Genomic DNA, 72,089 nt, shown 5'->3' on the forward strand with positions numbered 1-72,089 from the left:
GGACGGCGCCGGCATCTGGGCAGGAGGGCGAGGAGGAGCAGGAGACCCACATGGGCATGTCCTTGGCTCGTCTGACCGCGCTCCTCGCCACTGCTTCCCATCTCAGGGAGCTGCCGTAGCTGATGGATGCCGGAAGGTGCCGCATTGCCTTGTGTGGCTTTGCAGCCTGCTTTGCTGGTGCGGATTACTTGGCTGTTCCCTTTTCGCCCCGGATGCCTTTCTCCTGGCGGATGGCTGTTCTGTTGCGAGGCGACTGAATCCTCTCTGGTCCTGCGACTCTGTCTGTCCTCGCGGGGAGCGGGGCGGGTGGTGGGGAGGAAAGGACCTGGAGGATATTTTTACCCCCTTCCTGAGAAGACCTGGGAGCGAGCGAGAGGGCCATGCGACAGTCTTGCTGGTAGTGGATGAGATCACTGTGTACGTAGGAGGGGAACTGGGGTGGGTGGGGGGAGGGCGAATCCATCCCAAGCTCCATGGGCTAAAAGGGGTGGGGTGGGGGTGCAAAAAAGAACCTCGGGTTTTTATTTTTATTTTTTTAAAGAAGCACCCTTCAGCGGACCAGTTGCATGCCCTTAGCACCCTGTCACGCACTGACTTCTAAATCCACGAGGATCTGAGTTTCTTATTTTGCGGGAGAGAGGAAGTCCCTGGTGGAAACATTGCATTGCCACCTGATTTATTGATACAGCTCTTCTTGCTGTCTCCATTGCACCAGTACCAAGGGTGAGATCACTGGTTTGCACAGAGGAGTGAGGTGGGAATATCTGAAGACAGGGGTGGTGGGGGGAGGGGGAGGAGAGAGATATCCAGTACTGATTGCCCCCAGCTTGGGGAAAGTCACTGTACAGCAGCTGTTTGGCCTTCCTCTCTGCCATCATGTTGCTTTAACAGTACCTGCTGATCAGGGAACCTGGTGATCCAGCCAACATGACTAGTTAACCCAAAGGACAATATTGTGTGGGAGGGAGGCAGGGAGCACCATTGCCGGAGCCAGGCTATAAAGAATACCAGCTCCATCTACTTGGGCCGTGCCAAAGCCATTATTTCTGTCAATCAACAAGCAATTGCAGTGGAAGGATAGCAATTGGGGGTTCGGTTATATGCAAGGTATAGTTATACTGCAGCTTTGAGCTGTTAGTGGGTGTGGGAAGGGTGGAAATTTGAGGGCGAGGAAGAAAAGCAGCAGCTGAGTGGAGTCACTGTGAACGGGCCACCGTGAGATGGAAAGGGGAAACAGGAGCTGAGCGGGTTGTGCACACTGGACGACATCAGGGTTTTTGCTTCGGAGAGGTTCATGCTGTGAGGCAAAGGAGCACCAAACTTGTCGGTTCTGGAAAGGGAAATAAGGAACTCCCCTCTCTTTTTTTTTGGAAAGAAGAACAGACTTTGTGGCATTAGGGGCTGTCTCCCTTTTTACTTAAGAGGAGTACTGGACGGAGTGGCACAATGACTCATTTGCAGGCAGGCCTGTCCCCAAAGACGCTGGAGAAAGCCCGGCTGGAACTGAACGAAAACCCGGACACCCTGCACCAGGACATCCAGGAGGTGCGGGACATGGTCATCACCCGGCCAGACATTGGCTTTCTCCGCACGGACGACGCCTTCATTCTCCGCTTCCTTCGGGCCAGGAAGTTCCAGCATTTTGAGGCGTTTCGCTTGTTGGCCCAGTACTTTGAGTACCGCCAGCAGAACCTCGATATGTTCAAGAGCTTCAAAGCCACGGACCCAGGCATCAAGCAGGCACTCAAGGATGGCTTCCCAGGAGGACTGGCTAACCTTGATCACTACGGCAGGAAGATCCTGGTTCTGTTTGCTGCCAACTGGGACCAAAGCAGGTAAACATAAGAGTTTTGGTTGTGGGCAGCTGGGGTCAGATGAGACACTCGCCTGAATTTACCATCGTGCTGCAATCTAGAAATGTCACCTTATCATAGCAAACTGAAATCCCGTTTGGCCTCAGTGATGTAATGATGTTAATATTCCTTTCCGAGCCAGCAGAATGCTGGGCGTAAGGCATCTTGTTTTGTCCTGGGTTCTCCGTGTGGCAAATTGCAATTTTGATGATCCAGATGTCCTGTCACAGTGGGGTGGTTTGATAGGTGTCGTGTCCTTCAAATTCTTTCCAAACGCAGAGCTCAGAGACAGGGAGAACCAACATTCTTAGGTTCACATTTGCATTGGGCCATAAAATGTTGGAGAGGGGAACGATGAATGGAAACTTATTCTTTTGTCTTGGATCCTTCACTTGGAGGGCTGTTGACTAAGGCATTGTAGAGATCCTGCTCAGTAGGGGAAGAGGGATGGTCTTGATATACCACCTTTAATATCTTTCTGCGACAAGAGCTGTGATGCCTGTAAAGGAGCAAAAGTGTTGGCCGTTTGTCCTGTCACTAACATATTTATCCAATGCAGTTTTGCCTGCTTCTGTGAAATAAGCAGTCAGCTGGGACACAAACAGAGGATGACGTTCAGGAGTGCTTATTTGCATGTCAACCATAGTCTCTCAGGTCCTGGTCCTACACTATTCAACCCATAATTACTCAGAATTTGCCCCAGTTTGGAGGTAATTTTAATAGTGTTTCCCTCTGGTCATCTTCCATGTTGTAGCAGCAAAGCCTGAACTTCTGTATCAACATGGGTTGCCCAGAAGATAGAGGTATTTCCTAAGACAACATTCCACTTCTCTTGGTGTCTGCATGATGGAAATTACCCATTGTGATATATAATTTCAGATGATACCAATGAAATGTGGGAGCCAATCATAGTGGGACAGAAAATTTGAACTCTGACTTGTTATTCTACCAGCTTGGTTCAGTGGAAGTTGATGGAACTCAGCTGAGATAAGTGCTGCACACATGCTGATTAAGCACTCTGTCACAATGTTATTGAGCCCACAAGGAGCACCCTATGCACTTGATCCAACCCTCTTGCAGGTACCTTGGAAAAGCAAGGACTTTATCTAGGAGGCAAACTCCATGACTCCTGCCAGTAAATCTATTTATCCTCAAATTTATCAGATGCCTTTCCAGGCAATGAACATCAGTTGCTTAAAATGTAGTGAAATGATAATGCAAATGCAAAAGCAGAGTAGTCCTAAAAATATCTTGTAGCAGGAAATTGAATATTCATCCCCAAAGAAATGCCTTTATTCTCATAAAATCCTGCAAGGCTCCATCAAGTCTCCAGAGCATGCAAACTTCCTGGCCCAGACTGGTCCCAGTTTCCATTGTCTGGTGTGTGTGAGCACAGGCAAGGGACCAGCCTGGTTTAACCCACTGGAATCTCTGATGTGCTGGGGATGGATATGCTTTAGGGCAGTGATGGGGAATCTGTGACCCTCTAAATGTTGCTGTACTAAACTCCCATCATCCCTGACAAGTGGCCACGCTGTTTTGGGTTGATGGACACTGGAGTCAAACAACATATGTAGGGTCACAGGTTTCCCACTCCTCCTCTACAATTAAAAGGGTATTGGCTATCAGGTCTGGCAAAGGCCTTTGCCCAAGGTTTTGGAGGGCAGGAATTACTAGGCATTAACAACCTTCAGTTACATGTTCTGTGCTGCGATTGTTCACGTTTGCTCATTCTCTCATGTATATACTGAATGGATGGAGAAGGGAACAGAATTAGTGTTTGGCTCCATCTTCAACAGGAACAGTAAAACAACAAAATAGGCCTTATTATGGCATAGGTTTTCATTGACAACAGCTGTATTAATCAGATGCAGGAACTGAACTGAGACGGTAGGAGGCATGAGGTGAAGTGTAGTAGAAAATAAATCATACTAACCTAGTTCTGAATTTTCATTCAAACCCTTCCATTTATCAAACTAATACATGTAATACAAATGATTGTACATAGAGCATAGGGAACAATACATATCTTGTCAAAATGACAGCAGAAACAGAAACACAAGGAAGCCATATTTGCTTATAAGCACTTACACTTTGGGGGGGGGGGAAGGCAGTTACACCCAGGGGTTGATGTTAAACACTGCCACCATCACAAGGTGATGGGGGGGGGGTTAATTAAAAAGGTAAAGATGAGATCATCAGGATGCTGGATTCTGTAGTGTCAGTTTTGAGCTTTTCCTGCAATTGCACATAACCATGAAATAGGCACAGCCCTGGTTAAAACCTGCTGAAGCATAATTTGTAAATTAAGCCTTTCCAAAAGGAAATTCTACTCTGTCAATAGTTTATCATTTACACTGGTACAACCCCATGCTGTATCAGTGTGAAAATAACAATAGCACAATCTTATATATCTTTGCTCAGAAGGAAGCCCATTTTGTTCATGTTGGGGATTACTTTCAGGTAAGTGTGCATAAGATTGCAGCCTCAGTATGTGCATTTACTTTTAAATATGTTTTGAGAGTTGGCAACGGTAAGAGTTAATTTTGCTTATATCACACAAGTGCTACAACCACTTTACAGATGCGTAATTGTGTCTCTTTTCTTAAGGCATACAACATTTTAGAAATGGGATAAACAGTGGTTTTCTAACAGCATGCATAAATAGGGGGCATTAAGCACAGTTACATTAATCATGGATCTCAGATTATCTTTAGAAATTAGTTATACACTACTGAGTACATAAATGTGACCCATGAGACACTATAAGAAAACTAGGTTTCAGTGAAGGCAGCTGGATATAAAACAGAATTTAATTTACTGGCATGCTAATGCAAATTTTCTCTATGTTACTGAAAGGCAACTTGCTTTTTCAGCTCTTGACATCATTTGCTATTTATTTGAGAAAACTTGAAGATGGAGAAGGAAGAGGTTACTCTTACTTAAATTGGGTCTAATTTTGACTTACAGACACCCTACAGTGGCCTTTGGGAAATTACACATAACTTCATATGTGGCAACATACATACTGTTGTTGTTGTTGTTTAGTCGTTTAGTTGTGTCCGACTCTTCGTGACCCCATGGACCAGAGCACGCCAGGCACTCCTGTCTTCCACTGCCTCCCGCAGTTTGGTCAGACTCATGTTTGTAGCTTCGAGAACACTGTCCAACCATCTCGTCCTCTGTCGTCCCCTTCTCCTTGTGCCCTCCATCTTTCCCAACATCAGGGTCTTTTCCAGGGAGTCTACTGCTTACTTTTAATCACTTGATAAGTCATTGAAATGGATTGGGTAAATATTTTATAGGCACTCCCAAAGTCAGCAAGTTTGATTTAGCTCTGAAACAAACTCTGGGGCTGGAGGATCCTGAAGCATATTCTCCAAACTCAGTTTGTACACAGAAATCTGAATGCATGTTGACCCAGTCCTCCCTGCTCCACAAACAGTCCTCTCATGGATAGTTTTTGATGTGGTGGTAGTTGTAAAAGCACTACATTTCCTTCAAAGAGATTTACAGGATTGCAAATTTAAGTGTCCCTCAGAACAGAGCACTTGGGAATTTTTCAGAATTCAAACTCTAAAATGTTGGCAAATTTCAAATTTGAGAAAAACTTCGTTTCAGCTCTACTTCAAACATAACATTTAAGTCCTTAAGGTCTATTTCAGAATGGAGCATGTGTTGTGTTTCATCACTCAGGAGAATACGTTAATGTAATCTGTCACGAGCCTGTGATGGAACTTCAAGTTTACATTCATCCGCCTTACTGTGCTGTCAACATAAATAACGATAAGGATGAGGTGAAATGTTGGATATTGCAAGTCTAGGGTGAATTTATGCAAATAGTTCCTTCTGTGGGAAGACTTCAATGCAGATGTCTTTCATCATAATTTGCTTGATGCTGCCGCTTTGAAAACAAAAGCTTACAATTTGTGATTCCTACAATGAATCATGGGGCTAATGGTTCGGATGTCTTAGCCAAGTCTGGAATCAAGACCTGGTATTCTAACACCAGTTGCTGGGTTTGTCGGCTGCCATTTACACTTCCCAGGACATTCTGGACTAACATTATGTTGGGCACTTCGGAGCATTGCTAGAAATTTAAATGCCAGCTCTCAATCATCCTTGCGACTGCCCATCCATTTTCAGATATGCCTGAGGGATCCAGCAACATGAGAAGGGAGACACAGAGGGCATTTTGCTCATGCCTCTTCAAACCTAGCTTTGGCCCTGGTTTATCACTGAGCTATTTTTTTTTATAAAAAAATTGCTGCCTTAAATTGTGTCCTGTAGTGGATATTATTATTCATCAGTGGTGGTGCAAAATGAAGCGTCCTTATCTCAATGCCATGTAAGGCAAGGAGAAGGCCACTTAAGAAAACCAAGGTATCCCACAGAGATTGCATATTGACTGCTATTTTTAAGTACTTTTAATAGGTCTTTCTGGATGAACAGGTTCTTTTAATGCTCTGTTCTTTTTAAAGTTAATGGCTGCAAACCTGAAAACAGTTACGCTTCAAGAATCCAATTGACTTCCATGAGCTTTAAGCAACTCAACAGGGAGCAGGACTGCAGCCAGTATTGTTAGCTAGCTAATGAAGATTCCACAGTAGGTAAATCATGGAGAGGCATAGAAAAACATGCTGAAGGAACATAGCTCAGTGGTAGCGCATACACTTTGCATGCAAAGAATTCCAGATTCAATCCCTGGCATCTCCAAGTAGGTTGGGAAAGATTACTTCCCCAAATCCTTGAGAGCCACTGCCAGTCAGTACAGATGAGAAAGGGATGGGAAACCTCTGGATATTGTTTGCACCATCCCTGATAGTTGGCCAGCTGGCTGTGGCTGATGGGAGCAAAGTCCAATTGCATCCTGGGGGCCCTGGTTGCCAGACCCTTGAACCTAGTACAGTGGTACCTCAGGTTACATATGCTTCAGGTTACATACGCTTCAGGTTACAGACTCTGCTAACCCAGAAATATTACCTCGGGTTAAGAACTTTGCTTCAGGATGAGAACAGAAATCGTGCAGCAGCGGCGCAGTGGCAGCAGGAGGCCCCATTAGCTACAGTGGTGCTTCAGGTTAAGAACAGTTTCAGGTTAAGAATGGAACAAATTAAGTACTTAACCTGAGGTACCACTGTACTAAGCTAGGCCAATGGTCTGACTAGGTGTAAACACCTTCCTATGTGGATGAGGCTCAGTGAGCCTGAACAAAGTGCTGGGCTTTCAAACTCTCCCCTCTCTTCCCCCTCTGCCTCCTCTGAAACTGGAGTAAGGAATTATGCTAAGTTTAGTTTCATATTTAAAAATTCTTGCCTTAGTGTTATGTACCAGCCAGGAATCCTAATTTAAAATACAGTATATTCTAGCCAGTTTACAAGAAGCCAACTTCAAAGCTTGGGCTATTATTAAGCTAGGCAAAGTTGGTTGCAAGCCAAGCAAAACTAAGATCAGACTCTTTAAAAGTGAAACTATAAACTAAGAAGGGGGGTGGGAGTGTACAAACCTGACACTTGACTTGGACTCATTGAGACTCAGCCACATAGTTTCATGTTTCATACAAATACTGCAGTGTCACCCCAATCTTAAAGGTTTGTATATTTATCTGATCACATATAGTGAAACTGTGATTACCATACTTTATCATGTGCAAACGGGATACTTTGACAGCAGATTGCAAATGATATCTTTTCTTCTAGCATCGGAATATTGTTAGCTAGCTTAATGCGATCTTGTCTTTGTTGGCAGGTACACACTGGTGGATATTTTGCGCGCCATCCTTCTTTCCTTAGAAGCCATGATTGAGGATCCTGAACTTCAAGTAAATGGATTTGTTTTGATTATAGACTGGAGCAACTTCACTTTCAAACAGGCTTCTAAACTGACACCAAGTATGCTTCGATTAGCCATAGAAGGCCTTCAGGTAAAAAACTTTTTTAAAGCATTAATCGTATATCTCCTAATCTTCCCTCCTCCTCACTCCCCCCCCCCCCCAGTTGGTGTGGTTCCATGCTAAAAACAAAACAAGAAGAATATAAATTCAAACTACCCAGTAATTGAAATGTTAGGATATATATTCATTTCTCTCAATTTGTGACCTAACTGAAGAATAATGAAGTGGTTGTTTATTTTATGGCTGAGAAACTGAGTCTCATGTTTGATGGTTGCCTCAAATCAATCAGCTCTAAATTATTATTGAGGGAAGAGAAATAACAAAAACTCCCAAAGGAGGCAGAGTTGGATTCCTGATGGATGTTGTGTGTTGTCCAGCCAAAGCAAGTTCCTCTTCAATAGTGGTATTAACTTTGGGATTCCCAAATGTGGAGTATAAGTTCATTCCCTATGAACTTGTTTGGAGTCTTCCCTCTGTGTTGTGTCTGTCTCACCTTTACCTGGGGCACATACTAGTCTGGATTGCAGCAGTTGACCTCTTGCGGGTGGGGAAGAGCATCTAAATGCAGGGAGGTGGAGTCAGTGGCGGAGCTTCAAGCTCTGGCAGGGTGTGTGGAGAACAGGCGGGGGCGGGGCTGGCATGCATACTGGGGGTGTGGCATGCCACCCGCAGGGGCGTAACACATGTTCTGGGGGCGTGACACGCATTCTGGGGATGTGGCGTGCCGCCTGCAGGGGTGTGGTGCCCAGCGCGGGGGGGGGGGGGCAGCCGTGATGGCACCCCACTAGGATTGTGCTGCTGGAAGCAGTGCGCTCCCCCGCAGCCCTATTCCTCCGCCAGTGGGTGGAGTCGATGGTACTTTGGCCTCTTCCTTCTGTAACTCATGTTTTTTCACTGATATCTTTTCTAATAACACAGAATAAGTTGGTTGTGCTAGTTGCTATGTACCACATGTAAGAAAACTGAAATTAACCCCCCCTCCAACAAACCTATAATGTAACAGATGTGCTACATTAGGTTTCTGGTGTGTTGTGAGGAGAGAGACAGAACACATAACTGGATATCCATGATTGTATGAATGATTGCAGAATTAATTTTACACTAGCCACGCTTCGGCCACCTCAGGACTATGGAGATGCATTTCTGAGATTGTGAAAATCTTTCTTTCAGTATGCAAAATGTCATTCCTATGCAAGCTTCCCACCTTGTCTGTTTCTAAGCATCGCTCAGCACATGAGTTGAGTGTGTGTGTGTGTGTGTGTGTGTGTGTGTGTTGCACAGCCCTGCCAGCTGCCACCATTGCCTTGAGTAATGCACAGTGGCCCTGTTTCATGTGGTGAATAAATGCTTCACAGCATTTATTTGGGAGGTAGGAAATTTGCTACTGGGACATTGACCGCTGTGGTGAAAGTAATGTCTAGATTGGCTAAAACATATCTTCATGTCCTCAGGATAGAGTTCTGAGGTGGCCTCAGTAGTTCACAAACCACATGGAGAGTTTATTGTTTGTAGTTTCAGGCTATACAGTAAACTGGCTGTCACCACACACCCAGTTCTCTCAATTTTCTACCATGTTTAGGAGTGGGGTGATTCTTGGCCTGAGGGCAACAGAAAATGAGTTCATTAGTGTGGTTAGAGGCACCACAGCACAATGTTTTCAGAGGCCACTATGCGGTAAATGGTTGTGTGATTCAACCCTGTATCTTGAGAGTTTGCTGATACCTTAATGCTTAATGGAGGTTGCTGTGAGCTTTTTCTTAGCCATTAACTGCATACTTGATTAAAGTTATCTATAGGTTAAAGTGCTTCTCTTGCAATGTTAAATCATTGAATCATGGTACATAAGTGCTTTATGTTGTATTTAATAAATGCAAAACTATCTTCATTAAAGCAAATGTTTATCTAAGAGGGAACTGAATTTTTATATCCAAATATTGAGGTTTTTTGCCTCATTTCTTACTGCAGTCGGTTCTGCTTTTACTCGAGGAAATGCTTTCATTCCCTTACATTTCAAGCTCTGAAATGTTTTTATGACTCCTATAAAGCAAATGAGCAACCATCTCTATGAGCTTTTATGCGCTCTGATATTGCAGTCAATTTTAGCAGGGCCTGCTGGAATTTTCATCGTTCTTCTGTAGAGTTATGATCTAAGGCCACTCTCCCATGTCGATTCTACACCCAATATATATCAGGCTAATGAAATGGATTCGCATGTCCCTGGACTTGACACAAGACTGTTAGATAAATGCCAGGTTGGTTGAGGAAATGCACATTTCTTTAGGGCTGGGGCAAAAATGACTCATTTTTCACCCTCACCCCTGAGTGCAGAAAGTCACTTTCCATTTCTGGAAACTTTAGACACACTTATTTGTTCTTCTGGGCACCATTTTCCTGCTTCTGTGCAGGAATGTGCCCATTCTAGCACATTCTTCAGGTCTTCTAGCTTCTGTATAGAAGAACATAGGAGCAGGGCTGCACTCAGTAGCCCTGCCTCTAATATGATGCAAATTGAGAAGCCAGTCTGCTGGCATCCACACATAGAGAGTAGATGTCTACTGGGAAGGTGCTCCCCCAACCATACAGCTGGATGTACAAACATCTACAGATGTTCTCACTGTTTGCATAGATGCTGGGAGAGGGCCTTCCCAGAACACATGATATTAGGAGGGGGGATACTACTTGGCCTGTTCCTGCTCCTGTGTCACTGCATGAGTGAGCTAGAATGCCTGAAGAGGGGCTACTGTATTTTGCCCTGTTTGCCCACCCGGTTGTTTAATCTGATTGGTGGTGGTAAGCCATGTGACGTCACCATAGTATTCTGACATGATGATGCCACAGAAACATTGAAACAAAATCACCCGAGCCCATAAGTTTAAATGACATTGTGGGAAAATCAGAAAGGAAATAGTGTTCCAGAAACAACCAGAAGAACAAAAGGAACAGCATGAAAACAATGGAAATATTCAGTTGGAACTTAAATCTGCCTCTTATGTATGTTGTTTTCCTCTTCCATTCCACATGAGCTGTGGTTACTCTTCCCTTGAAAATGCCCACCCTTGGAGTGGATAAAGACAACCCACAGGTTTTTCAAACAAAAATTAATCTAAGGAGGTAGACTTACTTACAAAGCAATCCATTACATGTCTAGTCGGAAGAAGTTAGTCCCATTGTGTTTACTGTGGCATGCTCCCAGATAAGTGGCTATAGGATTGCAGCCTTCAGTGCCCTTCTCCTGACATCTCACATGTGGATTTGTTTTGGGTATTATACTTCCTTGAGCTATATTGGAATTTGGCTTGGGGACTGTCAGTGGTTCTACAAATCATCTCTTTGTTTATGTTTCTATTTATCAATGTTAAAGCATTCCTGTACATTGCAATATTAATTCAGCAGCACCCACCAAAACATTTTAAGGAGCCATTCAGGACTTATGATGACTGCCCTGAATGGGCTAAAGTGTTGTTTTGGGAGGCCACTTGCTGAATCTGAATGAAAACCTTCAGGTGACAGTCAGAAAAAAAGAACATTTATAAACTGGTTCCTTTCCTTTTCTTGCCATGTGACGGGCACATCAGAAACTGGTCTATCTGAGTTACAGAGCAGGTTAGAAAAGTACAGATGGGAGATAATGAAAAGGGAGCATAACCACACGGCGTACTTGCTGTCTTGATAAACAGCTACGCTATTTAATCAGTGGAATTGTATTTGCTTTGGCTTACGAGACTTTGCCGAGATCACATGGCAGCTGAGGAAGAAAAAAAACTAGCACTCTAGTAAATTAATTGCTTTTACAGAAAAAGAAAAAAGACACAGAGATGGGTGGACGGGTGACTCCAGCAGACTAGCACAGGCTGTTTAACACTAAGTGGACCTGTATACCAAATCAGCCTGCTTAAAGGTAGCCAACACTTTGTACTCCAGACGTTGCACTACAACTCCCATTATCTCTGATTGTTGTCCATATTGGCTGGGGCTGATGGGAGTTGGAGTCCATCTGGAGGTCACCACATTGCCAGTCCCTGATCAGCAGTGACCTAATGGGGTTAGGTGGAGAGCAGTCTACAATAGCTCCTCAAGCTGCAGTTCTAACCCCACTAACCTGGAAGTGAGGTCCGTTGAGGACTTCTGATTGTGCACAATGAGGATTGCACTGTTATTCCAAAAAATGGTTGGAATGCATACTGAGTGACTCTTTGGTGACCTTCTTTCCTGCAAGGTACAGAAGCACCTTGGTTGTGTGTGAGAGATAAGGGATAAATACATGGGTCCTCCAGGGTGCCCTATTGTCTTGTCTCACTTTCTGGACCCACATGCATGATTTCCCTCTGGATGTCATTAGGCAATATTTGGTCCACCTCTACCTAATTACGTTGTATGGATGACATTTGAATTCCAGAAACATTTCATGAGTTGAAAAATAATTTCATACAAGTGAAATGGTAGAGTTTGGTGCTCTTCTTTGAAGGACAGCTTGTTGTTTTATGGTTCTTCATTTTCATTGCTTAGCTCAGAAAAATCTTGCTTATGGTGTAGAATGGTAAGCAGTGTCATTAATCTGATCAATTTTGGTAGTCGAGTTGCATAGAAAGCCAGATTCTGAGTGTTGTGATAAACAAATGTGGGGATTTGAACCCTGTTCTCTCGAAAACAACAGGTATGTTGGTCAGAGGTGAAGACTGAGGGCCACATTTTCTTCTAGGCTGTCTTATACCAGTGCTGGGCAAAGCGAGATGTCAACGTGAATAGATGCAAGAGGTCGAGTGTTGGGCTCAGTGCTATGGAGCTTGTGGAGTTGAGACAGCATGGGAAAACTCATTCATTGTGTCTCCTTCTGCATCATAGGGATTATAACAAAGTGCATTTTCATGTAAAAACCTACCACAAGACTCTGAAGCAGTGCATTTGCAAAAAAAGAAAGAAAAGTGTATCAAATTGTATTGAAACTTTGTAGGTAACCTGGATTGAAAGTGTGGCAGCTCTACTGTTGAAACAAAAATCACACTGGAGCTTGTTTGTTTGTAGCAAATAGTTTTCAAATAGTGTAAAAGTCTTAAGCACATACTACTGCCTGAGCAGGCCACAATGAAGCCAGATAGATCTGTTGTTGAGCAGTTCCACATTGTCGCAGTGCTCGTTACACAGGGTTGGGCTCCCAAGTCCCCTCTTGCCCAGCTCCCCTGACTTTCAGGGGTTGGTGAAGGAGGTCTTCTTGTCTGTACAGTGGTACCTCAGGTTACAAACTCCACTAACCCGGAAGTAGTTACCTCGGGTTGCGAACTTTGCCCCAGGATGAGAATGGAAATTGCACGCTGGCAGTATGCCGGCAGCGGGAGGCCCCATTAGCGAAAGCGCACCTCAGGTTAAGAATGGTTTCGGGTTAAGAATGGACCTCTGGAACGAATTAAGTTTTTAACCCGAGGTACCACTGTATTATTAATGCACCCAATGGCTAACAAGCCTAGTGTTTAAAAATCTGTCCCTGTTTCCTTTCCCCTTTTTATGTTATTACATGTAATTGGCCTTCACACATCGCTGAGCATTTCCAAGGAAGTCTGCTAATTAATTAAAGCAAAAATTACTTAATAGGGATCCTTTTAAGAACATACAGCTCTTCCTTGCATGAAAATATTGTGATGTTAATTAACACTTCCATAATTTCACACGCATAGGAGAAGCTCTGTGTGTCATGGCACTTCCTGTTGTCAGTACAACCGAGTGAAGAACAGGGTCTTACATGATGATCCCTGTTCTCCCCCTGCCCCACACTTCCAACACCCTAGTTACTGGGAATACTAGAATTTTCTTCCAGTTCTGAGGAACCTTTTTCAGCCCAAGGGCCACATTCCCTTCCATGCAACCTTCTGGGGGCCACATGCCAGTGGTGGGCAGGGCCAGGGGCAAAAGTGGGCAGAGCAACAAATGGGAATGTGATATTTGTTTCTTCACACACTTGCACACCCCTCCCTATCCTGCAACCAGGAGAGCAAGAAGTGTTCCAGCTGCACAAAACTGGGCACTCAAAGAGGATACAAAAGCATAGCCAGTAAGGGGTGTGGCATGGGAACAAGGGTGTGGCCTGGAGAGAATCCCAAGGGCCAGACAGAGAGGCTTGGAGGGCCACATTTGGCCCCTGGGCCTGAAGTTCCCCATCATCCCTGATCTGCTTCCATATTCCCCTTTCCTGCATACAAGCATAATAACCTATCCCCACTTCTCCCATCTCTCAGTGCTGAGTGCTTGGCACCTCCCGCAGGGCCAGTATTTAGTAGTTATATTCCCAGGGACTGATGAGTTATTTGAGAATTGTCCAGCATCATACTGTACCTCTGTGCATCTTGATGAGATTCATTTATACTTCCCCTTCACCCCTGACCCCTGCTTTTCCGCCATTATGTTGTCCAGATAAGTTTGATATTTGAAAGCCTCCTTAGAGAATGGCATTCAGCATGACGCTTTGGTTCATGGATGGCTGGGACAAGGGGGCAGCCTGGCCTGTTCTGTGCTCCCTCTCTTTCTCCTGGTTTTGCTGAGCTTACTGGCTTATTGCTCACATTATGTCGCAGCATCAAAGGTTAGCGATGAGCTAGCAGATCAACACACTGGATGGATTTCTGTGAAGGTAGCAGTGTAGTAAAAGGTGTTTGTGTGAGATATATATATATATATATATATATATATATATATATATATATATGAGAAAGGATAGTCAGAATGCCACATTATTAAAATGTCTGTGTCAAGGTGATATTTAACTATTTGAGGCAAAGTACAAGGAGGGGGAGGGAAAAGGATATCCAGTTTAGGCTGCCATCCTTCTAAGGGAGCAACCCTAACTGAACACAATGGGATTTTCTTCTGAGCAAACATGCATAGAATTGCACGCTGTGGATGTGTAAATAAATCACGTGATAGGACTACTTTTTAAAAAATCACTTCAAATGAGGGAAGGGTAAATAGGGAATGTTCCAGGTGTTATAAATTGATCGTGGGTGGACTCTCTAGACAGAATCATTGTTTTTTACATCTTTGTTTGGAAACACATGTTGGGGGGGAAACTTGCTCTCTTTAAGGGCTTATTTAATGTTACACAAAGGCAGAAGGCAAATGCCAGAAGTTCTTTTTAAAATTATTATTATTCCATCTCTTTGGAAGTATCTTAAAGCGAAACCAGAGAAATGCTAAAGCTGCAATTTAAATTTGAGTCACAGAAAATGTATTAGAAAAATAGAGCAAGTTTGTTTTTAAGAAGCTTAGCTTCCCAGTGTTGTCATTTGGTGAAGTCATTTCTGGGATCTGCTGCAACAGATTAAAAACAAAAACCAAAGTAGGCACAGTGGTACAATACTGCAGCTCTTCATTTGTATGCTGACAGATGGGAGAATGTATTGTTCATGCCTGAGAGGGACAAGGAAGGGCTGTCTGAGTTTGCACTTACAATAGCTTTCTCTACATTTTGAGCCTTTTTTGTGTAAATATAGTTCTATCTATTCCCCAAAATGATTTTGTAAAAGGCTGGCATAGGCAATGGGAAAGAATCTGTATTTTATCTCAGCTATTCAATTTGTATTCATGTTTGTCTAAGGTAAACCTTCATTGCTTTTACTTGCTGGGTTTTGATATGATAAGGTATATAATTTTGAAAAGGGTTCCTGCATCTTTGTCCAGTGACAACCTATCATCAAACACATACATCCATGAACTCCCATTTCTTTTCAAGTCTATTGAATGGAAAGGGAAGTAATCATCACTCTTGTCAATGAGCAATTAATTACTATTGCTTGTTCTCCTGTAATGGCATAAAAAACCATGCTGATGACATTAATGGCTGTTATTCAAGCCAGGCTAATTAGCAGTTCTGGTCTAAGGTAATGTTGAGTTGCAATGAAAATCATGTCAGAGTAATGCTGGAAATATTGTCAGTTATCAGCATAGTTCTCTGTATACTTGGATGCCAAGCAGTTCCTCACTTAAGCTGACAGTTACCATGGTGAGCCTTGATCAGTTAGTATGCAAACATGCATTAAATTGTGGTACAGGAGAATAAACACAGATCTTAGATGCTTAAAGCATGAGGCGAATAGTTGTGAACTATGTGAAGAAAATTGCTCCATTTCTTTTCTTTCTTTCTAACTCATAATGTTTCCAAAGGGCAGCCAGTAGGTTCTTAAGATACATTAGAAAACTTGAAAATAGACAATTTAAAAAAGTAATCTGCCATTCAAACAACCCCCTGCTCTTTCCTGACTGCTAAATGACTGATCAAATTCGGCTTCATGTTGATTCTAGAGCAGATTTTGGTTGGATTTTCTTAGCCATCTGAAGAAAAAGAGTCACCTAATGAACTTTCCCCAATTGGATTTGCTGCTCTGGAGGCACCACACAGAGACCTCTCTCAATTGACAGTAAAGTTTGTAACCAATGGTAGGGAAGGAAATGATTTTTTATATTTTTTTAGTTCCTCCAAATCAAGCAAGCAAGCAGGTCAGAATTGTTGTAGTTTTGACCTAAAAGGCAACGTTCTGGCATATTGATTTCTAAAAAGAGAAACTGGAACCTGGAGAAAATGAGTGATAGGTTTCAAAGTTTGGTTTGATTTTCTTTGAAAAATACGAAGGACGGCAACATTCAATTTGTTCTGTTAGGGTTTATGGATGGGGGCTTGGCCTGCTGTCAGAAACTAGGCAGCAATCAGACAATGCACTATTGGGGTTTTATTGCTATTTTCCTCTTCTGCTTTTCAGGAAATGGGGAGGAGGACAGGTACACTGAATTGTTTTCTGGCCTGTTGGCAACCCTACTACAATTACATGGTGGGGGTGGTTGCAAATTAGCCAGTCGAATAGATCACAGATGGACTTGGTGGAGCAGAAATTATATAAATCTGTAGCAGGGAAATGACTTTGTAGAGCTGTGACTTCAGTGCTTAAGAAGCTGAGCAGAAATGTAGTGGTAGCAACAGAATCCAGGAAATATGCATAGATTAGGTGACACCTGGAAATAAGATTTCATTGTTGAGAAAATAGCTAAGGGTTGTATCCAACACTACAGTTGCACTTGCTCAACAGACCTCGGCTTGTACAACAGAACTTCCTGTCTTCCCTCTCCTCTGCATTCCCTTTCCTCTCAAAATCTTCTCCAGAGCGTAGGCAGACCCTCCAGAACCTGTTTTGGGGGCACACAGAGAGAGGAGAGAAAGAGAGAGTCCTGTTGTGCAAAGAGAACTATGCATGTTCAGCACTGGACACAATTGCTTGTTGTTTTAGAGTACAACCTTATGCATACCTACTCATAAGTAAGCCCTTTTATATTCAGTTGGGCTTGCTTCCAGGTAAAAGTCTTAGGCTACAATCCTGTACCCCACTGCTTCTTTTTCTGAGAATATATTTATTTGTTGGTGCTGTTAAACGTAGATGGTTGGACAACAACTCAGCATTTTATTGTTTCCCTCCAGTATCCATTCACCTCGAAACATGGCCATGAAGGACACAATAAATCCCTCTTTTTCCTCCATAGGAATGAGTTGGATTTTCTTTTGCTTTCACTCACATTATGATGACAAAAAGCCTCAATAATTTTTATTGCTTTGTGTAGGAGAGTAGCACTGAAGGAAACCTTTATGTAAGTGTAACAGAAGAATTATTTAATGACCGTATTATTTATTTATTAATATCTTGTGGACCCAGTCTAAGCTTTCAGCTCTTAGACTCTGCGTTCAAATGTTATGATTCCTACAAGAGGGTTTTTCTGTGTGTGGCATATATATGATGTAGTTTATATAAGGGCATGTTAACCTGTCAGCATCCTCCGTTTAACAACTGCTGCTTTGAAAAACGACATAGATTTCAAAGAGCTATATATCTACATTTATTTCTGTGAATAAAAACAAGCTGAAGGAGCTTTGTACTATCCAGTATTTAGTTCTATTTTTGAGTTGCAGAACTCATTCAAAGACCTGTTGAGGTATTCTGTGTGTGGACACACACACAAACACACAAGAGAGAGAGAGAACTTTGTGTACAAATTACTGAGTATAATTATTATAAATTATGTTTATATTTATTCTTTTTGTTCTGCCACAGGATGCTTTTTATATCCATGTTATATGCATTATGAAAACCATCCATGTCCATTTGGTGATGAACACTTTTAAGCCTAGATATTGGTGCTTTTGATCAACCCCCACCCGTATCTGTATAAAAACTTCATGATTAGAGTAAATTTAAAACTTGTCTAAATGCAAGCTATTTCAATCCTCTTTAGTTCCAGTACAGACATCCAAATGAGAATGGTAATTATTTTCAAAAATCATTAAGAATCCATAGAGTCATCGCTTTCAGATATGGTGCCAAGACAATGTTTAGGCTTGGCAGTCTCCAAACATTCCCTCAGAGCTTCTTTGTTCATACAATATCTAGCAGTCATGTTTGCACCACCTACACTAATGCTGCAATGGGGGTTTCCTGCAGGAAACATATATAGCAGGGATGAGGAACCTGTGGTGCTCCAGATATCCATGGTCTACTGCTGCAGTCATCTGTGATCATTGTTTGAGGCTGGCGGGAGTTGGAGTCAACACCTGGAAGGTCACAGGTTCCTTGTCCAAGATACATAGTGTGCAGGGCAGGTGTGCATCTCTAAATATTAAAGAACATACATTAGGAAGTCATGATTTGATGCTGCTCCCTTACACGCGTCCACCATGTTCATTCAATTCATCCAACCAACCAACCAACCAACCTATTCAAGCCCTGAACAGGGTTCAAGATGATCACCATTAGATCTGTGTGAGTTGGCATGTAGCATTAGCCTGAGGTTTTTTCATGTCAGTTACTTCGTGACTTTCATCAAACTTAACAAATTGAAATGACAACAAAGAAAACCTGAAAATTTTGTTTATTGATTGACCACTGGGCTTTCCGCAACTACTCTTTGGGTGTCTCCAAGCGATAGATTTGTCCCTTTAAAAACTTGCCCTCACTAATGGGCAATATATTAATGTGATTAGATTTTCCTGTGATGGTCTGATTTGTGAATGACGTTTCCAAAGCCAAGCAATCCTATGATAATGAGAAGTGCATGACACTCATGTTGTGTGAATGAACTTGAAGAAACTAAACATAATTAAGTGAATGTTCAGCATCTGGAATAGTTCAGGGTGAATTCATACTTGCACTTTCTAACAGCAGTAAATTAGTCCAGCATTAAAGTACCTTACTCTGGACTTTCCACGCAGCCAAATCAGTAGGGAGCTGGCTAGCAATATAGACAGTAATGAGGTGAAACACAACATTGTTGGAGTTACTGCTGGAATAAAGTGATGCTGTTTGATTGCATAGATGCAAACACACAACCCTTGGTGGTTTTCCACCTTTCCTTCCAAACAAGTTTCAGTATATATTTCCACAATAGAGGGTGATTTCTTTTGAATGTGAGAAGAGCTATATGGTGTGCATTTGTTAATATTTATTATTTATCAGGCATTTAGACAGTAGATTGGAACAGCTACTAATCTCTGTAATTATGTATTTAAACAGCAGGTGATAACAGCTCCAGAACAACCATTAAAACCTGTCTAATCAATAGTGTGCAACTTTCTGAATGTTTACTGATTTAAAGCCCATAAACTCATAAATGTAATACTGCTGGGACAGCATTCTGTGCATTTTAAATTCAGGCATGCAGCTGCAGATACAATCTTCAGACAAAATCTGAATGTTCAAATTGCTGTCAGCAGTTAGAACAGGCCACTCTGAATGCTTCAGGGAGTTCAGTGTGCCAGGGAAGTTGTTGCAGGATCACTAGGCTAATGGACGTAGCCCATTTGTGTCTTCTGGGCATGCAGTTACCATCCAGCAGCCTTTAGATATCAGTCTGTCTTAGTTATGTGATTGGTGCATTTCAGCACCTCCAGGGCTCTGGACAGAGCAAGCATGGCTTGGAGTCAATAAGTGATTGCTGAAAATGAGCAGAATACTTGTGAATTCTAGTAAGCAGTTTCTACAACTCTTCCCCAAACCTAGGCCCTTATATCTATTTCTGCTGGAATTTGAATGAGGGCAAGAAATTCTGAGTAAATTTCCTTCCTTCCTCCTTGTTGGGGCTCAGATTAATTCATGGAATTTCCCTCTCAGTTTTTGCCCATCTAATGGTTAGGCTAAGGATGCTAATATCATTAAGATTATAGACTCATGTAACTGGAAGAGAATGAATCATCCCAGGACAGTACATTCACTAGCTCCCTATAATTCAGCCTTGTTGATCAAGGTGACAGCATGTCACATAGAGGGGAAAAGGTGAAAATAAATGTGGCTGGAAATAATGCTAGCTTATCACATCTTTTGTGCATATGCCATGGAATATGGTAGGTTTCAATCAACTTGACCTTTCTGAAGATTTCAAAAAAAGTACGCATTTCTGGGGCATAGCCAGCATTTCACTTCAATTTATTAATTGTGATAAGTCACTGCTGAATTTACAGTTCTTGACCCATTGTTCATTCCATTAAGCAAATGCAACCATTCCTAGTTGCCTTATAAAAAGAAAGGAAAAAAGTACACAGCAGGTTTTCTTATAACTTCAGATTATCTGTGCCTTTGGTGCAGAAGGGAAATATTAACTTTATACAGTCCTTATTCTGTCACCTTAAATTTATATCAAATGACTAATAAACACCAAATAAAACATGTCAATTTACTCAAGTCTTGATAGTTTGGGGCCAAAAAAAAAAAATCACTGCTTTAAATCCCCCTTTATATAAGAAGACAGTTTCAGCCAACATTGCCTTAGATTCAGCACTTTGTCTGGCATTTGCTCTGAATACACCCTGCTGCCGCCAACCATGTGACCTTGCACCTGTTATTGACTCACTCAAGTGTTTGATTGCTGGCTCCTTTTGTCTGTGTATCTGTACGGAGGTGTGAAAATGACTTTTTTTGCGACATGATCTCTAGGCTGTCTCAGCACCTGCATCCTCTGTCAATGGCAGATCGGCATAAGCAGAGTCAATTTGCATCAAGCAAGAGCAGTTTTGATTGTGCCTCTGCTTGTCATATGGCCTCACTGACGGAGGCTGCCTGCAGCTGGTGAGAATATGCCTCTTTTCTCCAAGGGCGGCTCTTGACTGTTCAGTGAAAAGATGGCAATTCTCATTCTGGGATTAAAGCCTCATCCTCTGGGAATGCTGATGCCGCAGATGCCATTTATTTAAGAGGAGCTTGAGCTCGCAGATCCCTTTAAGGAGCACTCTGGTGCAAATCTTTTTGTTGCACACTTGGGCATTGATCTAGCTCCGGTAATGTTATTTATTTTAAGGCATTCTGTGCCATCTTCCTGTCAGACATGACATTCAAGGCAGCTTATAGTTTCATAAAAGCAGAATGAATTTTTCAAAAAGCAACATCCCTGAAAACCACTGTAAGAACAGAGGGTGATGCCTAGCATGGGCATGCACACAGGGTGTGTCGGGTGTGCAGTAGCAACTGGAAGGCACCATATATCTATTTATATACTGTGCCTCAGCCCTGTATGTTTAGCAAAATACATACCAGCTCCATTCACATTCGGATGTTCATCTGTGCCCCACTGAAATGATGTGCATCTCCTATCCAGAGCCACCCCTTTAACTGCCTGGTGATCATGTCACAATTTTTATGTAGGGTGGCATAGAGATTAGGACTAGATGTTGCATTTTTTGTTTGCCTTTCCCATTAATGATACTGCTTTAAACTGCTGCTCCTAGATTCTTATCTGATGCTTCCAATTTATTTTGTGGCCTGAAGTATTTGCTCTGTTCTCCTTCTCCTCAGCATCTGCAGTTTTGCTGTAATTCATTATCTGGGTTGTATCCAACTAAGTCATACTCACATAGACCCACTGAAATGAATGCACTTACATTAATCATGCCCACTGACTTCAGTGGGTCTTCCCTTATCTCACCAAATTCATAGCATTTCCATGACTTCTGCCACCTCTTACCATTTCTTGCATCGTCTGACGTCTTTGGGGTATTAACTTCTCTTACTTCAGAACCAAGAGAAAAACTCTTAGAAAACAATAAGGAACTTCATAAAGAAAGCACAAATGTTCTTCCATCTTGAAATGGATGGAATGCCCCTAGCTTTTGTCTTCTAGCAGGTCAGTCAAAGATCGTTGCCCTTGCAGATCATGAAGAGCTTCAGCTGTCATCTCCAACACCTCATTTATCTGAGCACTTCTTCCAACTGACATCATGCTTTCTGTGATGGTCTGGTTGGCTTGCTCTCCTAATACGGAAGTTGCTTCTCTGCTAACTCTGCTCTTTGTCCTGGACTCTGATGGCTCCCCACCCCCAATAATAGACTCCCCAGTCCTCCCTGCCCCTGAGCCTACTCAGTTGATGTCATGGGCAGGCTGGATGCAAAGGAGTGGTGGGAGGTACCAGCTGGGAAACCTCCAAGGGAACCCCCAGGGGAAGAAGGCTCAGAGCCAGGGGATTGGTGGTGGGACAAGAGTGATCAGAGAGGGAAGAGGGGGCAGACTGGGAGGAGGAGGTGTTGGAAACCTGAAGAGGTAACAGGGTTTAGTGAGCAGGAAAAGGCGGAGATGGAGTGCAGTCCAGAATCAGAGGCAGAAGTGGAGGCTGGAGAAGAGTGGGGGCAGGACTGAAGAAGCTAGGGAGTATTTGTCTCCTGCTGTGACCATCTCCCTTCCCTTCCAGTGTTCCAGAACATGGAGAGGAATAAAGAGCTTGGAGCAAAAGAGACAAGACAAAGGAGCCTCAGGTTGTTGGGGAAGCACCTGGGGGAGGGATCTTAGAGACCAGTGGGAAGGTGGGGACCTTCAGTCCTTGCAGTTATTGGTGTTGTCCGCTCAATCTACTGGAGCCTGTCTTTGCATGCAGGGGAAGTTCTTAACTTATCCACGGTTTGAGACCCATCAGCTACCCTGGTCTAGCTGGCCAGTCAAAGCCATTTCCCAGGGTGTAGCCACTGTTGCATGCTGACAGTTTCTAGGGGCCACAGATGAGAGCTGAGTGGAGACCAAGGCAGACAAACTACCCCAGAATGAGCATGGCATGTACCCCACCAGAGGTACTACTCCACAAACCCCTGCAATATTATCTTACATACTCTGTCCTGGAGTCTTTTGGGTGTTCCCCTCCTTGCACAGGCAATACTGCTTTCACTGCTGAGAGCAAAATCTGCAGAGACCTGTGCTTCCTATTTATTTCTCTGTAAACAAGTGAGGTTCCTTTCTTGCTGCTCTTACTTCCTGCCAAGTGTCATCCTGGCCTTTATGCCCATTCATAATTGCCTCCTTGGCGAATATCGCAGCGAACAATGATTTTTGTAGATTCCTTCTGTAGGGGTTCTCTTAGCTCACTCTGAAGGGCTTTCCCAAGGGTAGCCAGCTCTTATATGGTTTCTTGCCACTTCCTTCATGTTGCTCTTGCCTCTAAGCAGAACCGTTTTTGTCATCTGTTGTATTTACTTTAAAATGATTCCCAGAAAGCTTAGCCCTTCAATTATCAGGGCTTGGGGGGCATTCCTTTGGTTGGGTCCTCAGGCTACCAGCCTTTGCCAACCTTTGCCAGCCTTTGCCAACCATGCAGAGGGCATCAGGTTGGTGAACCTTGAGCTGAGGAGATTTTTCTTATAAAAGGAGACACATGAAAAGGCATACCCACAGAAACTTCAGGAGGTATGGATAAATCTAGTCAGTTTATTCAGAGGACTTCATTTTGAACAAAAGTGAGGTTAAAAAAATTAGCAGTCTTTTTCTTGCAGATCTATCAATATCACGAAACACACGAATCAGCTTTCCAACTTATAAAACTCATTCATCAGTAATGAAACGTGTGATCCATAGCTAATGAAATGTGTAGCAACAGCTGTACACCTGAGGGGATTGTAGAACAGGAACAGATCTGACAGCTCCAACTAAACTCCTAGATTCTGGATTTTTCCATTTCTTTCATTGATATGTCCCCCCTCCCCCAATCTGAAGGCATCAGCTGCATATTATGTCATTCTAGGGTCATGTCAACCCTAGATCAACTTTATATTGTAAAATAACAGGGGTAGAAGTGTGCTCTCATCCTGGGAATATGCAGTGACGAACTGTACGGCATTTTAGCTTGGGGATTTAGTGGACCCGTATTTAAAAGTTCACGAAGCTGAATGAGAGTTTCTGATTTGGAACTGCAATGCGCACAGGAACGTAACTCCAGAGAAATGATCTGTTGGTCAGTTTCATGAGTCATCATTGTGGATTCCTCAAGCCTTCTCTGAGTTGAAAACAAACCGGGAGCACTGCTGGAGTCTACACCGTCATCAGCAGCAGTGTGGTTGAAGATTTTGTATCCACAGCTTTTAGTATCGATAGAAAACAGAAAATCCAATAAACTAGCCATTAAGCTGCCATAGGAACAAAAGACACAGGTACTTCGGGTTTTATCCAAAGTACCACATTGCTTTCAGGAGAAAAGAAAAGAAAAACCACATGTGAAGATTAGCACTTGTAGACTGATGGCCCATACTGCATCAAATGGCTGATTCTGCTGTTTTATACTCTCACCAGGTAGCTTTTCCTGTTTTGCTGACCATGCATTCTGCAACTCAGGTGTTCTGTAGGGAGGGGGAGAGAGAGAGAGGTGGATGATTCAAGAAGATAATAAAAGTCACATTTTAAAGTTCTGCTGAAAATAAAAAAGCAAGGCATTCCTAGGAATCAAGGAAAATTTCACATTTAAGTGTGTCTGCTTCACAGTTAGAAAGTGGGTGAAGGGTTTATATATGAGGGCTCCCATGTGAGGAAGGGCAGTATGTAATGAAATCATGAAATCATCATCAGAAGATGTTGAGCTGAAAAGGGAAACAGTGAATCTCTTAGCAGGAAGTTTAGGAAAAAGTCAGTGGGATGATTTCTGAGAGAGTTGGAAAAACATCTTTGCTTGAATTGTTCATCTGAGAATAATCATGGTGCAGGCTTGACTGGAAAGCAGGAAGGTGACAAAGGGTACATGTCTACTGCATAAGAGACTTGGCTGTTAAGTTTAAATGAATATGATCCAGCCTCTTCATAAATCTTGACAGTCGGTCAGCAACTAAAAAGTTAACCTGATTGTAGTACAAATATATCGTAGCATTAAAAATTCCAAGTGCTATATGTGTTGTTCCCTAATCAGCTCTTGCTACTATACATGGATATTCAGCAATTACATTAAATTGACATTTAAAAATCCATTGTTCCTTTGCACAATGACTGGTATAATGTCCCTAAGAGCTAGTGAAGTACAACTAGAATATTGCCTGCAGATATGGTAAATAAGGTTCCGATCTTTTACACACACAATATAATGTTTGTTCTGCACCTGCAAGGAATAGATCTTTTAGTGTATATTTGTATATAATAAATATTCATGTATACTGTATTTGTTTACATGTTTTTAGTGTATTTGCGTATGATAGATCTTTATGTATATTTGTTTAAAACTCTGTTAATTTTATTTATATTTTGATAATTTTATGTCTACTTGTTTTTGAAGTCAGTGTTTTACTTAAGGTACACAAGGTATTCTTTTTTTATTAAACGGTCAACAAATCTTGCTTTTAAAATAATCCCACTTTGCCAGGAACAACACTACCTCTTAGTCTGGTCTACCTCACTGTGTTGTTGTGAAAATAAACCAGACTTTTTTTACACACACTGATGTGGTTATTATAGTGGTAGCCTAAACATCTTCACTTGGATGTAAGACCCACTGAGTTTAATGCAGCTTCCTCCTAGCTGATTAGTTTAGGATTGCAGTCTTGCTAGGAGAATGTGACATAAATAAATAAAGTTTAAGAGCATATCCCAGGAGCTGGGCATAGCGGTAATGTATGGAAATGCACATTGGGTTGAGGGGCAGTATATAGGCGTGTCTCCCCACTTATGTGGGGGTTACGTTCCCAGGTACCATGTAGAATTGTGTATAGTGCAAACACTATCTGAAAAGCCTGTAAAACCCTCTAAATTTCTGAAAACTATTGAAAACCCCTTTAAAAACCAGCAGCACTTACCAGACTGGCATGAATGGTGGCAAAGATGTCTCTCAGCCTTCCTCATCACTGGAGGATGATGTGAAAATAACGACAAAGGGAGTAGACTCAGTACCCCAAAGTGGGATTGCAGTTGCAAAGGTTCCTGGGATTCCTAGCTGTTTTCTTGCTCTTTTCAGGCGGTTTTTGCCCTTTCCATGCTTTTTTTGCAGTTTAAACCTATTTATTTACTTATTTCCTGGCTTTGCATGTATTTGCTGTTGCATGTAAGTCAAACATGTGTCGGGGTGTGTGTGCCTGTACTGAAGCGCACATCTTTAAATAACCGAATTTATTACTTGGAACCTGCCAGAAAGGATATTCTTGATCATCAAAGCTCTGCTGAAACTTAGGAAATCACAGCATTTCTCTTGCTGCTTAAAATTAATACAAAAACTACAATATGTTGTGAGAAGGATGTGCTTTAAGTGATAACTTGGAAAGATGTTGTAGACAGAGGCTATAATTCTACAGAGAGGGTGGATAATTGTGTGCACAGGGAGAGGTGTATACATGGCATGAGAGAAAAAAAGTGAGAGGGATAGATGGACTGGAACGTAGATAGGAAGGTTCACCTAAGTTATATTTTCAAGATTTTCTTTTTTCTTTTGCAACAATGAGGCCTTGGAACTTGCAATTTAATATGAAAACCCAACATGCCAGGGTTTTAACAAAATCATTAGTAACCTCCCCTCTGTACACAGATTCTGTGAGCCGCCAAGTAATGCAGCAGAGTCAAGTATTGCTTGTAAAATTGGTTTGCACGGTTACATTTTCCATTCTTTCATGTTTCTTTAATAGCCGCCTGTAGAGAAACAGCCAAAACCAATTTAGAAAGCAGTTCAGTAGAGAAGCTTTCTCCCTACATTTCTTATAGAAAAATCTCTCTGAGTATGCAGCATAGACAGAGGTTCATAAATATTCTACAGTCACATTTAAAGAATACATAATGTAGTTTCAGCTTTATGAAGTATTGTGAGTACTGAATAAGTATTTACCTGTAAATCCCTCATCTCTTTTAATAATCTATAACATAGGAAAGCAAATATACAATTGTTAGACCGAGGAATGGGACAAACTACTGTGTTAATTTTTTGAAACATTTATAGGTTCCCCCTCCCCAATCAAAGACTCACAAGGCAGCTAACAACATATATAAAACAAGAATAGTATTCATTCATAAAAGATAAATGAAAGTGAATTTGGGTACTTGGATGGGGAAAACAACTTTAGATGGCAAATCTTGTATCTAGAATGAACATATTTGAACTGCTACCTAGCAGGCAAAATTGCCATCTCTTTATCTGAAAGATTGAGAGAGAGCTACTGACAGGAAATTGGGCGTCTTGGTTATTGCTATCCTGAAATGAAAAATTGGAATTCCATTCTTTAAATATCACCTTACTTTTGTTCTTTGCCTTTTATGTTTAAAATAACGTGGCTACATTTTAGGATAGAGAATTCAAATGCCATGCATGAAATGATTTAGGTGTGATAATTGCCAATAGAATATTGGATTTGGAGTGAGAAGGTCTGGATTCAGATTCGCATTCACGCATGATTGCACTAGCCGAAATCTCAGCCAAACCTACTCTAAAAGGTTGTGTGAGGGTACACTTTGCGATGAGAAAGAAGCAAATTGCAACTGTGATGATTAAAACAAGTCCACTAACCATCTTTTATATATATTATATCCTAGGACAGTTTTCCAGCTCGCTTTGGAGGAATTCATTTTGTAAATCAACCATGGTACATCCATGCCCTCTATACAGTTATACGGCCGTTTTTGAAGGAAAAGACAAGGAAAAGGGTATTTTTCTCTTGTTTGTTTGCATGGTTTTGCAAAATTGTTCTTGGTTTCTAGATTGATCACTTTGATTGGCAAGGAACACAAGCAGCAGAGGCAGTGCCCCTGGTATTGAAATAAATTCCTTATGAAACACATTCACTCATTCTAAAACTATGTTTGTTTCATCATGCAGTGTGTCAATGGGGAATGGCTTCTGTTGTTCTATTAAGAGTTTTAACTTCCAAGATATTAGGAAGCTTTGCAAAATTGTAATACACTAAGCATATTTTTTAAAGAGTAAGAGCAATTGTAAATATATTTTATGTAAGAGATAAAACATTGATACTAATAGACTTTAGCATCCAGATGATAACAGAGATTAAATAAATTCACCTTCAAACACTGTTCCTTGATCAATCAAAGCTAGCTTTAAAATGTTCTGAACCTAATGCAGTAAGCATAGTTTAAAAATGCTGTGTGTAAGTTAATAAAGAAGCTGTCATGAAATGGGAGATAATCAAATTGCCTGTGTTTTAATTTATGGGGAGGTACATTTTCACAAATCTTGGTTATGTTGGGTGCAGGTTCCTAACCTATTACTTTTACTGAGATGCATAATGCTATAAGTAGCCAACATGTGAAGCATTGGAGTAAAATACTCCCAGGAAGCACCCCATCAATAACTGGACTATAGTATTTTGTACCAGCTAATACTTCTGAATATCATCTGTACCAGCTGATACTTCTGAATATCATCTCTGCAGATGATATTCAGAAGTATCAGCTGGTACAGAATACTATGTTGACTAGTCAAAGTTATAAAGTCATGAATGGCTCATGTTAACTTAACATTAGACAAAAATACGACACCTGTGTTTTAACATATGGTGATGTACATTTTCACAAGAGTGATAAATGGAAATCTGACCTGCTGGCTTAAAAGAGAAATGGTGGTTGGACTCTGGGGCATTGATTACTGCAGCACTCTGTGTTTTCATTGCCCATTTTCATCAGTCCAGTGTACCAATTTGTTTGATGTGGACACTAATCAAACTCCAGGAAAGTACACCAGCAGAAAAACCCACTCATACTGTATGTGTTAGGGCTTTTTTCATCCTTTCCCCAAGAACAACTCTTGTACCACATTCATACGCTGCCTTTCAAATCCATAGGAAATTCAAAAGCAGCTCGAAATGACATTCTAAGTAGCACTATTCTTTGAAGGGAAAGAAAAGAAAATTCCACTGTACATGCTGGAGCCCTTGAGGGTACATGCAAAGGCTAGCTAGATGGCAGCTACTAACTATCTAGAAGCAAAATGTGGTGTCCTGCTGTAGTCAGAGCAAGTGGAATTTGATGAAGGAAGAAGAAATAAATTCCATGACACACATCACAGATCCCACTCAGTAGGATATTTAAAAAGACCCTGGCGGGGTGCTGTGGTTTATCTTAGATTTCTGAGAAGCAGAGATGCTGTGTTATCCAACTCATTCTTGGTTTTTCTCTCCAAAAACACTGTAGTGTTTCTCGGTCATATGTCAGATTTTTTATATTTTTTAGTCTGCAAAATATGCTTGGGGATATTTGGGGGCACTTATGAACCTATGATTGCCTATTCTTTTAATATAAACACACACACACACACTGAAAAGCCATCTTGCTGGATATATTTGCATTCTCCCTTCAGCTTCTGCCACAAAGTGTCAGCTGCATGAAACTTATTCCAGCATGAGATGCACTGGAAGTGGTCCGAATTTTAAAATTCTGCCCAGTGGGTTTGTATCCAGTGCTGTGTGAATGGAAGTCCACTTGTACCAAGAAGTATTTTTGCAACCATTTGCTTGCACTAGCTACTTCAACCTAATTTTGGCAATCCTCCTTCCCTTTTGTACCCTTCTGCCCCACACCTCAGGCCATAATTGAGAATGCCTGCCCTTGGAGAAGCTTTTCAGTGGGCACAAGAGGCTACATTGGGGAAGAGGTATGTGAACTTCTAATCGCACTGGGTACAATTCTGATAAATTAGAAACCTTTAAGTAGTCCTAAAATGCAACATTCCTTAGAGTTTAGCAGAACATATACATACACATTACACACATACATTTATTAGCTAGGATCCGTAGAATGAGATGCATGCACTAGTGGGATTTTTTTTTTTTACTTTTCCTTGTTGAACATCAGACATCCCCAACATAGCTGCTTTTTGAAAACCTTGCATGGATTTGCCTTGTGTCAGGAAGGACTGATATCCGCTGAAGGTGCTAGCTTGTAATGTCTTTGATTCATCCTTTTAACAGATATTTCTCCATGGAAATAACCTCAACAGCCTGCACCAGCTAATCCACCCTGAGATTCTGCCTTCTGAATTTGGTGGAATGCTGCCGCCTTACGATATGGGCACGTGGGCAAGAACGCTGCTTGATCACGAATACGACGACGACAGCGAATACAGTGCGGACTCGTACAACACTTCTGCAAAAGAAGTCGAAAAGGACCTGTCTCCCAAATCCATGAAGCGGTAAGTTAGTCAGGCCTGTGAAGCAGAAAAGAAGGGTGTATACAAAATGACACCCTCCAGATTTTTGGGTGGACTACAATTCCTGACCATTGACGATGCTTGGATAGGGCTGATGGGAGTCGGAGTCCACAAAGTTCTCAAGGGCATGTCAGTAGCTATCTCTCATGTAGTTGATTTTCTAAACTGAATGACTTCTGCTGAGGGCCAGGACAGTAGCATATGATTTCCTAGGAACATAGGAAGCTGCCATAACTCAGTCATAGTGTTGGTCCGTTTAGCTCATCACTGTTGACACTGTCTGGCAGCAGGTTTTCAAGCTGTATTCTTTTTCTACTTGGAGATATCAGGAATTTTATCTGAGATTTTTGGCATGCAAAGCATGAGCTGTGGTGCTTCCCCTATGTAATTAAGCCATTCCATTAAACTGTAATGCATATTGATGCAGTAACATTTGTTGTTTTGTATTAATGAATTTGAAGTGGAAAAAGAAAACTCCACTCAAGGCAGCTTGCAACATAGAACATTACATTTTCATTAATGATGTAAAATACAAAGAGAGAGGGTCAGCAGTTTAAAAAGATCATAAAAATATTGTCTGCCTCGTATAATAAAAGCCTGCCAGAACAGAAAGTAGTGATGGACAGGGACCAAATGCACTTCATTGATTTGATTGACTATGTATTTCTATGCCACCTTCCATTCAAAGGAGTCCCAATGTGGCTTACCAACAATAAAGAACAGCCACAGCTGTAGGCTACAATTACAATGTCTGGGCAATTTAGAGCTGACCCCACCATTAACAAATCAACAATCACATGATCATAGGTAATTATAAAACCATTATAAAACAGCAGCTAAAACACAGGCTAAACATTCACCCTCACTCCTCTGCACATACTGCCTCAATAATCATTTACTCTACTGATTGAAATACAAATCCCAGCAAACAAGAGGCCATTGATTCTATAGAAATACCTACAAACAGAACCATACTGCAGCAAATGCCTTGTCTCCTACACACTGATCACAAAGGGGTGTGTTTGTGGGCAGCAGCCCCTCTACTGTTCCCCGAAGTCAAGCTCTCAGCAAGAGATTGGGATAAGCCTCCTCACAAGCAATCTCAATCCCAGCAACAGACAAAAGCAGTGATATCCTATTACAGATCTATAGGTGGGCTGTCCAGTAATTGGCAGTGGACACACCTCTTCTCTCTTCCCAGTAGCCACAGCTCATCAGTGTCCAGGCTGCTAGAGCTGCCAGTGAACTGGGTGGGTGGATGGAATTAGTTCCCTCCCCGCCCCTTGCTCGTACTACCTGGTAGTCTGACAGCCAGTCAGAATTCTCTCCATCCACATTTCATGCTCCAGCTGCTCACCACTATGGAATTTCTCTCTTTTGTCCCACGCAGCTGTGCTTCCACACTTAGCAGGACACAGAGGACAGCCTCTCCTTCTGATCTAAGGGAGCAGGTGGGATGGTGTGAAGTTATTGCAAGTCATGGCACTTTCATACTAGCCCTGTGGATCGTTGTGTGATTCCAGATGTGGAGGACAACCCATTGGGACACAGATATCAGAAATTATCATGGGGGAGCCAAGTGAATTCCCCCTTCAGGCATTATGCTGGAAGAACAAAAGCTATGGAATTGAAACACGATTCCAGCAAAGCAAGCCCAACGAGATATGCCCAACTTGTCAGACATTGCTCATATACCTGTGCAAGCCACGCTGTGTGCTACAGAGCTCAGAAATTTAGGTACCAGAGAAATAACCTCTCAGTAACAGGTTAGACAGTATTGTTAGGAACCACATATGTGACTACATTATTATGCTGAGATCTGAAGCCATCCAATTCTACAACATCAGTAACAAATATTAAATTACATTTGAAGGGAGGACTTTAGAGAAAAAACAGCATTGCTTTTCCAGTGACTGCAGTTTCTTTCGGATGAAAAAAATGTTAATGGAATGTAGCTGCATGAACTCTGAAGCTTTGTTCTCTGCTAGTTGACCAGCTTTGCTGAAGGAAACTGTCCTTGCTCAGTGATAATAGGGTGACATGTTTCCCTTTGTGTTGTCAGAAATATTAGTGCAGGCTGGTTGCCAGTCCATTTAAGTTCAAGTGCAAGGGGTGCCATGTGTCACTATCCCAAAGTATCTGTTTGAATCCTTTCTTCCTAAGCCACAGCCTGAGCTCATCCACCCACTCATGTTTTTAATATCCTCCTTGGGCATTTCCAAGCCATCCACCAGAGATCTACAAACAATTTGTTTTATTAGTCAAGTAGATTAAGCTTTTCTGTTGCACCTCGGCTAGTGGTCAAGTTAATCTCAAGAAGCTGGCGCATGTATTGCTTCAGCCAAGAATCATTCTGTTCCATGGCTTTGGGGTAAATACTGTTTTGGGTGCCTGCTAATGCTCCTCTTGAAAAGGCCAAGTAGGGCCTCTAGGTAGCATGTGATGCCAGTTTCAGAGCATTATTAGCCAGATGGTGTGTTGGAAATATTCCACTGCCAGCAGACTGCAGCTGGCAAGACTTTGTATGAAATCTAATCCCCTTTCCTCAGTAACAGGACATTTTTACCTTACTGCTAGCACAAATCCTTGCTTGACTTCAGTAATAGCTAGTAAACCTATTTTTTCATAAGATTCATTGGATTCAGATATGTGTGTTTTTTAATCTGATATTTCTATAGTCAGTATTTTATTTTTATTTTTATTATTTATTGGATTTTTATACCGTCCTTCATCACAAGATCTCAGGGCGGTTTGTCCTCTTTGATCCATAGCAGTTTCACTTCTACTAGGTAGCTCCCTTCCTGTGAATTAAGTTGATGTCTCTGCACTCGCTCAGGACACATGCCCTCTAGACATCAGTGCACTGTGTTCAGGAATAAGGCCTTTTGAAACACAAAAGACTGGAAGGGAATTTAGCTCAAATGTGCTCGGAACTGCTTACTTGGAACACTGGCTCTTCTCTGCTGGAGGGCAGACTGCTGCCTATTTGGTAGAGATGCTTTTGCCCCACCTGGAACATGATACTTTTGCCCAGTTTTGGGTGATGTCCCCTCCTGGTGCAGGCCCAGACCACACAGGAGCCCACTGACCTGCTGGAGGGGCTTTGTGGGTACAGGGGGCTGCATAGGAAGAGAAAGGTTGGTTGCTCAAGATGCCTTCTGCTTGCACCCACCAATGAATTCAATTCCATTTGTATAACTAATGTTTCTCACATTATTTCAACACCTGACTTATTTCTGTATCCAAAATGAGTAAATTGGATGTTGAAGTGAATTAAAAGAGGTTCATTGATTTGTGCAAGATCAGAAGCTCTTAACTTCTGTATGTTTTTATCATGGAGTAAGTGATCATGTAAACTTGAGGGTACCCAACAGAGTGCTCTCCAAATGTTGGTGGACTCCAAGCCCCAGCATCTTCGCCCATTGGCCATTCTAACTGGGGTTGATGGGAATTGTAGTCCACAACATCTGGAGGGCACCACCTTGGTGATCCCTGATATAAGGAATTCAGTGTTGTTCTCTATGGTGAGTGGATCAGATTCATCAAGAGATGACCAAAAAAATGTATTCTTTGTTAGTGTAAAATAATGATTGAAAGTGATTTATCTGTTAGCGTAGACACAATTTGTATCTCAAGGTAGCATTCTGGGGTGACAAACCTCAAAAAAATACAGTTTAAATCTGTCCTGAGAAAAGTTTACCAGCTTTCTTTAGAGGAAGTATGGAGAAGCTGTAGCCCTTTAGGCGTTGTTGGACTATAGCTGCCATCATCTGTGACTTAATAATGACAATTTTATTATTATTGGCCATGCTGGCAGGGTCTGATGGGTGTCGATTTCCAACAACATTTGGAGGGTCATAAGTTCCCCACCCCTGATATAGTGTGTGGAGGAGAGGTGTACATATTTAAATATTAAATATACACTGGTTGTAGGTATCACACCATATTTCCCAAGCGATTTTCTGGATACTGGCTAGCTTTTAAAAAATAAATAAATAAGTGAAGTCTGCTTTCATTTGTCTTAATATCAGGCTTTTCTTTAAAAAAAAAAACTTTTTTCCACAGGTCTCAGTCAGTTGTGGACCCTGGAGTGTTAAAGCGCATGGATAAAAACGAAGAAGAAAACATGCAACCCTTGCTTTCTCTTGACTAACAATGTCTGAGCATCGAACATGAATTGGGGTGGAAGGTATTGCCTTTCGGCAACAAGCAAACCATTGGGAGCAGAATGTGTACCAGCCAGAATCCTATTTTTCATGTTAATGTAGCATAACGTAATGAGGCAACAGGTTTTGCCAGTCAGCCTGGAACATGAGAGCCCTGGGCTGGAAAACAGGGTGGAAAGGAAGAAGATGAAAAGGAGCAAATATCAATAATATATTCTGTTAAGTGCCAACCTGTTTGTAAATAGAGTCTATTCCTTCTCTCTGCATTTGTAAGTAATGGTAGGGATGTAGTACAAGAAAGGGGGAAAAAGAGTGGCTATTAAAATATGCCAGTTGAATGCACTGTAAAAGAACGAAAAGCACTCTGAGAAAAAAGAAAGAAAGAAATCAGACCTAAGTAACATTCATCCTTTTTATACAAAGCCATATTACACCTTTCATATGGACTGCTTTATTCTGTTCAAACATTTTTTCTTTAAACGAGAAGATATAGGGTCCTATAGACATCGTTGTAACTGGTGTGATGTTACCTGTCAATCAGATTGTATTTCACAGACATTGCTGAGGTTCATGATGGAGACTAGAAACCATATGAGAGAGAGAGAAAGAGAGAAAGAAGGTATAGACACAGGGAGCCAAGCACCTTTCTTTGGCATAAAAGACAACTGGTTTTTAATCTTTTAATACTAAGTTTGGGGTTTTGAGACCCATTTGGGTCCTGAGCATAAGGCGGGTCTCAAAGCATCTGCCTCTTATCCAGTCCCCATTTGAGAACTTGCCTCCTTGACTGGATCATTTGTAGTAATGCTCAGCATTCCACGCCTAATACTCAGCAGCAACAGATTGATGCATTTCTAAACCTTACAAAACTGAAGTCTGAATACATATCTATATATTTTTACCACTCTCTACATATAAAGTGTCATTGGTAGATAAGTATATGTAATCAAGGATTTATAAAAACAAATCATACCTATTTGGTGTGCTTAGAGTTTATTATAGATTGTATATTAAGACAATGTCATCGTTAACATAGTAAAAGATTAAGTACTGCATCCTACTTTGAGCAAGATTTAATTGTTATAAGTACGGTGTAGTACAATACCATGCTAAGGCCACCTTTTGTTTTGTGATGTAATTGTGTAGATGAAACATGTGCCATACTGAGAGAGAAAATACATTTTTACCTCAAAAGACCAAACAGTCCCTAAAGTGGACTGAACACGGTCAGCTGTAGTTTAGGGGTATATATTCATCTTTGATGTGTGCTGATATGCTTGTGTATTTCCACCGTACATCAAGACAAGAATGTACCCTACAACTATACAGATCTCTGTCATCAGAATTTAATATGCCACTTGAACAGGAATGACAAGATCTCTTTCTCGCAAAAAAACCAAAACGTTACTACTGAACTCTTAAGGGCTCTGAAGAAATATATTGGAATTAATTATTGGATATTTAAGATGCCTAAGATCAGGCTTAATGCTGCGACAGATTGTGTTTCTATTGAAAATCTTCAGTTTCAAGACAGTAGAATGACTTGTTTGTTTTAAATCACCTCCATACCATTCAGAGACAACCTTCAGATAATTTTGGGGGCAAGAAGAATTAAAATACATTCTGCCTGTACTGTCTTTGTGTAATTCAGATACTCTGTTGAGACACCATATGCATGTCTGCTATCATTGATTTCCACTGCAAACTAGTGTTAAAATGATGTGAGGCTGTAGTGTATTCTAGACCACTTAATGCACTGCTGGATGCTCAGTTAAGAGATTCTTATTTGGCTTAATTTTTCTTTTCCTTATTTAAATTATGACAATAGTGTTCTTTGCAGGCTAGAGCATTGGTTACATTATTGAAGCATTCATCATTCTAATAACATGGTAAACAAGCAACCTATCTATTAAGCAGGGAAACCTTCATGGTGGGAACACTATGATGAATGCATTAACCAAAACGGATCTGTTTTTGACCGGAATGGCTTGTAGTTGACAAGACCTATGCTTATCACATCCAGAGATCTTAAGTTGAAGGCTCTGATCTTAAAACAATGACTACCTATTGTATGATATCAATTGCCCTTGGGCCACCTCACTGAATAAACACTTAACAGGCAGCCATGGCCAATCTAGGCTATCTAGCATATGTGCCAGGACCAGCAACTGTATCTGGTTTGACCCTTGGTGGTAAGTAAGCAGCCTAACTTATCACAAGACTGCAGCCTCAGAGTTTTCCTAGAAATACAGCTGCAGCACCTTTAGCAACATCAGCAGTAAGAACTTTGCATGTCTCTACATGTGGCTCTACATCAGTTCCCATGGAGTAATTTGATTAGATATGTGTTATTTCTCAATTGAAGCTCTGGTCTCTAACTTTAGAAGTTTCCTGTATAGCACTAATACCTTTTTGCATGGCTCCATAGGAATGAGCAAGCTGTTTAGTAACTGGAATCCTTATGCTTCCAAACTGATAAGAGTTAGACAATTTGGAACAGAAACCATGCTAGGCAAAATGAAATGGTAATTTGTTCTTAGCTCTATAGTGGATAAGCTTAACTGCAGGTGCAGACATTTGTAGCAGTGCCAGACAAGAGGACTCTGTCTTGGTGCAGCACACAAAAACAAGAGTCTGGTGTTGAAAACAAAAATGGAACACACCTGTAGTTGGCACCCGTCTGTCTTGGGAGACAATGGACGAGTGTTCCTTTACTGGTGGGATCAAACTGTTGGCAGGTTGCAACACTTACTGTGGCTGTAGAGACTGATGCGGGAGAGACATGATCTGTTGCAGCTGGGGCAGATGATGACGTCTGGTTGAGCTGTTGCAGATGCACCATGGCATTTCTTCTCTCTGTGCTATGGATATATGACTTGACTGCCTGTCTCCAGGCACTGCGGTCATCTGCAAGGGATGGGTTTATGTTGCCAGACTTCATGTCATGTTCACAGACATCTTTAAAGCACAGCGTTGGTCTGCCAATTGGCCTATGGAATCCAGTTAAGAGATCAGCTCACCTATTATGCAATTTCATCAAACCACTGGCAGCAACATATAATGCATGGCTCTGAAATTATATCTGTGAAATGAATAATGGCATTTGTGGTACATCTTGAACTGTGTTGTGTACATAGATCTGGGTAGGTGGTGAATGAATGATCTTTCTGGTGGTTAGAGTCGGGAGATGTTGTGTCATATGGTATGTTAGTTGCTCCAAAGTCTTAAGATTTGAGATCTGCCAAATACATACAAGCTGATAGAGATAGGAAGCTCCTGGAACCCTGGAATTATGCTACAGTCAGTTTCTCATTGTACAATAATATCCTGGCTGAGGCAGTAGGCAAAGAGCTAAGCAAAGGCTTTGTTGAGTGGGAGAGCTGCTCACTTCATTATGAGCTACAGGAGCTATCCTTTCAGGACCATATGCACCATCTGTTTCCCTATAAATCCTTGTTCTCTGGCAAAAAGCTTTTATTCAGAAAGCCAAGGGTTTTTCGGGGGGGGGGGGGGATAAATGAATTCAAGCCTCAAATACTGTGTTTTGTATCACTAGGGCCTGTCCCCATGATTCCTTCCATATATATGCTGTCATGAAATGGATTATAGGTGGGTCTATTTCATAGGCTGAATCACTCTCATTTAGAGCAATAAAAAAATCTTTTTTCTTGCAGTGTCAGAACTAATTTGCCCAGAGTTAACATGTTCCATATTTAAGCTTCAGTCAAGTCAGCGGTGCTTAAGCCACAGTTGACAGTTTCTGAATGTACACAGACAGAATTGCTGCTGGTGTGACTGAGCATAGCTTTATTAATTCCACTTTACAAAAGCTGAATTTCATTAAGGCTGTTATCCTGGCCTCACTTACCTGGGAATAAGCCCAGCTGAATTCAATAGGACTTACCTCTGAGTAGTCATGGTTAGAATTGTGGGGTAACTCACTTTTAACAGCACAATCCCATCCAGGTCTACTCATTGGATGTTAGGTATAGAAAGTGAGTATAGGTTGGCATCTCTAAAGGTTCTTATTTTTGCAATCTTCATGAAACTTCATAAAGGAAAAATCAATCTTACCTCATGAAACCTCTGTATACTAAATGGCTCGTTTTAGTTTTATTTTTGCATTTGAATTCTTGTCTCTGTGTGCAATTTCTGAAATGCATCCCAATGTCTAATTCATCTATTGCTGTAATGAACACTCAGATAGTTCTCTCAGGAGGTAACACCATGATTTTACATAATTCAGCCTCCATATTTTGCTGAGAATAAACTGATATGTTCCAAAGGAAGTACTCTCACTGTACAAAATCGGGTCTTCAGAGAGCACCAGCAGATTCTAGGCGCACTGTATGTCCCATAGCCACAAATTAATTCAGCAGCAGATTTTCAGAGGTGGGTGAGGGAAATTAATAGCTTATTCCTAAGCAGGCTTCCTCCTTTTATGAATTCAAGATGGCTTATGATGCCAGTAGAAAAAGTCCTTCAAATGAGAAAGCCAGCCCCTTTGATAGCGGTGATCTAAAGGAATATAGGACATGATAAAATCTTACTCAACTGAGCCATCCTTGGGTTCAACCTCAGAAGCAGTTTAGGAACCTCCTGTATCTATTTTACATGTTTGCCTGAATTATAAACTAATACATACTGAGAACTAGATCCTTGGCAAAGTGATTGTTTTGAATATCACATCATGGAGCAGCCATGGCCTGGAGGTTCAGCACCTAAATCTCATGTAAGAACACATGCTGCACATTTTTGTTACAGGACCAGCAATTTCACATTTGAGAGAACTCTTGGGGGGATTCCACACTGACCCAGTGAGTTGTTCATTTTATTTCTTAGAAAAGCCTACGACTTCATATTTTGTCACCACTGCCTCAGATGCTGACTCCCTTCCCGAGAAAGTTAGTTCAGGTACAGGGATCTGCCTTACATCTTCCACAGTTAAAACAGATGCAAACAATTCATTCAGATTCTTTACGGTCTCCTTTTCCTATTTTAGCAGGCCTTTGACTCCTTTGCTGTCTAAAGATCCAATTACCTCTCTGCTCCTGGTGTTTTTCTTGGGGATTGTTGGGTTTAACATTTTTAACAACATGCTTCTTAAATTATTATTTTCCTTCCATCCATTATTATCTACTTGCATTTCTTTTGCCAAAGTTTGCATTCCTTTTTGTTCTCATTTCGACAACACTTCCATTTTACTTCCTTGACTGCTTGTTACCCATTCTGGCAACCTCTTGGTCTTGGTGATACCTTTCCCAGTTCTAGCTAAGCTTCTATTATTGTGGTTTTTAATAACCCCAAGCATTCTGGAGAGAATGGTAGCTTTCTGCCCCTCAGGGCACAGCTGGGACCTCTGCCATGGCAATGATTCCACCCCCGCAGTGGTGGTGCCCAGCAGATATGCATATGTGCCATCCTGCCGCCACACCCTCCATCAACATTGGTCACCACCAATATGTGGGTGGCAGCTGTGTTAGGGACTCTAACTCTATTGGGTTGTGACTGTTAAATCTCAGTGCAAATCATGACTTTGTTGCCATTGTTTTTATTACCACATCTAGTTTATGTGTAGCAAAGGGTTTACTAAACCCCTTGAAACAAGGTCACATTTCAGCCTAAGTTAAGTACATGCTTACTGTTCTGAATGAAATATCTGAATTTTGACTGGCTCATGCCAAATCTCAGTAAAAAGACAGGCTTTTAAGAATACCTTTTGGTTTGTTGCCATCAACAGGCTTCTAAGATTTGTTAGAAGATTATGAGACCAGAGGCAGAAACTACAGCCAGGCAGTTTTGTGGGGGTTTTTTGGGGTTAGATGCTTGATAGCAACTGATATGGCATTAACATGGATGACAATATTAAGCATAAGTATGTTAACATGAAATCAAGCTAATGAGATGTTATTTCTTTTAAAGCTTTGAGATGTACTGTAAAGTGCCATATTAATGTGTATAGTAGTGCCTGTTAGATATATAAAGATGCGCAAAGCATTGCTTATCATATTGTGCTGGCATTATATCAAGATTTTTGTTGTTGTTTGTGTCACCGTTCTTCAGGTGAAAAATAGAAACTGAGGCCTAAATGCATGCAGATTTCAGATCTGCATTCTTTGCCAATTAATGTTTGAGGCTGGTGGAAAAAGTCAAGTGGTAACTTCCCAATTCTTTTCCTGAAATTGCTCCACGTGGTCTGATTGAGAATTAACAACACCCTAGAAAATTGTAGGAAACATTAATCATTGGCCCATCACATAAGGATGGTGGAAACTTCATCACAAAAAAGGGAAAATGCACCTCAGGGTAACTGTTCCATCGAAAAATGGTGCAAATCAGACAAATGTTTTCACAGAGGAAATGTTGGTTGACTTGTCCATACTCTCAGTTGAGCACTGCTAGTCTGTAGTGATTAGAAGATTACTAATAGCACTAGCATTTGTGCTATTTTTATATACATATCTAACATTATGTCTTTTGGTCTCTGTGTGATGTGTAGCACAATCCTTCATATACCTTACTCAAAAGTAAGCCTCATTGAACTCAATGGGGCTTACTCTCCCAAGTAAGTGGATGTGGGATTGCAGCCAGAAGCACCTTTCACAGTCACTCTCTTTTGTGTTATATGTCTGTGCTACCTGCTCATGTGACGTTTTTGATTAGGATGGAGTTAAGAATGGAAAGCAAATGATGCCGACAATTTACAGTGGCTTTGTGTAGACCATATTGCAGCCAAGTTACCTAGAGCTGTATATGCTGGATTTGAAAGAGAAAGAATAATCTTTTTTTTAAAAAGGAAACACTGGATGGTTAATTCAGAGAGGGAAATAGAACTGATTATTTTCCAGTATTATTAAAAGCCGCCAGTTTTCAGATGAGGCAGGGACCACATTCCCATGTTCGTTTTTGAGGAGAAAGTTACCACATAATGACATTACCTTTTCAATTTCACCTGGTGACTGTTCTTATAAAATGCACCTCCACATGGTGCCAGGTGGTATTTATCACATTAGGAAATGCTTGAGGCCTGCCAGGTGCCCCGAGGCGATATTAAATAGCAGGCACATTTATAAGAATGACCCTCCCTATGAAACTGACAGGGTAAAATTGTATTGTGATTGAATCTGGGAATTGGACCAAATCCATGTTGCTAATGAGAGTTCTGCTGAGAGAGATCTTTTTTCTTGTTCACTGTACTGACTGGGAAGAACGTATATTTATTGTACTACATTTGTGCCAAAACTGATCAGTATAAGTACATGGAATAGAATGTTTCATATTCATTTATTCGCGCAAGACTCTTTGAAAAGTTGTAACAAACCTTTTCACTGTTTATATAAACAATATATATTTGAACAAAAATAAACAACTGAAGCTAATTAGTAAGGATGGCTTCAATTTTGTCAAAATAAAGCTTTGATGAAAAAAATGGCTCAGGACATCTTGATTTTGTCTTAATTTTCATAGCTTTTTCCTTTTCTGACAGTACTGAGAATCAACAGTTTTAAGAAAAAGTAGTAACATTCTGATATGTTGCTTAGATGATATTAAATATAAACATCAGCAAATTTTTGAATTGTTTTTGATCCAAACTCAATTTTTTGACCAGACCTTATTATATTTTTAAAAGTTGTTTGCATATCATAAATCTGAATTGCCTTCCTTCTAGAAGGAGCTCAGGACAATGTACAATAAAAATCCCACCAGAACAGAAGAACATATCAAATGAACAAACCATATACAAATAACTATACATTCCCTGGAGAAAGGGGAAAGAAGGCAGTATGTGATGTGCAAAAGGAAGAAGAGATTTTGGGGCTTAAAAAAAAATACTGCAGTGTTCTGCCTTGTCTAGGAACTATAGAATGAACTCCGCCTCCCTAGAAGGTGAAGCTATGGCAAACCTGTTGCTGTCTGTTGTCTTTGAGGATGGGCTTTGCTGGATCAAATCAGAGTCCATCTGGTCAAGCATTCACAAACAGAGCACATTGGAAATAAATACCGTCTTCAGTTGTGTGTCTCCAGCCACTTTTAATCAGAAATGTACTGCCTTTGAACACAGAAGCCCCGTTCTGATTTATTATGGCTAACAGAATTTGTTTCATTGATTGCCCCAGAGATCTAATGTTTTGACAGATAGATAATAATATCTCTCTATTAGCTCTTTGCACAATTCATTTTTTTAACCACTATGTTTAGTTGGCCTGATCCACTGGGGCTCTTAAGTTCTTAATCCAAGACACATTTTTCTCCATCCTTAACATAGTCACATGCTTAGCTGACTGCTTTAAGAATGTTGCTGATGCTATCCACTGAATTCTTCTTTCCTTTAGGCAGGCAAACATTTAATTACATCCTCTTTACAACACTCCTGTTTACATCTTTAGCATGCAAGATCAAAAACATAAAGGTTGCCTATTTCACATCATGGATGTAGTGATATCCTAAATTAATTAGCTACAAAAGCATTTCTAGCTTCAGAGTTCATTTGATGTTCTCTCCAAGGATGAACCTCCTACCTACTCGCTGCATTAAAAATAATAAAACTAGAACTTAATAATAATGTTTCATTTAAAATATGAATTTACACTTCTGAGAGACAGGACATATCTGCAGAACACAAGCTTAGGGCAAAAGTAGATGCGCAAAACATGAAGTGTAAATAAACAGCAGTCAGGTTTTGGGTTCAACTTTCCTGGGGTTTGAAGGAGGTGAGAGGAAGAAAAGGGGATGGAACCTTAGCCTTGGAGTAAAGTGTGATCTTTCTCCCCTCTGGTTATCTCCCTCCCTCCCCTCCTTCTTGACAAGGTGTCTGAATGGGTTCACACACTGTGTACTAGATCTAGTGGCTTCCTCGGGTGCCTTGCAATCTGTTAGGGAATGGGGGGCCTTGCACTCTTTCCCTTTATTCAATACACGCACCTGTCTTTGCCACCATTGCACACATCTTCTGTTATGCCTTTGGTAAGATTCTTTCCAGATCAAGTGTTGCATTCCCACTGTGATGCCCGAGTTCCCTGTGCCAGAACTTAAGGCAATCTGTACTTGCATAGGACTTTATCACTTTTGCCTGTTTCCTTGTGCAGTCTAGTTCAACAGCACCCTAAAGGCTCCAGCTGGAAATTCCCCCCGGACGTTAATTCTGCCTTTGAAATCTCAGATTCAAGCAAATTTCATTGTATTGCCTCATCTGCTGTTACTCCACAGCTTCTTGGTTGCAGCACTGCTCTACAGCCAGCTATGACGGTTGCTCCTGAACTTAATTCCAAAGCCAGTAGGTGGAGGAGAATTAACAGTTGCCATGGTTTATTTCAATTTTATTGGGCATTGTGTGTGTGTGTGTGTGTGTGTGTGTGTGTGTGTGTGTTCCCCAGCAAATGATGAGTCACCATGGAAAGAGTTCATTGCAGGTTGAAAGTTGGAAAGCGACCAATTTATACTGGTGCATATTTCTGTTCCTGAGTGTTGTGGTGGATCACAATGTCTTGCTGCTGCACTGAATTTGAAAGATGCATTATGGCAGCAATTACAGCACATGGCAAGACAATTTTGTCAGGAAGCATGATGAGGTTTCTGGGATGGGGCCATCCAAGGTTAATGAAGAAGAAATAGATGGTGTCGCTAGCAGTTAAGAGGCAATTTGAAAAACATGCCGGTGACACTGATGGGAGAGAGAAAACCACAAGGTGGAAAAGTCACGTATAGAACTGGGATGGAGGTCCACAGGCTGAATACAGCCCTCGGGGCAGGCCATGCCTCACTCCCAAGCTCCACCTCTCTCTGCCCCTGCTCCAATCTCTCCTTGAGAGCTTTTGTAAGGTTGGAACGTGTCCTTGAACAGTGGCAACGCTCCTCCTTGCCTGGCTGGAGAGATGCAGAAACCTTTGGCTATTGTGGGGATGGAATGTAGCCTTCAGTACAAAGGAAAGAGCCACATCCACTTTAGCTTCTGACCCTGCTAACCTTTGCCTCTGACCAAGCTCTGCATTGTGTTGGCAAAGCAGCAGACATTTCTGGCGCTGATCCTGCACTGTGCTGAGCTCCCAGCTGCCTTGAAACCCCCTGCCTTGGTAACTCGCAGGAGGGCAATGCAGTCTCACCTGCATCACATTGCTAGCTGCTATTAGCTACCATCAAACATGGACAGATAATAAACCCTCCTCTTCCCTTTTTAATGAGAAGCAGCAATCAGGTAAGAACCATAAGATTCAAGTGTGGTTGCCTTTCGCTGATTTCTCTTGCCGCACCATAAATGTATCCTTCCTCATGTCACATATGAGAAATGGAGGGTGGCTTGCACATCCGTTGAACTCATTAACTGGCTTGAAAAGCTGAACACAAAATGCTAAGCCCCGTGGCAGCGTGTTATAATTGTGCTTTCCCACTGGGAACAGAGTTTAACACTTTGGGGCAGTCTGACAGAGAGCCAGGGTGTTCTCTAACGAGGATGGTCAGAAATGAGGTACAAAAGAGGATAGAGGAGTCCCCAGAGATAATAGCTGAATAATATGAATCCAGCCATGACCTACCTGTGAATGTGTTAACTACCATAATAAATCTCCACCTATAGAACCACCTGGATAAAAGCAGGGAGTTTTTTTCCAGCTCTGCAAAACCTCCCTTTCTAATAAGCTGCCTGCAAAGGTTGGAAATAAAAGAGCTGCAGTGGTCCACTTCCACCTACCACTATGGCTGAAAGCTTCCAAACATTTCTCAGAGAAGCTGGAAGTTCCCAGGTTAAAAAACAGGAAAGCCTAGAAAGGCATTGGAGCCTTTAAACTATTAGGGCCCTTTAAAGTGGTCATATTTTAGGTTAGGAGACGGAAATGTGCAAGTGTACAAGCACACCTGGATTCAAAGCAAGACCTAGTGTCATACCTAGTGCTTTTCTTCTAGAAAAAAATGGCTGGTACCCACTATGAAGTTATTACAGTAAGTGCCACAATTTTAACCCTTGAGTATCTCCAGAAAAAAGTACTGGTCAAACCCTCTAACACATCAAGGTGAAAAACTGGGACACTGTCTTCTGGGGCCACCCTTTTTTTGGGGTGAGATTGTGGCATCCAAAATAGCCGCTGTCCTCTCACATGAAAGAACACAATGTCCCGGTTTTCCCCAGACAGTTGAGGGGTGTGCTGTGTGTGCAAGTCTCAATTCCTTCTTCTCGATTAGCTCTGTTATATTACTATTGACATCAAAGGAAATTTAGCATGCCCTCTTAGAAAACAGTTTTATCATTGCTTCTTAAGTGGGCCTATTAAATTTCATTTGAATTCCAAAGTGCTCTTTTACACATACATTACATGGCTTTGTACATACAACAGTATATTATCATCCCCATATTGTAGATGGGATACTGAAATGTAGAGAGTTGAACTCACTTAGTGAGTTAAAGGCAGGGGCAGGTTCTAAGCGAGAAGCTTCTTGTTAACGCAGCTCTGTTGTTTACCCACAACACCATGTCAGCAGCACTTCTGTAGCCTCACCTCCAACCCCAGTCACCCATGATGCCTAAAAAGGTGTTCCCCAAACAGGGAAGGCTTGTTGAGCATAGCAGTATAAGATGATGCTTTTGGGGAAAGAAGGGTAAGTTCAAAGTGCCTAATCTATTGACAAGATAAAGAGAGGAAAAGGAAACAAAGATAAGTATCTAACTTTGTGTTTAGATTTTGTGAGTCACCATAAAATGTCATAAAGCCACATGATTATTCCTTCGTGCTCATGTAGCAAAAGTATTGGAGTACTGAGGATTTGGAAACAAGGAAGCAGTGAGCCCATGGATGCCGATATTACGTTGTTTTGTGTGTGTTATAGAAAGGCATTCCACCTTCGCATTAGTCCTTTAATTGCCCTGTTACATTAGGTGCCTCTAAAGCAAGAGCAATAGTCCCACCAAACCTCATAAATATTAATAGTCCAGAAATAACTTTTAGGCTAGTCCCACATGAATGGCTATATTATGCAAAAGAACAGCATGCAAGCACAGACAGGCAGACTTGTGGGAGGTGATTAGAATGTACGAGCGGATCTATCCAGACATCTAAATCACATTTTCTAAATACCATTATTCATTTCAATTTTGGAGCTAGGATTTTTATGAGATTTATTGTAATTTGACTCCCCAGGTGCTAAAGAATTTAGAATGGCTGTCAGAAGCTGTATCTTTGGGGAATTGCAATCTCTAAATAACACTGAAGGGAAACGTGTTTCAAAGTAATGGGAATTACATCAAATATTACCTTGGTCCCTGCACAGTCCAACGTTCATTAGCTGAAACAAATGTATCGCTGTGCTGTATTTCCCAAGGGGCCACAGAACCCCCAAAAGTTCTAGCAAATGCAACCCTATGAAGGTTGGGGGAAGAGGGAGATAGTGGTGGAGAAACTGCCACTTCCTAAGCCATGCAGGGCCCATACCTGGAAGGATGGAAGGGAGCAACATTCCCCCCTCCTCACTGTTGTTTTTCCTTTTTTAGGATATTTTCCCTTCAGTTTGTTCCAGTGGGAGGGGAAATGTCTGAACCAGATACAAGGCTGATGTAGTTTCTGACCCATTCTAGAGCCATGTCCTAGGAGGGGCTTTGGACCTCCCAAACTTGCCTCTGTCCTGGGACACCCAGTTTTGACCCTTAATGAGGGTGTATCAGCAATTGCAGCAGAGTTTTATTTGATTGCACAGGGAAGGTATCCAACCATGGATCGCCCTCTCCATCTGCAGAAAAGGAGGTTCACCGTATCCTGCAACCTCTTGGCCACTCTCCAGCGTAGGATTGCTCTCTTAGTTGCCTTGTGTCAGAAAACAAGTACTTAGGGAAGGGTGGATTCAGATTTGCCTCCATGTTAAATCATAGCTGTCAACTTTTCCCTTTTCTTGTGAGGAATCCTATTTGGAATAAGGGAAATTCCCTTAAAAAAAGGGAAACATTGACAGCTATGTGTTAAATAGATACCAAGGTGGAATGTAAAGATCATGTATGCCTGCCCTCATAGCAACATGAGCATAAATCATCACGGATGCACAACAAAAGGAGTGGTTGAAGAGGCCCTTTGACAACTTGCATAAACCTCATTCTTAAGTTATCCTGGTGCTTTAGTTGATAGGCTGAAAATATATAAAGACAGCCAGGGCTTCTGTATCACTAATAGAATCATAGAATCACAGAGATGGAAGGGACCACAAGAGTCATCTGGTTGCACTGCTGGAATATTTTGCACCACAAGGGACTCAAACCCATGACTCTGAGATTAAGAGTTCCGTGCTCTACCGAGTGAGCTATGAACCAACAGTGAATGTTGGTAGCTTTGGCTTCACTGCTGCCTGATAAGGTGGAGCAGCCCAAATATTCTCCTATACATTTACGCAAGGCAGAGGAACCCAGCCCATATTGGCTGCTGCTTGGTGCTGAGAATATAGGACATGGAGGCAGACACTTGTGCTAAATGGGATCCCAAAGAGGTTTGGGTGAGTTTAAATATCAGAAAGTCCGCGACAAAGAACAGACCATAGCAGTTTAGTTGTGCTGCCAATGTTTGTGTGTGATCATGCATCAAGTTAAGGGGAATTATTCACTCTCGTCAAGAAGGGGCAAAATATTCTAGAAGCAGTGGTACTGAGTGAGGCTGGGAAGCCAAGGAACAGAGAAGAAAGGGAAAACCGAATCTCACATTTCTACTAACAGTGCAATCCTGCGTAAGTATACATAGTAGTAAATCCCACTGTGTTCTATGAAGTTTGTTCTCAAGTAAGTGTGCATAAGGTATGGCAGGCTACATCTTTGGCAGCTGAGCTTCAATGGATAAATACAGTGTTTGTGCACAAACTGAATTTGAGATGGACATGGCTCTTTCAGTTACTGGCATGCCTATGGCTGCCAAGTCAATATCTTAGGTTAGTGTAAATGTTTGAGTGGCAAGTACCCATTTGTACATGAATCAAGTATTTACAAAGATCTTGTTCTGAATGACATGGAAATATATGCCCTCTGTGTATGTCTTGGCCCTCTACCAAAAAAAGAGTATAGTTTCCTGCTGTGTAGGTACCGAAGTGGAAATGCGTGAGCGTTGTAAACTATAAAGCTCATGAATACAGGAAAAGGCAATCATAAAATGCATGGGCTTCCACAGTTTATATCAGGTTTATGGTACAAATCAAATATATTTACTGGGCAACAGGTTTTATAAAGCTGAATAAAGACAAAAAGTCAACTTGTTCATGTCTGGCATCCTCAAACACCGTAATAAGGATGAGGATAGAGAGGAAACAAATGTGAGATATATTGAAAAATCAGTACTAGTAGAGCAACAACCACCACCAGTAGTAGTAGTAGGAAATAATTGATAGTGATGAATTCTACTACTGTGGTGAATGTATCACAACTGGGTCATCATTAAGGGGAACCATCAAATAGCTGAAGGGAGGAAGTTCCACAGCTAGGGTGCCACTGCAGAGAAGGTCTTATCCCATGTTGCTGCCAAACATATTTTCCCCATAAGCAGGATCACCAACAGGGCATCCAGTATATAAATGATATAAGCCATTCATAGAGACTCTGAAAAATTAACACCAAGTTGCATGGAATTGCATGAGGGCAGTGAAAATATCCAAAGTTCCCCTATATCAGAATTGCTCTTCACTGCTTCCCAATCACTATAAAGTTTCATAATTCTTCACACGTTTTTACAGCAAATGTATTTTAACAAGCATGCTCCTTAAAATGCTGCCAAACCCGTCAGTCTTACCCTGATGACTGAAGCATTAATTTTCAGGCGGAAGAATATTCATCTATTTTTATCTCATGGCCACTTGCTGTTTTGATTAACTTATGCTGTAAAAACCAGGATCCCTTATCCCTGAGATTATATTTGTCCTGGATTAAGGCAATTAAATGATAACGATGGTTTTGCTTTCACAAGGCTGCCGCTGACACAGATAAAATCTGACAGATCAGATCTCCGACAATGTAATGGTGTCACAATGGAAGCATTTCTGCTCCACTTACATCTGTGAGGAAAAAGCGACATGATTGTTCAGGAGGAGAGAGAAAAAGGCAGCGTATACTGAAGCATCCAATTAAACCACATCTTTAAGGCCAGCTTTCTGCTGGTCTGATATCCTTAGGCATGTTATCATAGCTAGGAACCTGTCCAGAGACATATGTGTTGTATTTGGAAGGCACCACACAGGTAAAATCAGTTCACATATGATCGTGCAACATCATAGCAGCAGGAAAGGGCTTGGTCCCTTTCTATGGAGACCTATATCTGAATGCATCCATATTTCCTGAGTCTGATCTGTGAAGAGCGAAAGGCTGTGTTCACTCCACTCCATCATTGTTGTGATGGGTAGGGTGGAGGGAAGCTGTTTCTCTGAAACACTGTCTCAGCATTGGGGAGAGTGTCTGCAAGTGTGTGTGGGTTTGTGTGTGCTGAATATGTGGCGAGTGTGCATGTCTCTGTGTCTCTATGGTGTGTGTCTGCACACATGTAAATAAACATTTGCCACAGTTATCACTGGAGGCAACCCTGGTAGAGGTGGGCAACTGGTTAAAAACAAGTTTTGCCGTCCCGGCCCTAAATTGTGATGAAACTTAACTATGGTTTGCTGAAAGGATCCTGTTTCTTAAACTATGGTTTGAAACTAATAAGGTCAGTTTGTTGAGGTTAATCTAGATCAGATCAGAGGTTTTCAGATCAGAGGGAGAGGGGAGAATGGGTGAGGTGAGGCTCATTTCTGCTTGTTCTCTAAATGATAAAATATGATTTACCAGGCCACTACAAAGGTAACAAATACATAGACACAGTAGCTCACCAGGCCCTGGAGATTTGAATTCCTTTAAAGTATCTAGGTGTTTCCTTACCACCTCTTTTCTTATTTTGAACTGCAGCTCCCTCCTTACAACATTTGTTCTGTTATCACCGGGTTGGGCATCGCTTTCCTTTTGGGTGAAGACAAAGACCAGGAAAGTGTTGAGCAGTTCCACCTTCTCTCTGCCACCCAATAGCATTTCTCGATCTTCTCCATGCAGAGGACCTACCACTTCCTGGTTCTTCTTTTTGCTTTGAACACAGCCAAATAAACCCTTTAAATTATTCTTAACCTCTCTTGCAAGCCTGAGCTCATTCTGAGCTTAAGCCTGCCTCGTATTCAGCCTGCAACTGTTGGCTACCCGTGTATACCCCTTTGCGATTTCCTTTTTCTAACATTTCTTATACTTGCCCTTCTGAAATCTCAGCTCATCTCCTTATGCAGCCACACTGGTTTCTTTAGATGCTTCCTACTTTTCTTCCTTGTTGAATTGTCTGGATTTGTGCCTTCAGTATTTCACCTTTAAGAAACTCCCATCCATCTTGGACTCCCTTCACTTTGAGTTTCTGACCATGGGATCTCATCCAGTAGGTCCTTAAGCTTTTTGAAATCAGCCTTCTTAAAGTTCAGAGTGCATGTCCAACTGCATTCAGTTCCCTTACCTCTGTATAATGAAACCTAGGAGGACATGATCACTTCCTCCCAAGGTTCACAGTACTTTTACTTCATTAATCAGTTCCTCTCTGTTGGTATGGACCAGGTCCAAGATAAATGATCCTTTGTTGCTTCTTCCACCTTCTGGGACATGAAATTGTCAGTGAGTCAATTGAGGAATCTGTTGGATCTTATATTCTTGGCAGAGTTTGTGTTCCAACAAATATTGTGTTCCAACAGATATTGGGGTAGTTGAAGTCTCCCATGATTACTGTATCTCTCATTTTTGAATTTGTGGTGATCTGCTGTAAGAAGGCATCGTCCAAGTCTTCGGTCTAGCTTAGCAGTCTGTAGTAGACATCCACAATTTTTACCCATATACTCTCAGTCTGCCTCTAAGGTCATGGATCTCTTCACAAGTCTACACATCCTTTACTTATAATGCTACTTCTCCTCCCTTCCTGTTTGGTCTATTCCTTTTGAATATGTTATATCCCTCAATTTCTTCATTCCAGTCATGAGTCTCATCCCACCAGGTTTCAGTAATGCCTATTAGGTTATATTTGCCATCCTGTATTAAGAGCTCAAATTTGTCTTGTTTCTCACACTCTGTGCATTTGGTTTAGATAGGCCTTTGGTTTCATTCAAGAGGACTCATTTGTTTTCATTGATTGCTTTAGGCCCATTCATCCCTACCTCCAAAATATGTGTTTTTGTGTTGCAGAAAGAATTGCAGCATTATTCTATTTTTCACACCACAGCAAATATATGGTATATTTATTTCCTTGCCATTTATTTCTTAGCAATTGTGATATTACAGTAGTAGAACCAATTATAATACACCAGAGAACAATTTTATCTTTGTGTTAAGACATTTGCTGAAATAATATAGAAAAGAAAACTAATGCATTGATTTCAATCTATACCAAAGCCTAGGTTTAAAAAATTGCTTCAATTTTAACTTTGGGGTGTATGTATATATATATATATATATATATATATATATATTAATGAATTTTGAAATATGGTTGCTATCTTAATTTATATAGACTAAATTGTGGTAGTGGCTCTGTTTTTAAATTAATATGGCTCAGAGAGGACTAGAAATATTGAGTTAATTTCTTTTATCTCTATTATTTTCTTTTGCTGCTCCACTTAGTTAACAGAGCTGATACATTTAAGCAATTAAATACACCAGTCAGTTGCATTCAGATTTTCTCTATGAATGGCTTCAATATATATTTCAGATTCTGCTCCCAATTTAAAAAAAAAGATAAAGAACAAGTTTTTCAGTCCCCTAGGATACAACCTATAAAGGACAGGTTCATAAGGTGTGCATCAATTTATGAATCATATATTAGCTTAGGCATAAAATGCATGTTTGCCAATATACATAGTAGCTCTATTTCCAGTTTTGGTTGAGGTCTTCAGATTTAATAAAAGAGGCATTGATTAGAGTGAATGCATTTCTATAAAACAAATACACTGTTATTTTGTAAAGGGTCTTGCAATCTAAAATTTGTTTAATACATGAAAGTTGTGGAGGATAAGTAGCGTAAAACACACTGTCTTAAAGCAGTTCTACATAGTTTGAAGAAGGAACTGTCATCCAGCCCACACACCAACATCACTCTCAGTCTATGCAGTCTAGGTCACATTGTGTCACAGGCTAACACATGATCCAGCAGAGCAAAGAGTTCCAGATTCCTCAAACAAGCAAGTAAAGCGGCATGTTGTAGGAGAAGGCAACTTTCCATAGATTCTCTAATCAAGACTGGCTCCACAAGCACAACCTGCTACCTATGACTCAGCCCCTGTTGCTAAGCTCAGGACTCATTTAGGGTCATTTAGATCATCAATCCCAGCTGAGCTCCTTTGCCAGTCAGTGCTGTGGCATGAAGCCCATTGCTCTGGCATGAGTTCAGTGCTCTGAGCTACAGACCTGAATGTCTTGCCATTTGTATATTGTGCTCTCTGCATCTGATCCAACATTATATCCCAGGCAACTGAACATTGATTGTCACGGCATCAGTTTGAAATAGAGATTCAAAACAGATGTTTACATTGCCCCCATATTGGTTATATCCCTCAACAATAAGAATCAACGTTTAACTGTGATATCTGTGGCCAGCACCCTATTTGCTGCAGACTGAATTTTCTTTCATTGTAAGAATGGCTGATGGAAGCTTCCCTTGAAGAGAAATAGCTACTTCAACAGGGGCAGGCAGAGGGAGAATTGGCGAAATGGTTTAACCTTCTTCCCACAATCCCAATTCTGCTCAGTTCCCCACCAACTGCTATTTAAAGAACAAAAACTCTGCATATTAAAGAGTTACACACATTCAAAATAATGTGTAGTTTGTGTTGTAATATACAGTTACTGACTTGCACTTGCATGCATAAAAGGGTTAACCTGAGCCCTGAGCTCAGTTTCCAGTTGAGAAGGGCTCAGCAGGCCACCAGAAGCATTTACCTCTTCCTTTCTCTCTGTCCTTCCTGGAAGAAGCTGGAGCTGCAGTGTGGCTCACAGTTGAAGACAAACCATGTGAATGAAAAGTCTGTCTAAATGGAGATTTTTACTGCTTGCATCTTTCTGCATGATTTTTTTGTAAGGAAACAAAGTTCTTTCTTTTTAAGTCAATTGGAACCTTGCTTCTTCTTCTTCATTTTACTGCCAGTGGTTGGAGAATTTTTGCTGTAACTCCTGGAACTGTTAGTTGCAAAGCTAAGTGTCTGTGATTTATTCTAGCCTAAAGCTTTTTGTGAGGAATACTTGTTTAAAGGTGGATGAGGGCAGGTGTAGATCTAACCAAGTTTTAATATGCTTGGACCAATTGCCATTGTGCCAAGTCTGCTGTGAGACAGTAAGAATCCCTCTTCCAAACCTCTCTCTCCAATAGTTTGACCCTAAGTGATATTCATCCCCACTATCACCAACCCCACCAATTATTGGGGCTTGTTGCACAAATAGGGACTGGAGGGATGTGCATGATTGGTGGTGATCCTAAGTGTGGGGTTACTAACATGGAGACAGCACCATCACACACCAGGTTGTCTGAGTAAGCACCTTTCCCCATATATACCTCCTAGCCTATTGAAATTCATTTCTAAAGAACTGCTACAGAGTCTGTCAGAGTCAAGAGTGGTCAGAAACAATTAACAATTTTCCTAGTGGAATTTCCCTGTTGATTGTGATGAGATTCAACAAATTTTAGATTACAGTGGTACCTTGGGTTAAGAACTTAATTCGTTCTGGAGGTCCGTTCTTAACCTGAAACCGTTCTTAACCTGAAGTACCACTTTAGCTAATGGGGCCTCCCACTGCCGCCGCGCCGCTGAAACACAATTTCTGTTCTCATCCTGAAGCAAAGTTCTTAACCTGAGGTACTATTTCTGGGTTAGCGGAGTCTGTAACCTGAAGCGTCTGTAACCCGAGGTACCCTTGTAGAGCTCATTTAGGAGTCTCTCCCCCCCCCTTCAGTTTGAGTAGGTTCAGTTGACAACAGGTCTATCTGCATTTCAGTCCTGCTGCATTATTTGTTGCTTTTCATCAAGATTGTTGCGTGACTGTTATTTTCATTACAGTTTTATTATTCTCCATTCTGAGAATGTTTTCATTGAAATGCAAAGGATATTGTTTTTCAGACACTACCACGACCACCCACATCCACACCCAATATTTGGGAAGAGTGCATTTAATGTTCGCTTAATGGATCTACCACCTAAAAGAATCAATATGCAGAGGAAGGAGATGGTCTGGTCTGTTTGGACCAAGTCCCCTATCAACACAGCACCAGCACAACCATCTCTTTGGTGCAGAGATCCTTACATGCGGAGGCATCGATGGGCACCCTTTGAACGGAGCCAAAACAATTCTTTCCCAAAGGCTGTTCTAAAATGGAAAAGTTGAGATCACCATGTATGTATTCAGCTAAAGAAGGAATCTGCCCACTTCCAAGCCATGGCTTTATATCAGAAAGACAGAAAGAAATGCTGTTTGGCTTCAGCTCTCTATTTTTGTCTCTGGATTCTTCCATTATGTGCAGCTGAAAGTTATTTTGGTTTTGCTGTATGTCAGAAAATAACATAGCTCTCCTTAAGGGGCTTTGATTCTGCTTATGCTATTCTGGTGACCTTCAGAAAAGGAGGTTTCTTGTATTCAAGGGCAGAAAGCAATGTCTTTAGTGATAACACCAGCACATTATAGGATGCATATGTGGCATGAAATGTGTGACTTTCTAATTGCAATTAAATATATTCAGGATGTTAATTGCAGCTGGAGGGCAAGACAGTTTGAAGGCTGCAATAAGGATTAGGAGCTAGGGCTGGTGGGGGGGGGGAGGAAGGCACTAGTGTCAGGGGTTGGGGGGAAGGCAGAGGGAGATGAAATCCTAAGGGTTACAACAATAAAGACTTTTTATTGCCCCCCCAAGATTCCAATTAACATTCTTCTTAGGAGACCACAATGATGCTTTCTAGTGTGCTGTGTAACTAAATTGGGGTTAGGGAAAAGAAAGGAAGGAGGACCTGATCTGCCTCCCTGTAATGCAAAAACAGCACAACCAGAGTATTATGCCCTAAAGGGAAGAGAAGCTGATGGAAAGCAAGCTACTTAAGCGAAATCTGGAATTCTGTAGGTTGTATAGAGCACTTTAGCTTTATTGTCTAAGGCAAGATTGCTATTAAATGGAGGCAACTACCTATTGGTTCCATATAGTCACTGGAGTTAGGAGAGGTTAAGGGGAATACCTTAACCATTAGCCAGGGCTGTGTGTACTTAAAGAAATAAAAACCCCAACTCTTGCTGCAAGGCAGCCCAAAATACAGTACTAAGAGGTGAAATCTGACTATTTGACCTAAATCTAAGAAAATAAAAAAAATTGCATACTTGATCTCACATTGCATAATTTGCTTTGCTTCTTAAAACTATTATTCATTGTTGGCTCTTGTTCTGTCACAGGAAGAGGCAAGGAAGTATGCAGGGTACTGAAGTCCTGCCTTGCAATCATTGGAAATATTATCCAGCCAACCCTTTGGCTTCTGAAATGAGAGTGGATCCACTTACCTTTAGAAATATGTTCACAGCCATAAACGTCTAGAAATTCACTTTGAAATTATATGCAGTCCTGCTGAAAAATGCAACTAAAGCAATGCCCCACTCAGCCCCCAACCCTCAGGTGTTGAGTAGGTGTTGATTTTATTTTTTGTGTGCATCTTCACTTGAATGCAAGTTGAACCCTTCACATGATCAGGAAGCTTTCTTTATCAGAATCTTCAAATATTCAGAAAGTTCTTCTTGCATTCACATGAACATGAATAAAAGCTCTATTTGGACTTTTGCCACTCAACATGGGAAAGGTCAGGGACTGAGTAGACTAGGTGATGTGCACCAGGATGTTAAAGGCGGGGCTTGAGTACATGCCTCTATCCCCATATACCAGGCATCCCCAAACTCGGCCCTCCAGATGTTTTGGGACTACACTTCCCATCATCCCTAACCACTGGTCCTGTTAGCTAGGGATGATGGGAGTTGTAGTCCTAAAACAGCTGGAGGGCTGAGTTTGGGGATGCCTGCCATATACAGTCAGAGCAGTCACATGCTCTGTCAAATGCTGAAACATGCCTTACGTGATAATGGAGTCAAGTGTTGGTAGTGTAGTTTGGCTTTTGTGATTCTGAAATACTGTACTCTTTCCTGTAGTACTGGGTGCATTAAAAAAATGGTCATAATTTAACTGGGCACCGTATGAAGAAGTGCTTCCTTATGTACTGAATTGATTGCCCCAAGTTCTAGGATTAAGAGAAGGACTTCTGCATCCACTTTCTACACACAGTTAATTGGCCCAACAGTGGCCCATTGGAGCATGCAATAGGCACACTGGTGAGGAGGAATCAGCATAACTTTCCTTCCTTCTCCACTTCCCCTAAAAATCTATCTTGTTCTAGGGACATGCTTTGCAACAATTGTCTTGATAAGACCATAATTATTTTCCAGGGGAGACAGGAGATAAAATTATCACAGCAGTGTCCCTAAAGAAGTCACACATACAATTAGTGTAACTATTAGGTGTGACTGCAGTGTGCCCTATGCAGAAGCGTTGTTGAGGCAGAAACTATTCAGAGACATGAAGTGCCTTTGAAACCTGCATAACTGTTAATATTCTCAACAACAGGAAAGGGGCTATTGGGTTACCATTACACACAGATGCGGTGTAATGTAATGTAATGTAATGTAATGTAATGTAATGTAATGTAATGTAATGTAATGTAATGTAATGTGTAGCTTGGCCCTGTTCATCCAATTCAGGCATGTTTACTGAGAACATCACAAATGAAGCTTACTTCACAACAAAAAGTATTAAAGCTTAGAATGCATAGGTTGGAATGACATCAAAGAATAACATAAGAACTATGTATGAGTGTCCTGTTGAAGAATATGGGGCTCTGAGAGTCCAAGTTACACTTCTCCAGTTGAACCACGAAGGTCCAACTCTTCCAAAGAACTTAAAACTGGGAATTAGAGTGTCAGCTTTGGCACAAAACAGGTGAAACCTGTGGAATTGTACCTGCATCATAAATTGTCAATAGCACTGGTAGTATCTCAGAGATATTTCATTGAGAGTTGCTCCTCAATATCTTGGTATTTGCTAATCTTGTGCCTCAAGATGAAAAGGGATGCAGCATAGACCCAAATACCCAGTTACCTGGACTATCTCCAAATCTAAACCTGTTTAGCACAGAACTGATCCACACTTTGCAAATTACCAGGATAACTGGTGGTGTTGCCCCGTAAGTACAATGCTAGCAGTATTAGCAATAATAACATGCAGGCTTTTGTCATGTTTGGTGGAGGTGTCCTTTGGGTCTAATATTTGGATTGGTTCATGAGAACTGCTGCAAAATATTTTGGTGGCAACAGATATTAGCACAGAACTGGACATCTGCTTTATGCCCTAAAGGAATGGTTCTTTCAATTTCTTGCAACTGCAGAAATGGGCACGCAACAACATCAGAGAAGAATATTAAAATGCTGAAAATATTACGGTAAGAATTATTAATATTTAGGAGAGTGGGCTCACAGAAAACTGGGCCACCCTACTTTCAACTGCAACAAGAGGTCCTATTTTAATTTTTCTCTATATAGTTACTTCAGGCAGGGCACTTTTTACCAACACTGAGATACAGACTTCAAATTTTCTTGCAGTTGCTGAGAGGCTCAGAGAATATTGTGTGTGAACCTGGAAGAAAACAAACAGCAAGCTATCAAAGTAAATAGCAGTCAGTTGAAAAGGCTGAATAGAGGTTAATTCAATTATTTAATGGATGTCTACTTCTGTTCTTTCCTTCGGGCAGCTGTGCTTTTGCATGTTCTGCTTTCCACTCCAGACATATCTCTTCAGAGTTCTTTCCCCTAACAGCAAGAATATTTCACCTTCCTTCCTATATACCTTCGTCTTCAGCATTATGACAGTCTCCCCATACAGTTGGATGCCTAAATTTTGCTGTGCCCACTGGTAATGTGAATGACACATTCAGTCCAGTAAAAGTGTAGGATTTTTTTTTAAGTGGGAAGGTTTTTAAAATATTAGTGGACAAAGCTTATGAGCAGGCTGTACCTTTATTTATCAGATGAGTAGTTTTAATAATCTCAGTGTCTAATACCTTTGGCATGCAACAGGGCCTGAAATTTTGGGCAACTTATGCCCATCATTGCTGCACCTTCAGCTCTTGAAACTTATAAGAGGCAGGGTCTGGTTATCTTAACCAGGTCTCACCAGAGTTGCTGCATATTTTCAGACTGGGGTGGCTTGGACACACAGTCCAGTCCAAGTATAGTTTACAAAGATGGGCCTCCTCTCAGTTTGCATTTCTTTGTACAGAAGGTATTGATCTGCTGTGTAGAGATCTTTCCTATTTTATTGATTCAAGAGGGTTCTAGAAGCTTCTCTGTGTGATATAAGCTAGTGCAAGCTGGAAGTTTCTAGCCGACAAGCAAGTTTTGATTCTGCCTAGAAAGAGGCAGAAGGTTGTGATGTTTGGGTTATTCCTTCAGAGAAGCTGAACAGCTGGTTTAAACTGGTTCTATTATCTATTTCACTCAAGGTCATGCTGACTATAATAATAGGCCAGAAGGAGCTTGAGTTTCACTTTCTTTCTTTTTTTAAATGATATTTATTAAAATTTCAGAGAAAAAAAGAATTACACAAAAACAAAAAGTAAAAATACAAGAAAAATACAAAATACAAAATACAGAATAAAAGAATAAAAGACACTTAAAAAGAAAAAAGAAAAGAAAAACGGACCAATCTTTCCATAGCTTACATTCATATCCTTGTTGTGTGGTGTAGTGGTTAAGAGCGGTAGTCTCGTAATCTGGGAAACCGGGTTCGCGTCTCCGCTCCTCCACGTGCAGCTGCTGGGTGACCTTGGGCCAGTCACACTTCTTTGAAGTCTCTCAGCCCCACTCACCTCACAGAGTGTTTGTTGTGGGGGAGGAAGGGAAAGGAGAATGTTAGCCGCTTTGAGACTCCTTAAAGGGAGTGAAAGGCGGGATATCAAATCCAAACTCTTCTTCTTCTCTTCTTCTTCCCTGACCTCCTCATACCTCCCTTTTTTGTATTCCAGTTCAATTAGTTAAGTCAGCAATTTCTTTCCCTCTTTGTTTTCTCATGATCCTTTAACTTAATATACTATAACTTTAAATTTTCATCTGTTATCAATCCTTTTTTACATACACCTTTATAGCATTACTGCTTAAACCACCTAGCTTCATTCCAACATCATTCTAACATTCATTAATTTTGCAATATTTCTGTAAATAGTCTTTAAATTTCTTCCAATCTTCTTCCATCGACTCTTCTCCCTGGTCTCGGATTCTGCCAGTCATTTCCGACAATTCCATGTAGTCCATCACCTTCATCTGCCATTCTTCCAGAGTGGGTAGGTCTTGTGTCTTCCAATACTTTGCAATAAGTATTCTTGCTGCTGTTGTGGCATACATAAAGAAAGTTTTGTCCTTCTTTGGCACCATTTGGCCGACCATGCCCAGGAGAAAGGCCTCTGGTTTCTTCAGAAAGGTATATTTAAATACCCTTTTCATTTCATTATAAATCATCTCCCAGAAAGCCTTAATCCTTGGGCACGTCCACCAAAGGTGAAAGAATATACCTTCGGTTTCTTTACATTTCCAACATTTATTATCGGGCAAATGATAGATTTTTGCAAGCTTGACTGGTGTCATGTACCACCTGTATATCATTTTCATAATATTCTCTCTTAAGGCATTGCATGCCGTAAACTTCATACTTGTGGTCCATAACTGTTCCCAGTCAGTCATCATTATGTTATGTCCAACATCTTGTGCCCATTTAATCATAGCAGATTTCACCGTTTCATCCTGAGTATTCCATTTCAACAGCAAGTTATACATCTTTGACAAAATCTTGGTTTTGGGCTCTAACAGTTCTGTTTCCAATTTTGATTTTTCCACCTGGAAGCCAATTTTCTTGTCCAAATTATATGCCTCCATTATCTGATAATAATGAAGCCAGTCTCGCACTTTGTTTTTTAATTTCTCAAAACTCTGCAATTTCAGTCTATCTCCATCTTGTTCCAAAATTTCCCAATATTTCGGCCATTTGACCTCCATATTGAGCTTTTTCTGAGCTTTCGCTTCCATCGGTGACATTGAGTTTCACTTTCTATCTCTTTTTCCTTCTGGTATGGTGTTCTGTACATAGTATGCTTAGCGTTAAGGTTTTAGTCCTATTGTAAGTTATTGTAAGTTTAAATTAAGACTGCTGCAGCTGGATTTCTTATGGGCAGTGCCAATCCTTAATGTATGGATTTTTGACCATTATGCTCATTTGCCTTCAGTAGCAGTAAAGCTCTGCCAGATGAAATACAATTGCCTCTGTTGTATTTTTTTGGGAATCCTGTAACAAGCTATGTTTATTTTACTCTGCTAACTATACATTGGAATTTGCTCTGGATCAATACTGAGCAGAATTCTTGACACCTCCATCCTAAATCCACTGAAAAAATCTGGATATTATCAGAGTTCAGAGGTAATTTTGTCCCTATATAACACCTTGCTCCAACATGCTGGTTAGGAGAAGAAAGACAAACCTGTTAGGGGTTGCAACCATTTTGGGCCATGGGGTTTTGAGAAAAATAGTTGCTGTGGTGCATATGGCAGAACGCAAATGGTTGCCATGGGGATATGGCATAGCACAAAATGCCTCCCACATGTAAAAGAGCAGGGAAAGAATGACAAGAGCACAAAATGGTGCATTGTTGGTTTTTGTTGGAATATTTACTGAGACCTTTAATAGGCTCTACAAGCAGTGCTGGAGTGGCAAATCTTGCTGTACATAATGGTAGCTGCAGCACTGCCCCATCCTATCAGAATGATGGAGATTCCTGTTCAAAAGGAAAGTGGACTTGCTTAAGGCTTTTGCTTCAGATTGCTTTTTCTCAGCGCAGGACAACAGCTTTAGCAGTAAGGCTAATAGCTAGTTGACACTATGCACTGCACATTTACATGCTTTCCACAGCAGTTGAATGAGATGCTTGGAGAGGGGAGATATATTTTATAATGCAGCTGTCAAGACATTGCCGCCAGAAAGCATAACAGGTGCCGTTATGTAAAATCCTATCCAGCTGTCAGATTTCACTTAGATTGTTAGTTGGTGAAGAGATTGAAAGCAGTAATGGTCCTTCAAAAATAGAGGAAGAAGACCAAAGTTATATCATGGTACTGTGCATGTTTGTTTATTCAGAAGAAAGTTCAGGAGTTCTGTGGGTCTTTCTCCCGAGTATCTTTGCATAGGATGGCAGCCATGATGGTACATAATATATTTGGGATAACATCGGTATGGGAAGGAATGTTCCACCATGTTGTGTTCTGGTTGGTTGTTAGAAAACGATAGGGGTCTGTTTTAGGGGCTGACCAGAAGTTTAGAAGTTCACAGGAGGGTCAAATGTTTCGTTGAAGGTACTTTGATTTTTCTTTTTAAAATAATATTTATTCCATATTTAAAGTTACAGAAAAAAAGAAAAACCATACAAAATACAAAGAAAACTTTAACCCTAACAGAGCAAAAGATAAACGAGTAAAAAGAACAGTGAAATAGAATAAAAAAGAAAACTTAACAAAAAATATAAAAATACATTGAGTTAAAATAAAGCAAAAACAGATTAAACCTTTACATAACCTTTTCCCTTTACTTATTTCCATGACCTCCTCTCACCTCCCAATTTTGTATTCTAGTTCAAATCGTATTTCCAGCAAATCCCTCTAACCTTATTTTCATTTACGTATTTTAAAATTAAAATAATGTAATTAAACCTCCTCTATTTCATCAAATTCATTGATTCATTTTTGCTTATTCCATTATATCATATCTGCCTAAACGACCTAATATTCTTTTTCCAACCTCCTTCTAACATTCTTTTATATTACAATACATATAGTCCATCACTTTCATCTGCCATTCTTCTCGGGTGGGCAATTCTTGTGTCTTCCAGTACTTCCCGATGAGTATTCTTGCTGCTGTTGTAGCATACATAAAGAAAGTTCTATCCTCCCTTCGCACCAATTGGCCGACCATGCCCAGAAGAAGATATAAGAGTGAAAGGTGGAAAGAAGCACAACAGATTTTAGGAATAAAAACTGAAACAGCATTCTGCTCGAAGCTTGAACTATTGGAAAGTGTTAGCATGGTTGGAGTACTCTGGCAGAAAGGAGGAAGGAGAAGACCTCTAAGGGACCCAGGGAGGCAAATTGAGAAATATTGGTAGGTTAGGGAAATGGTCCAGAACAGGCATAGCAGTATCAGCCCTCAGTCACTCCAACTGAGCCCCCTGGGAGTGCCCCTCAGAGCCATGTGTGCCATAGATCTGTCACATGCCCCTTAAACTAGCAACTTGCCACCAGGTACACTGGGGGTTTTTATCCCATTGTTGAAATAAGGTTTCAGTCCAGTCCAGTGAGCTGCTGTACATGGGTTGTGTGGGTGGATGAGTGGGTGCTATCTTGTCATATGCCTCAGGCAGTCAAATTTCTTTGGCCAGCCCTGGATTATATAGAGCGATCATGGAGCACATAGCAGTGTAGATATAAAAACTTGTGATATTACATTTTGAAAGTTTATTATATATATAGTTTGCTCTGGATTTTGCTGTCCAGAGAATGCTTTTCTGTCACAAACACTTTCTTTGAAACATTAAGTTTGTATAGGCTTGTTGAGGTTTGCTGTTCTGCTTTTGCTAGGTTTTCCTTTAGCCATAAAGTGGCCCTAGAATAGAAGGGGGGGGGGACCCATTCACTTTCTGTCTTCTTCATCAATCATACTACGACAACCTATACAATCCATTGCAGAGTAAAAAGACAACCACTGTCTGACTGGGAAATGTAGAAGTGGGATAAGTAATGCTTAAGAAATCAGTAGACTGTGACTAACTACGGCTGATGACTTTGCATGTCTCATGCGAGCTCTTTAGTACTGATGCCAATATCTACTGAGACACTTCCCAGCAAAGGCAAGGAAGAAGCCTTTATTTACATTGTCATTCAACATACGTCAATAACAATAACACAAAATTAGAAAGAACAGTGTGGTCCATTTGATAGAAAGCTGGGGAGACCACATGCAAACAAGAACAGGGGTTCTATAGCTTTAACGAATATATTTGATATGGTAGAGACTTTTTTTCATTACTTTCTTCATTTCTATTATTAAAGACTTCATTTTTTTCATTCTTAAAATTATTTTCATTTTCTTATTAATTCAGTATTCTTTTATTTGTTTTCATTATTACATTTCCTTGCCTTTTCCCCACACCCATAACTTATTTTCCACTACCTGCAGATGTGGTAGCAATCAGAACTGATTTGGCAGCAGCCATGTTCTTTAATCAGAATGCCCCAGAACAATGTAACATACAAGGCATTGGGATGGGGTGTGTGTGTGGTAATGGCAGCCACCACATAAAATGGTCTCTGTCTCTGCCTAGAATGCTGACATTTTTTCTCAGAACACCCCAGAATGATTAAACATTGGATATATTCTGGTAAAATAAAATAGCAGCTTCTAGGAGGCAACTACTGAGAGGACATTGAGTGCCGATGGGGAAGGCAAGTCCACCCCTCCAAATGAGTTATGAATGGGTATGAATTGGGAAATGAAAGCAAACACATATTGTTTCATAACATATTAAACTTCAACCAACAACAACAACACTTTATAACAGCCGTAGACCAGCATAAGTAGGGAGGGGTACAATAATTTAAAATCATTTAAAAATAAAGTAAAAAAAACCTAAAAAACCTAAAAGGAGTATAAACAGAATACAGTATGTGTGTATATATATATATATGTCCATAAGAATCCAAAAGAAGCTAAGAAAGTCTAAAAGAAGGGTTAGGAACATCAGACAAGAGTGAAAGAGCGCAAAAGGCTAGTATATATAAGACCACAGCTATCAGTCTACAGAGCCCTCCAGTACGAGTGCTCATTATATATAGTTTGTGGCACAGGTCATCATCCGTTGAATCTTGAGCACAGCTGTGCAGAATCTGGCAACGTTGTATGTTGTAGCAAGATTGGAGCTTGAACCAAGCGAACCCCATTCAACACAGAATATACAAAGAAAAATGGAAACAAAACCATGACAAACCAAGGTGTCCTTCTCTGGTATCGTTTCTTTTCCTTCTCTTCCATTTTTCTTTGTATATTCTTTACTGAACTTTATTTTAAACTGTATGTAAAAATGCAAATAATACTTTTTTTAAAAAAGGTATTTGTTTATATGAATGTTTGCATTGGGGCACTACAGATCTTGTAACAGTTGAGCCCCTATATGCGAAAAATAGTTTTACCTTGTTTATTATTACTATGCTAATGGTTATGTACTGGGTGGCGAAATTAACTAACTACATCTTAATGTTTACATGCAGATTGATGTATCCATTTCCACTAAGAGATACAATTTCTCACTAAATATTAATTGGTTCCGTTTGACATAATATGACATTGTTCATACAAGTAATTGCATTCAAATTACTGTTGCAAGTTGTTTTTTCCTCATTTTAAATTGAGATCAGTGATGCCAGTCCAATTCATTACCACCATATTAGTCCATATTCAATACTAGGAACACAAGCTATATGGCTGAATTAGAAAAAATGAAAGTTTGGATTGAATTTTGATCCAGAAGGTAACATTGGGAGATTGTAGCAGTGGGAATATGTTGGTCCCATGAGTAGAAGCACAGAATTAAAACTACTTGAGATTAAAACCTGAGGGTGGAAACTCCACTTGGGTTAAATGGCTAGTGGGAAAATGTCAACACTTCCTCTTCTCTGCTTATGGTCATCCCTGCTTGAAGCAGCTTTCCGTGCTGAAAAATGGCCAATGGATTATTATTTGCGCTGCAGAATTTGCACAAGATCGAGAGTGGTTTTTCTCCCCGTCTCTGATCAGAACACCAGTTGGCATCCTATTCTATTTTCCTATCCACATCCTCCCATTTGCTTTGGCTTTCTTTTAATTCCGACTCCCTGCCCTTGCAAAGTCATAGAAACATCTGATGTTTTTTAAAGTCACGAAAGGAAGGGGAAACAACATTCAAATGGCAGCGACAGAATGATGAAAAATGCAAGCTCTGAAATACTTGCTGGGGGGCAAGAAGACTTGCACGTGTCCCATCATCCGCCATGGCTGTGCTTAAACTGACTTTTGTTGCCATGCAAATCACAAACACCTCTTCATCACAAATACACTCTATTCAACCCTTTTCTTATTTGCAGAGTAGAATTGCACAGCCTAGGACAGGGATTAAGTCACAACCATGGGTTGAAAAGATCTTTCTTTCAGCCTGATTAGTATTGGCTGTAGCTGTGCCAATGAGAACAAGTGCCTCTGCCACTGAAGGTGCATCTAAGAAGGGCAGCTGAGGCAGAGATACTGCACAGTCCTCTTTGCAAGCCCATAAGAGTGATCTGCCCTGCAAATTATTACAGGCTCCACCCCTTCATCTTTCCCCACATTTTTCTATGATTCCCAGTTTGCTTTTCCCTCTGCTTCCACCACACCACACCACACCACACCACACACCTTTTTCTTAGGACTCAGTTACACAGCTGCAAATAAAACGTTTTAAATGTGTTGTAAAGTGCAGTATACAAATGCGACATTAGATGGCGATAGTGAGCAGTGCAAAATTCAATGTATTTTTCAAAACGTTTTTTAAAAAGCCTTTTCACAGAGTTTTTTTATATGTGTGTAGATTCCACCTTAGACTTTTTCGCTTTCCGTTAGCTCACTTACTTCTGCTAGCACATCCTCTTCAGTGATTAGGTTTTTCTAATCATACAGGCAGCTGTGGGTGGAGTGACAGAATTCATCTATTGGCTGCTCTGCTGCAAGACCAGCCATGTTAGCCTGTTTTCTCTCACTCTCTTCCTCTTGCACACACACACACACACACACACACACACTGCATTGTAGTTTCTAGATGGGACACTTGAGTGGCCTTGCATACTGAAGATATTCCACACTGAAGGATATGTATTGGATGCCTGAATATTTGAATGACCAGAAGTAGAATTTTAAATCTGATAAAATGTAAATGGTAATGGGGAATCCTCATACAGGGAGAAAATATACTTCAGAAGGCCAGGAAGTACAAAATCAGCATTTATTTATTTATAAATGTTGATTTAATTTAAGGCTATTTGTCCCATATCTTAACAGTATTTAACATTTAGGGAAAGTATAACTATGCCTGCAAATACGAAGTATTGAGTTTTTGTGACAGTTTGTACCTAAGGCATGTTCTAATGCATAATTCATTTAAGCTGTGTCAGAGAACAAACTAGACCTAGAAAATTATTTCTTTAACAGCCTTTGAAAATCTAGAGTAATGCAAGGGGGTAAGACATGTTATTTGCTAAGTTCACAGTGGCTGGAATCTGTAATTGAATGTGCTTGCTAATTTAATTTCCTCTGCTTGCTCATGAGCAAAATAGCATCCTCTCTGATCTGCACAGATTAAAAGTGAAAGGACAGACTATTGGGGTGGGTGGGTCGGTTTGCTTATACCTTTGGAAACTAAAAAGATGTGTAGAATATGTAGAAACTTAGTGAATGTGGACAGCTATAGATCAACATGGGTCCTTAATTTCATCATATGCTATGGTGGAGACACCCATTGAATGTTGACTGATATTCCTTCTCCTGTGTCTGACAAACGTACTAGACGCACGGTGGCAGAGAGGTCAAAATGCCTGACTGTATCCCACATGAAATGAATGAATGAATGTTCATGGGCAAGCAGGGAGAGCATCACTGCTGAAGTTCAACCTCCCACCTGCCACAGCTAGTATTGTGCCAGAGGGAGTAAATGTAGCAAGGCCGATCCTTCACTGTTGCCAGAATTGCCAAGAATATGGAAATGTTCCTAGGGAAAAGAAAATAGAAAAAGCAAAGAGTGTGAGTTACCTCCAGAAAGACTGAAGGGAAAGACAGCAGTTGGCCATAAAGGTGGAATGAAACATTGAGCCAGAAACTAGCAAATAGGTACCAAGTGTAAGTCATGTGGTTCCTGTGGCCAGTAATTATGGAGTTCCTGGGAATGGTAGTGGTTGCAAGTAGGACTCGATAGTCAGAAAGACGCCTCATTTATGGTGGCAAGTTATTACAGGTGGGTTCTTTGTGGCATAGTGTATGTGTGAAGGTTTCTTCATGCATAGCCCTGATATTAATGACATATTTTTGGTGGAGCACTGCAGTGTAGGCTGTCCCCGCCCTACTTACACACAGCCCAGTGGAGCATAAGGATGGCATGTGTTGATAGGAACTGCAGACATGTATTGGCTCCACACGACACATTGTGCTTTGCACGTGTAGGGTGGTTGATGGCTTGTGTCACACAGGTCACACACAAGGTATCAGTTTCCCTTCTCTCCTATTTTCTTGCTCTCAGCTAGTCCTGCTCATTTAAATTTTGCATTATCTCAGATAATGTGAATTTGTTTATTCAGACTTTGCATAGTCAAAGGGAGTCGACAATAGCAGGTCAAATGCCAAACCCCAAATGACCCTACATCAAGATGTGAATATCCAAGCTTAGGAACGTGAAGCAGTATCATTCTGTAGTAGAGGCTCATCTGTTAGGCTGAATAGAGTACTGTCCCCACCAATCACTGTGCCACCAGCTATCAGTTTGCTCCTCCTTAGTCTCAGCGCTGGCCCTTGTAAAATTTGGCAGGGAGAAGATGGAGGACAATTAGTTGGCTCCTATTCTCATTGGCTTGGGCTCCACTTACTGCTGGTCTCTTAGCTTTCCACACACCCCCCCCCCCCAGTCCTAATGAGCACAGGCTGCCACTGGCACTCTAAAGAAGATTTTGAATTATGAATAGTATCACTATAAGATAACGAAGCTGTATTTAACTAAAATAAATGGGAAGCATTGTTGAAATAATCTGCATTTTATTTAGGAGAATAGGTGAGGCCTTCTTAAATATGAATCACTGACACGTTTTATAACATTGGGCAGTTTGACATAAACCAAACAGTGCATTTGTTTGTCAAATGCCTCTTTGGGTAAGTACAAGCTCAAGTTTCCAAACAAGCATCTCAATCTAAAGGATGATATGCCCCCTCCCTCATCCCCCCCCCCAAAAGTATCACAGAATTAATTACAACATTTAGGAGATGACAAAATATCTGCTATATCAAATATATTTTGAAGAACAAAGATATTAAGGAGGCATACGCTTGGAACAGAAACATTTTAGTAGTATGCCAAGGTGTGTACCAAATAAATATCCAGACGGAGAATGCATTCAAACACACAAAACAAAACAAAACAAAACAAAACATTTCCTGTCCTTGGTTAATTTTTCTTTTGAAGAGCCTTTTGGATGCAACCTTCATCACAACAAGAGCCTATTTCTTGCAACCCACAGATATACAATAGTGAAATGAATTGGGGGCTTTTGTTCTTTTTTGTTATTTTGTGTGTGCGCGGGAGACTATGTTTCTAATTCAGGCACCTGTAATCAACCACTGAGTGCCTACTAGGGCTAAATAATAATGCCTCATTGTCTGTTTAAATTCCCTTATTATGAAATTAATCAGAATTTCCAAGAGAATGAAATAGGCATGATAGGCTTGATGTCCTGAGTTCTGGAGAAAGCCTTGAATCTAGTTGTGGCTTTGCCTCAGCAGAAAGTTCTGCTCACACAAGTTCTGTGTGGAAAACCTCTGGAGAGAATGGGTATGGAGTGATGACCTACAGGACGTACAGAGGGCTGGTGGAAACCACTAACCAATAGTGATTTAACACTAAGTGCTAAGGAACATAGCATAAACCCATTGTGGGAGCTGCACAACAGCACTATCAAACCCTGATAGTGTGTCATTGTTTCTCAAAACTCAAGACCAAACATTTCACTTTCTCATCCAGTTTATACTCAGTGTCTGCATGCCCTTCACTTTCCCTGTGCATCTTCTCTCAAATTTTCTCAGCGTTCCTCTCCCAACTTCAAAATGGTGATTTGTACCTGTTTCCCCCCTTTTACAGCCACTTTTTATGTTTTCATCTTATGACTCTGTTCCCCTCCCATTTGTAAAGCATGTCCGCTTCTGTTCACTGTGTAATAATTCTCAGATCTTGTGTCCTTTTCACATAGCTTTCTAGCCATATTTATACTCTCCTTATTTACACACAAGTGCCTCTAAATCTACCAATTCCCACCATAGTATTTCTCTTTGCTTATGCTTGAGCTATTCCCAGAGTGATTCATGTAGTGCTGCTACTTGGGCAACTGGGAGATCCATGCGGCACCACATACACAGTGGAAGTTGTGGAAAACCAGTCTTAGGTCGTATTCAAATGTTTACTTATCAACGTAACAGATTTTTTTCCTGTTACCAATAGCTCTATTTTAATTTTATTTGTTCCTCCCCTGACCTTTCTTTCCTTTTCTTGAAGCTCTTAGAGTGCAGTCCTAATCTGTTGATGTTAATAGCTAGAGTAGGGTTAGAATGACACTTTGCTTCCTCTGTGCTAGTAGGGCAAAAATACTGCCGGGCTTCAGGTGATGGGCCACAAAACAGGGTTTTTCAAGGATGGGGGCAGCTTTGGATCTGCCGGATCCAGTCCCCCCATGGACTCCCCAAAGGGCTACATCTTTTGAATCCCTCAGGTACACCAGCACATGGCATAGTGAAAAGGTAAGGAAAAAACATCTACCACCCGCTTCTATCCTAGTCATTGTTAGCTAGCAGGACCTGATATGTGATGTCTGTTACTCCTTCCTGAACCCACCTAGGGATGCTCTACAAGATGTCTAACAAAGCTTTATGCTTCTAATCCCTATCTCCTGTCAGAAATTTAACCATAACATATTTATCTTAAAACACTGGGACCTATATTTTTGTGATGAAGATTTTGTCTTTTAACACCAGGTCTCGATGCATTCTGGTAAGAATAGTTCTTAGACAACATCTCTTGTAGTCTTTGCTCTCACACAAAAGCATATATTTTTTTTAGGAGTAAAGGATTTTGGCTAAAGATGTTGAGTGAAATTGTAACAACACACACAGTGAACATGATCCATGTAGAAAGAGACTTATTATATTTAATTCTTGGTGATAGCAATATGAGCATGGACAGGAAATTTGTTTAGAGCTATACATAAACAAAGCTACTTTTAGGTGACCCCCTCCCAAATTCTCACACTGATAAGAATGTACCACAGCCACTAGGAGACATGCATTTTGTTTTGCAAAATCCCTAGCAACAAATATACCCATCTTTCAAAGTTAAGTTTCTCTGGATACAACATGCAATTCAAGTAATGGTATATCAAGGTTTCAGATTAATTGGCTTTATGAAGCAACATTCAACTCATCTGCAAAGCAAAGCAATTAATATTTCTGAGATCAAGGGCCAATGTCTGATTCATACCACTTTGACATTGTGAATAAAGCTAGCTATTTATTTCCTGGTCTAAGCCCTTCTGGTATTGGAAGGGAAAAAAGAAGGAAATCGGTTCTCAAATGCGCTATGGTTCTTTCTACAGTTAAATAACACTGAGAAGGTGAAATCTTCAAAAAGCCCAAACTAAAAAGCTAAAAAAAGTTTTAACTGAAACTCGCAATAATGAGCAACAAATGAAATCCTCAGGAAAACTTGTGCTAATTCTTTGGCTTAAAGAAAGCTAAACTGGCAGGTCTTTGGAAAGCCAATTCATCTATACTACACAATAGACAAAGCTAAGAAAAAGAAAAGACAGAACCTTAAGGTTTCTGTGTGTCATAAGGTTGGAGGTAGATGCCATCCATCTACAAAAGGCCAGATCCTGCATTTGGGGTCTGAAACCTCTGCACTCATTGTTTAGCATAGTTCATTCCTGATCTAGGTGGTCTGGTGACAAATTAATCTGACACCAGCTCCGCAATTTCACATCTTGATCAGGCACTGTTAAAAGTCTTGATGTTTCTTATGAGGTATAAAGTATGAATTATTTCACCAAGCATGACATGATATCAAAAAGGTCAATCACTTTTGTATCTATAGATACAGTTGCATTGAGAGATATCAAAAGTGCCTTTTGCAGATACACTGAAAAGGCACTAGAGTTGTTGTTTTCCAAAACAACTTTGTTGGTTAAAGTTGTTATCCTTACTCATTTTACTTATCCATGGAAAAGTCTATAGCAAAGGAAGCAGTCCTGCAAGTCTGTACTTCCGATGAGCTATTCTTCTCACTAGGACAATTTACCATGTAGTTAAATTACTTAGGTCTCTTTTGATTTAGGCTTCTATCTTATACCCAGTGTCCTGGAAGTAAGCCCTGCTGAACTCAGTGGGACTTACTTTTGAGAAGCCATCTGCAGGATTGCATTACCAGGTACCAGTCCAACACATAGTGGACTTCCTCCCTTCCACTAGTGGCAGTAATTGGATTGCTATGAATTCCAGTCACTTCTAGCTTGACCTAGAGGTGAAAAAAAGAGATGTCCAAACATTGTCGTGAACTGGTCAAGTCTCTTAAGGCACAGTTAATCTGAAGAATTGTACCTTCCTATAAAAATAAATGCCAGTTCTATGGTAATGTTATCTTTCTCCTGGAAACATAGTATACACAATAAAGTTTACATGTGTTAAGTAGATTTGTCTAAAGAAGTATCCTACAAACATTCATGAGGTTTGACATTGTAACTACAAGTGTAAAACAACATAGACAAAACACGACTATATGGAACAACTTGTTTGCAAGGACACATTATTATTTACAGACTTACTGTGACTGACAAT

At 40.9% G+C, this 72,089-nt stretch overlaps 2 protein-coding genes across 19 annotated transcripts in view; one reads left to right on the forward strand and one right to left on the reverse strand.

Moving 5' to 3' along the window:
* Positions 1 to 443: 443 nt before the first annotated feature.
* Positions 444 to 34,913, forward strand: CLVS2 (clavesin 2). The gene is made up of 5 exons (XM_080999752.1): positions 444 to 1,835; positions 7,602 to 7,776; positions 27,505 to 27,615; positions 29,892 to 30,112; positions 34,196 to 34,913. The coding sequence occupies exons 1-5, from the start codon at positions 1,447 to 1,449 to the stop codon at positions 34,281 to 34,283; spliced, it is 984 nt and encodes a 327-aa protein (XP_080855878.1). The 5' UTR covers positions 444 to 1,446; the 3' UTR covers positions 34,284 to 34,913.
* A 33,319-nt stretch (positions 34,914 to 68,232) lies between these two features.
* TRDN (triadin) overlaps positions 68,233 to 72,089 on the reverse strand; it is a 165,248-nt gene continuing 161,391 nt past the window's right edge. For all 18 annotated transcript variants that reach the window (XM_080999612.1, XM_080999605.1, XM_080999610.1 and 15 more), the window contains one exon: positions 68,233 to 72,089. This exon is cut by the window's right edge and continues 1,243 nt beyond it. The gene's annotated coding sequence lies outside the window, so the exon portion shown is untranslated.

Source organism: Podarcis pityusensis, assembly GCF_964106645.2.
Source record: "Podarcis pityusensis genome assembly, chromosome: 3".
Classification (NCBI taxonomy): Eukaryota; Metazoa; Chordata; class Lepidosauria; order Squamata; family Lacertidae; genus Podarcis; species Podarcis pityusensis.

Coding starts and splice junctions, on each gene's coding strand:
- CLVS2 (XM_080999752.1), top strand. CDS start 1,447: ATGACTCATTTGCAGGCAGGCCTGTCCCCAAAGACGCTGGAGAAAGCC. Junction 1,836..7,601: donor GCCAACTGGGACCAAAGCAG/GTAAACATAAGA, acceptor CTTTGTTGGCAG/GTACACACTGGTGGATATTT. Junction 7,777..27,504: donor TAGCCATAGAAGGCCTTCAG/GTAAAAAACTTT, acceptor ATTATATCCTAG/GACAGTTTTCCAGCTCGCTT.